Source organism: Notolepis coatsorum (genome assembly GCF_963971535.1).
Source record: "Notolepis coatsorum genome assembly, chromosome: 7".
Classification (NCBI taxonomy): Eukaryota; Metazoa; Chordata; class Actinopteri; order Aulopiformes; family Paralepididae; genus Notolepis; species Notolepis coatsorum.
The window spans coordinates 101579603-101651691 of NC_140171.1; the positions used below are offsets into that span (position 1 = coordinate 101579603).

The following is a 72089-nucleotide window of genomic DNA, read 5'->3' on the forward strand; positions in this document are numbered from 1 at the left end:
CTTTAAGAGGCGAGCTGGCTAAGGGGAAGGCAAAGGGAAGGCTAAAGGAAACAGGGCCGGGGCAAGGGAAGGCAGGAACAGGGAGGACTAGGAGGACTGGACAGGGAGGACTAGGAGGAACTAGAGAGGGAGGACTAGGAGGAACTAGAGAGGGGAAAACTAGGAGGACTAGGGAAAAACAGGGTAAGGCCTTGGAACAGGGCGAGGGCTGGAGCTGCATACTGGGACAGAGAAAACAGGGTAAGGCCTTGGAAAAAGCATTAATGATGTTGCTGCTCTGCAGCTTCTCCCGGGATGGTAGTCTGGGGAAGCAGGTGGGAACATCAGAGCCGCTCTGCAGACTTCTCTCGGCAGATCTCCGAGGTGGGTAAACGGAACCGAGAGGGAGAGAGGGAGTGGGTTAGCTCAGAGTGCAGTTGGAACAGAGCAGGTGACAGGAGAGGTGACTTGTAACCAAAAACAGAGTAATCAACGTGACAGAATCTTCGGTGTAAATACACACTGTGAGCGAAGTCCCAAAATACAAATCCAAGTGAATAATATCTTCGGTGTGTAAACACACAGTGAGCGATGTTAAGGCCAAAAATATTATCCCAATGAAACAATCCAAAAAGGCTGAACGCTGGGTGAGTGACTGTCTGATAAAAAGCAGGAAATCTTCAGTGTTAAATAAACACACGAAAAACGGATTGGATCAAAGACAGTCATAAAAACTCACCCAGGCGCTGTGCGTAAAGAGCGTTGGAACAAAACGGGGCGAGCGCGTCGCCACGGGGAAACGGGTTGTCCAAGCGGAGGTCTGAGTGGTGCGCGACTGCTTGGAGTACGCGCCGGTACGAAGGGCGCATCTGGCGCGGAGGTCTGAGTGGTGCGCGACTGCTTGGAGTGCGCGCCGGTACGGAGGGCGCATCTGGCGCGGAGGTCTGAGGGGTGCGCGTCTGCTTGGAGTACGCGCCGGTACGAAGGGCGCATCTGGCGCGGAGGTCTGAGGGGTGCGCGTCTGCTGCGCGGAGGTCTGGATGCGCGCCTGGAGTGAAGAGCGCGTCTGGGCGTCTGCTGCGCGGAGGTCTGGATGCGCGTCTGCTGTGCGGAGGTCTGGATGCGCGTCAGGACGTCTGCTGCGCGGAGGTCTGAAGTGGAACACTGGGATACCTCCCGTGGAAGTTTAGAGAGCGCAGTCCAGCATCTCCCTCAGGCAACAGCGACAGGAGGCGAAGGCTGGAGCGCATCTTACGCCGGAGATGAAAACAACATAAACAGACAGAGGACCTCCCGAAGGAGTCTTGGTGATAGAGAATATGATACGGAATGAAACGGCATGTTACGGCACGACCCGACGAGGGACAGAGGGGAGAGCGAGGTACTTAAAGCCCACAGGGGAACTAATTAGAATGCACCACAGGTGCGTGAGGTAATTGATAATCGAACTAGAAGTGTGAGTTCGGCACCAGACCAATCAAACACATAATGACAGGTAGTCCAAGGGTGTGGTTGATGAAGAGCAAACGAACGCGAGGGTGGGGGCTAGTGAGGTGAGGAGAATGCAATTGATTAAACAGTAGGCTTAAAGGAAGGAGCGAGTAGGTGAGCAACAGGCTTAAAGGAACAGAGCGAGTAGGTGAGCAGCGGACAAAACCTCACAGTACCCCCCCCTCCACGGGAGCCACCCGGCGACCCAAAAATACAGACAGAGTGGCAGGGGACAAAACAAGGCAAAAAACAAAAAGTACTGGGCCAAGCCAGCAGGGGAAGCCAAAACAAAAGTGGGGCTAGCAAAAGAACAGGGTAGCCGAGGGGTAACTAGGGCAGCTGAGGGGTAACCATGGTAGCTGAGGGGCAACTGGAGGAGCAGAGGGGTAACTAAGAGGAGCACCGGGAAAAGGACAAGCAGAGGGAAGGTAGCTGCCAGGGCACCGATAGCTACAGGGCCTATGCCAGCTGCACTGCTGGGTGAGTGACTGTCTGATAAAAAGCAGGAAATCTTCAGTGTTAAATAAACACACGAAAAACGGATTGGATCAAAGACAGTCATAAAAACTCACCCAGGCGCTGTGCGTAAAGAGCGTTGGAACAAAACGGGGCGAGCGCGTCGCCACGGGGAAACGGGTTGTCCAAGCGGAGGTCTGAGTGGTGCGCGACTGCTTGGAGTACGCGCCGGTACGAAGGGCGCATCTGGCGCGGAGGTCTGAGTGGTGCGCGACTGCTTGGAGTGCGCGCCGGTACGGAGGGCGCATCTGGCGCGGAGGTCTGAGGGGTGCGCGTCTGCTTGGAGTACGCGCCGGTACGAAGGGCGCATCTGGCGCGGAGGTCTGAGGGGTGCGCGTCTGCTGCGCGGAGGTCTGGATGCGCGCCTGGAGTGAAGACCGCGTCTGGGCGTCTGCTGCGCGGAGGTCTGGATGCGCGTCTGCTGTGCGGAGGTCTGGATGCGCGTCAGGACGTCTGCTGCGCGGAGGTCTGAAGTGGAACACTGGGATACCTCCCGTGGAAGTTTAGAGAGCGCAGTCCAGCGTCTCCCTCAGGCAACGGCGACAGGAGGCGAAGGCTGGAGCGCATCTTACGCCGGAGATGAAAACAACATAAACAGACAGAGGACCTCCCGAAGGAGTCTTGGTGATAGAGAATATGATACGGAATGAAACGGCATGTTACGGCACGACCCGACGAGGGACAGAGGGGAGAGCGAGGTACTTAAAGCCCACAGGGGAACTAATTAGAATGCACCACAGGTGCGTGAGGTAATTGATAATCGAACTAGAAGTGTGAGTTCGGCACCAGACCAATCAAACACATAATGACAGGTAGTCCAAGGGTGTGGTTGATGAAGAGCAAACGAACGCGAGGGTGGGGGCTAGTGAGGTGAGGAGAATGCAATTGATTAAACAGTAGGCTTAAAGGAAGGAGCGAGTAGGTGAGCAACAGGCTTAAAGGAACAGAGCGAGTAGGTGAGCAGCGGACAAAACCTCACAGATACTTTTCAATGAGAGATTATTATAGGCAGTGAGGAAGGACTTTTATTTTCTATTTGTATATAGCCTGTGGAATGGAGAGGGGAGGGGGAGGGAAGTGGTTTCCGGTTGCAGGTGTTTGGTGACGGCGTGTCGGAGCGCGGCGTTTTCGAAAACGAGAGAGAGATATACGTAAATGCCCAATAGGGTCCAGCTGCAGCCCCGGAGATTGTTCCAGATTGGGCAACTTCCGCCCGCTCCCACGACATTTATCCCGCTGACAGGACAATGCGCTGATTGGCGGAAAGTACGGAAGTATCTCGAAGTACGTCTGACGTTTCTCTACGTCCGTTAGCGAACGTGTTAAGTACGTCTGCGCTGACGTGCGGTTGTTGAGTGATTGATTGAAGAGTTCCTTGTTCCATGAGAGGGGGGGGGGGCTTGTATTGATCAGGTTAGTAGATATTGTACCGATCAGGTATTACAGATCATATCCGCATGAAATAAACTAAAATGTTAAAACCCATTTAGACTGTTTCTCATTCCTGTACTGTTGTTTATACTCTGCTCCTGTGTTGTAACCCAACCCCCTCCAATGTACAGTAAATGACCAAGTATGGTTTTGTCAATATTCCAATGTACAGTTTTGCTTGTACAGTTGTACGCGTTCTTCATGGGACGGGGTTGCACCACATAAGTACTCGCTATTGGCATATCAATAGCGCCGGTCGTCACGTGTGTTAAATACGTTCTCAGATACATTCACACCTAACTTGTTGTGAATGACATGTGTTACATTCCATTCGTAGAGGCAATTAGGCACTGTCATTAGTCTGTGCTCAAGCGAGGGGACATTAAATGCGCATTCGCGGGAGCGCGCGCACGCGCCGGGAGCGTGCATGCACGTGCAGGGGTGTAGCTCCAGATTCTGGGCCCCATGAAAGAATGTATTTGTAGGCCCCCAGTGAATGCGAGCGCGCGTATGCGCGCGAGCGAATTTTTTTTGGCAATTTTTTTATTGATGAAAACGCATAATATGGTTTTTACCTATACATTCAGATCAGCAGTTCAGCACCTGCACTGTTGGTGGGTGAGCCTAGTAAAGGATGTCGCATTGCGTTCATCTTCAATGAATGGACCAATGCAATAGTCTACCAAAGCCCCCCCTCTATCTCTATATATCTCTCACACACACACACACACACACACACACACACACACACACACACACACACACACACACACACACACACACACACACACACACACACACACACACACACACACACACACACACACACTTCAGAAACAAACATAGTATCAATGAGAGCATCAATAATACACCTGAGTGATGTCTAGTAAAAATTTTTTTTTTTTTTTGGGGCCCCCCCTCAGTGCTGGGCCCTTGGAATCATCCTAAGCTACCCCCCCCCAGCTACGCCCCTGTGCACGTGGCACCATTAGGTGCGCGCAACCCCAGATGATTTCAATAACGCACCACTGGTTGTACAGTGTCCCCCACCCACCCACCCCTCCTACCCGACCCCCCCCCCCCCCAACCACCTCCAATGTACAGTCCCCCCCCCCACCTACCCAACCTCCTCCAATGTACAGTTTCTACGTCAAATGTATATACTCTCTTTTCTGGACTCTTTTTTGTATCACAAACAATACTGTATTTGCAAATCTGGTATGTCATAAATGTATAGATGTAGCAGTACTGTCTATCTGTATCTCGTGTATGTCATATGTTATGATGAATTGAAAATGGGGGACCCTGATGTAAACAAGACGAAAGTCTTTCTCTGGTCTGCATCCCCTTAACAATTGTGTGTATTGAGCCGTACTGTATTGTACCCATTCTGCAATCTGTTAATACAATTTTCATCCAACCAATCACTTGTGCGGTTCCTACATTGTATAGGAAATTAAATTAAGAAAATAAACATTTAAACAACTGTGTCTTTATTGTATTATTACTGTATTGTATTGTATGGGCGGGAAAGGAGGAAATAAATCATAATCAACTGAAAATAAACAAACATGTCAAACAAAAAAAGGTTACAACTGACACTTATTATTAATATACAAATATTTTAAAAGAACCATTTCAATTTGTTTACACTGCCTTTTTATTCTATTTTTACTTCTCCACCACTGTACTATAATTATGTGACCTGTACCCAGTGGTGCGTTATTGAAATCATCTGGGGTGACACGCACCACGTGCATGCACGCTCCCGGCGCGTGCGCGCGCTCCCGCGAATGCGCATTTAATGTCCCCTCGCTTGAGCACAGACTAAAGACAGTGCCTAATTGCCTCTACGAATGGAATGTAACACATGTCTTCACAACAAGTTAGGTGTGAATGTATCTGAGAACGTATTTAACACACCTGACGACCGGCGCTATTGATATGCAAATAGCAGAGTACTTATCTGGGGGTTAACCCCGTCCCATGAAGAACGTGCATGCCTGCCTGTACCTCTATGTCTTCTACTACCTGTACCTCCCCTCCCCCCTCCCCATGCTGCTGAATTTATCTTATCTTATGAATACAACGTTCAATTAACGTTTGCTAACGTAGAGAAACGTCAGACGTACTTCGAGATACGTCAGCAGGCATGCGTTGTTCATGGGACGCCGGGACGGGGTAACACGGTGTGCAAGCTCACTCGCTATTTGCATATCAATAGCGCCGGTCGTCAGGTGTGTTAAATACGTTCTCAGACACATTCACACCTAACTTGTTGTGAAGACGTGTTACATTCCATTCGTAGAGGCAATTAGGCACTGTCTTTAGTCTGTGCCCAAGCGAGGGGACATTAAATGCGCATTCGCGGGAGCGCGCGCACGCGCCGGGAGCGCGCGTGCACGTGGTGCGTGTCACCCCAGGTGATTTCAATAACGCACCACTGTACGTCAGACGTACTTCGAGATACTTCCGTACTTTCCGCCAATCAGCGCATTGTCCTGTCAGCGGGAGAAATGTCGTGGGAGTGAATGAATGAATGAATGAAAACTTTATTTAACAGATTGCAGAATGGGTACAATACAGTACGGCTCAATACATACAATTGTTAAGGGGATGCAGACCTGAGAAAGACGTTTGGGGCGGAAGTTGCCCAATCTGGAACAATCTCCGAGGCTGCAGCTGGAGGCTACTCTAAATGCCCAGTCGAGAGAACTGTTTACTGGGACAGAGACATGGAGGCGCACAGTCAGTGGCCAATCAGAGAGCGTCTCCGCAAAATGCGGCTACGGAAAGAATAATGCAGAAGAGAGGGGAGGGAATTCCGCGCTCCTTTGACAGGGCTACACATGCGCACTCCGTCGACGCCCTTTGACCAGTAGTGACGCAAAGATGGCGTCCCCGGCTAGCCGGTATGCTGTACGCTGGGCATTGATAGGGGTTTCTTCTGGGCACCGTCAGGCTTGCTCGCTGCTCGCACCGCCCTCCAGACACCGAGAAACTTTTGCAACAGCAATATTGGGAACAAAGCCGTGCAGGATAGCGAGCAATTTGAACTCTTGGAGACACGGAGATGTCGTGACATTGAAGAAAGGGCTCACAGGTGAGTTAACGTTAGCTAGGACAAGTAGTAGGACGTTATGCTAATAATTGTTGCTACCGGTAACTGCCAAGATTGCTAACTAGTCTTAGTCTTAACCGTGCAATTGCTTTGCTTGTACGCTAACAATTGCTAATCACGCACACCACTGCAAAGTACAATTTGTGACTGGTAAGTCCTTTATGCACCCTCTTCTCTGCAGGAGTGAGTTGTCCCCATGTCATCAGCTGTCACTCCTTCCACACCAGCACCATCTCAGCCAACAAGCAGGACTTCTATGATGTCTTGGGAGTGTCCCGCACATCATCTCAGAAAGAGATCAAGAAGGCCTACTATCAGGTCAGAGGAACACTTTTTTAATGAGTATGTAAATATGTAGACTAGAGACAAGTAGAGATGCAACAGAATGACATGAGACACGATTAGATATACTGTAGTACTACACGCAGACAGCTTACTAGGAAGCTTGCACATGCACAGGTGTACTGTTCAGAAAGGGAACTCTACAGAAATTCCCTGATGGTTGAGTAGATTAGTGGACTTCCTTGATTAGCCTGTAGTCTAGACAATTGTGTCGCTATTCACAATTTGGATGGATGCTTCAATAGATATATCGGGGGACCCTGATGTAAACAAGACAAACGTCTTTCTCTGGTCTGCATCCCCTTAATAGTTTGTGTGTATTGAGCCGTACTGTATTGTACCCATTCTGCAATCTGTTAAATAAAGTTCAAGTTCAAGTTTCTTTATTAGTTGTCAGTCATACAGAAGTACAGAATACTTTTATACAAAATGCTTCTTTCTATTACGCTCCAGAGACTGTGCTAGACAAAAATAGATAAGTATAAAATAAAATAAGTATAGCAAGTAAAAATAGAAGTCACGTACGTGGACACAAGTGTTCAGTATGTACATATGTACAATGTTCAATGCAGAGTAGAAGTAACTGAGTTACCATAATATACTAATATACAATATACTATAGTGCAAAGCAGAAATGGGATGAGGTACAATTTACAGTAAGGTGTAATGAGGTATGGGTTGTAGTGCAAATTCTTTACCAATAAATATAAAGTGGGTGTTCTAAAGTGTGTAAAGTGGGTGCTGCAGTGAGTTGTTTGTTTAAAGTGAGTGTGAGCGTGTGGATGTGTGTGCTGTGTGAGTGCATTTGATGGTTGTTACATAGTGTTATTGTTCGTTGAGCATCCTGATGGCCTGGGGATAGAAGCTTCTTCTGAGTTTTTCTGTGCTTGCCATGAGACTCCAGTATCGCTTGCCTGACCGCAGCAGTTCAAAGAGGCAATTGTTTGGGTGGCTGGAGTCTTTGATAATTCTCTTAGCCTTACCCATGCACCGCTTGTTGTAAATGTTCTGGAGAGCGGGAAGCCAATACACCTATCTCAAACCCTGCCCCTTTTCTTGATCCTCCAATCACAGCTGTCGCTTACCGAGGAAGTCAGAGGTAAGCGACAGCTGTGATTAGAGGATCAAGAAAAGAGGGCAGGGTTTGAGATAGGTCCATTGTGCGTTTGGAACGTGCCACTCTCTGTAGTCTGCTACGGTCTTGTGCGGTGCTATTCCCAAACCAGGAGGGGATATTTCCAGTCAGGATGCTTTCTATTGTGCATGAGTAGAAGTTCTTAAGGATCTTCTGACTGACTTGGAAGTTGGAACTTCCTTAGGCCCCTGAGGAAGTAGAGGCGTTGCCGTGCCTTCTTCACAACACTGTCAATGTGTGTGGTCCATGTCAAGTCCTCGGATATGTGAACTCCGAGGTACTTGAAACTGTTCACTCTCTCAACCGGTGCCCCGTCGATGCTGTCCCTGACCCCCGACCTCTGAAGTCCACAATCATCTCTTTTGTTTTGCTGACGTTCAGGGAGAGGCAGTTCTCCTGACACCACTGCGACAGATTCTCTACCTCTTCCAGGTAGGCCCTCTCGTCGTTGGCAGAGATCAGGCCCACCACTACTGTGTCATCAGCAAATTTGATGATTGTGTTATGGTTCCGCTGTGCCACACAGTCATGTGTGTACACTCAGGGAGTAGAGGAGGGGACTCAGAACACAGCCCTGGGGGGCCCCTATGTTGAGCGTGATGGATGAGGAGGTGCAGTTGCCTGCTCTTACCACCTGGGGTAGTTTCATTCATTCATTCATTCATTCATTCATTCATTCATTCATTCATTCATTCATTCATTCATACTTCTAAGAAATGCCAAAGGTTTTACACGTTTAGTACTTTACCATCTCCTTTGTCAGCTAACTGTTAGCTTCTTGGCGATGTAAATGTTTTATCCCATGGTTTTATTTCTATGGATGTAATTCTCGTTCCTGACAGTTTGCTTCTTCACTAGGGATGCACCAATATGAAAATGTGCCACCGATACCGATTGTTCAACTAACACAATCGGCCGATACCGATATTTGTGGCAAAAAAAAATATTATACTTTTTTTTATATATATATATATATATATATTTTTTTTTTTATGAAACCACTGTATATTTGTATGTCTCTAAATGTTTTGATGAATTGAAAATGGAGGACCCTTATGTAAAAAAGCCAAAAGTCTTTTTCTGGTCTTCATCCTCCAGTCCACTGAGCTGTACTGTATTGTACCCATTCTGCAATCTGTTAATAACGTTTTCAATAAATCAGACAAATGTATAGAAAAGCTTTTATTATAACCATATAACAAAAAATTATATTGTTTATGAAAATGTTTTATCCCTATGCTTGACTATTATTTTAGGCATGGCAACAAATAAAATAATAATAATAAAATGAATAAATAAAATATTAAATAAATAAATAGGCTACACGTCTCTCTTTTTGTGTTACAAATTGTGCTCACCGATATGAACATAGGCCTCTTTACTTACTTAAAAAAAGGAAACATCTCTCTAAACACTATCTCTCAACCAAAGCAATGCAACAGAACAATTTTGATTGACAGCCGATTCTGCCAATTACGTCACACCGCTTGCACCCGCCTCTGCTGTTCTTACCACCAATCGGCAAGGGCCTTTTCGTTTTTTACTTCCGGGATGTCCGCCATTGATTTTGACGAGCTCAACAACAAAGCTAATAATGTTAGCTCCCTGCCGGCCACGAGTGGACTACCAGCGCTCCACAGGAGTACTAAACGAGGCATAATGATTTTACTGCAATGAATGTTATATAATAAAAGCTTTTCTATACATTTGTCTGATTGAAAACTTTATTAACCGATTGCAGAATGGGTACAATTTCAGTACGGGCTCTCTGAGCAAAGGAAGGAACTGACTACTGAGATATGAATGAGTAATGCTTGCTATGTTCGGGTAAATACGCTGATGTTATTGAACGTGTAACTATATAACGTTAATGCCACAAAACGAATGCCTTTGTTAATCATAAGTAACTTTGATGCAGTAGCGTGTGTGTGCAGGTCGCTTTACTGAAACTTTTTTCAAAGTTTGAATGTGTGGACCAGATTGACGCGACACAAATTGATGGATATTTATCGGCTACTGCCATCGGCACATCTGAGCTTATCGGCCGATGGCAGTCAACAAGGCACTGTAGGATAATAATAGTATTCAAATAGAGTCAAATGACTTGCTCACTCAGAGGGTCCAGATAATAAGGTTTATTAACCAGATCAAATCAAATCAATACAACAATAGAGAGTATGGCTGGAGATCTTACCTAGAACAGACCAGCTCCGTCAGTCAGGTAAAAAGATCTCGTTCCCCAGTTGGGGGAGCAGTTAAGTAACCGGTGAACAATGGGGGGAGTGGGGGAAGGGGAGGGGAGGAAGGGGGCGTCATACATATATTCCACAGTTGGGTCCTTTTCTCTTTTATAATGTGGCTGGGACAAGTATTCTCAGATGTATGACTGGAATAGGTAAGGTCAGCATAACATGAGATAATAAATGAGATAAAATAGTAAAATTATAAACTTGTTGTGACCTATTTCGGTCATAGGGTCAATAAATGAAAAGAAATATAAAATAGTAAACACATGAGATACACAATTTAAAGGAATGAATAAATGAGATAATTTGGTGAAATATAAAATAAACAATTAAATGAATGAAAGTAAATATAAAATGAATTAAAGTAAATATAAAATGAATTAATAAATGAGATAGAATATGGTGAAATATAAAATAAACAAAGTAAATATAAAATGAATGTAATATAAAATACACAATTAAAGATAAAATTAGTTATTATTTGAATGTCAGTATTTATACAGTGTGGGTTAAGATCTATGTGTATTTTTAGGGTTGTGAATATCGCCCCTTTTACTTTTTACTTGATGGCACCACCTTTTACTTTAGTATATACACTGTCATCTGGCTATGACCATCAGGTCAATGGTAAAATATAAAAGCATTTAAAGGTTGGCAAACAGATATAAACGTGAATGAAAGAAATGAAAAGAAATATAAAATGAATTAAAATAGTAAACAATGAGATAAAAACGGTAAAAACATGAATGGAATAGGACTTAATGCAAATATGACCATCAGCTCAGTGAATGACACAATTTACAGGAATGTTAAAGAGAAATATAAAATGAATTAAAATAGTAAACAATGAGATAAAAACGGTAAAAACATGAATGGAATAGGACTTAATGCAAATATGACCATCAGCTCAGTGAATGACACAATTTACAGGAATGTTAAAGAGAAATATAAAATGAATTAAAATAGTAAACAATGAGATAAAAACGGTAAAAACATGAATGGAATAGGACTTAATGCAAATATGACCATCAGCTCAGTGAATGACACAATTTACAGGAATGTTAAAGAGAAATATAAAATGAATTAAAATAGTAAACAATGAGATAAAACGGTAAAATATACATCATTTAAAGGTTGGATAAAGAAATGAAAAGAAATATAAAATGAATTAAAATAGTAAACAATGAGATAAAACGGTAAAAACATGAATGGAATAGGACTTAATGCAAATATGACCATCAGCTCAGTGAATGACACAATTTACAGGAATGTTAAAGAGAAATATAAAATGAATTAAAATAGTTGGATTAGAGGTTCTGCATTGTGGATTCTAGTGCGTATCTGTGGAAGTATGGTGCAAGGGGGTTGGTGGGTTCGTTTTGCGTTTCTTCTCTCATGGTCGTGGCGATCATCATGGTTATCGGGGGGGGTTGGCTTGTGCAGAGTACTTTTGTGATGTATCCAACTCCGAATTTTATAGTATGCACACACACTACTAGGATAACAAATATTATTATTGCATACATAATGTACCGAACTACCACTGCTCCTATTGTACCAAGTTTCTCGGTCATCCAATCGGTCATGGTATACGTTGGCGGGATGTGTGCGGCTCTGGAGATGTTGTGCAGGTGTTCAATGATGCTTGGTATAGTCATGTTGTCGTTTGCAGGTATGTAGACACAGCATTCTTGACCGATTAGTTTACATGTTCCTCCAGTACTAGATAGCAGGAAGTCCAGTGCTGCTCTGTTCTGCAATGTCATCAATCTGATTGATGTCAGTTCGTTGCTGACGAGTGACAGTCCTTCAGCATCTGTGTTGGCTAAGTCTTCTATCAGTGTGGATAGGTCTGCGATTTGATCTAGGGCTGACATCACACCATAGGAGGGGATTAGTGCTCTGAAAAAGTCGCATGTCTTGCAGGCCCGGTCATGTGTGTGGAAGTGGTTTGCGTGGCGTGTCTTTCTAGTCAGTGGGTGTTGTGGTAGGGTCAGTGTCACTCTCATGGCTGGCACTAAATATCCTAATGCACATGTGCCTTTCCATCCGGGTGGAAGGGACGGGTAAGCTTGTGCGCCACATATCCAGTAGGTCCCAGGCGGTGCTGGTGTTGTCGTTCGTTGGGTGGTGGGGGTTTCTTTGGTTGTGGGTTTCAGTGGTGTCTTTACAGGGTGGATGTTGTCCCAGGGTGGTGTCAATCTTTGTTGGCGGATGGGGTAGATATTGTCTCTGGTCCGGGGGGATATCGTTCTTCGTTTGCGGGTCGCCTGGGGCACTTCACAATGTTCCAACACCCCGACATTCTTTCCCCAACCCTTTTGAGATACACATTCTGTAAACTTCACTGGGGTAATAGAAACTGGTATTCCATTTGTATCATGACTTTGTCGAATCTTCATGTTTGATTTTGTGCAGCTTTCAGCTGTCCCTGTGGACTTGTTTAGAGAGGCTTTGTGGCATTCTGTTAGTGGGAGGCCCATTAACGGAAAACCATCTTCGGTAGAATGGGGTATTAAGCCGCATACATAGCAATTTGATTGGTTAGCAAAATGTGCGACTGCTTGGCTTAACTTTAAATATAGGTTGTTGCGGTGACTGTTAACATATCTTTTGGTGCGTTCAACTGCTTTCCCCTTACCGCCCTTAAACCCATTGATCCATGATTGAGGTTCGTCCAGTGTCGCCCACACAATGCATCCCGCTATGCCACATGCAATGATTAAGCAGTTCCAGTTGGTGGTCATTTTTCCTATTGTTATTGGTCTCATGGTGGATTTGCCCTTTTGCAGTGGGATGCGTGGATCCAGGATGCTTTTCCGTCGCACTTTACTGCCGTGTCCGTTACTAGCAGCACCTGAAATGGACCAGACCATCTGGGGTTTAGTTTACTTTTTCTTTTGAACACCATTATATATACATAGTCACCTGGGTTCAATCCATGACATGGTGTTGTTGGTGGTTGTGGTTGTGCCTGCCTCACTAAGGGGTGGAGCCTCTTCATCTGGGCACACAAAGCTTTGTAATAGTTAATAGCAATTTCGTCTGCTAGCAATAACTGGACTTGTGATAACGGGGGAAGCATTGTGGTTGGTGTCGACATTGGACGTCCAAATAATATCTCGTGAGGTGACAATCCTGTTCCTCTGTTTGGCATTGATCTCATTTGCATTAATACTAAGGGGAGGGCGTCGGGCCATTTAAGGCCTGTCTCTGTACATGTCTTAGCTAGACGGTTCTTGATGGTTGAGTTTTGTCTTTCTACCGCACCTGCACTTTCAGGGTGGTAGGGTGTGTGCAGGTGTATTTTCATGCCTAATGCGGTAGATAAGTTGTTTATCAGTTGTGCCGTAAAGTGCATACCTCTGTCTGAATTTATGGAGTGTGGACACCCGAATCTTGGAATTATTTCTCTGACTAATACCTTAGCTACTGCTTGAGCGTCGTTGCGTCTGCATGGGAAGACTTCGACCCATTTAGAGAACATATCTACTAAGACTAGCGCGTACTGGTATCCCATGCTTTTTTCTAATTGGATGAAATCCATTTGGATGTTAACAAATGGTCCCCACGGTGGTGGGTGGGCGCCACGTCTAGTCTTTATAGCTTTACCTATATTGTGTTGATTGCATACAACACATCTTGAGCAGTATTGGTGAGCTAAACTGGTGATACCTGGCGCGTGCCACTGTGAAGTGATACTGCCCACCATTGCGAATTTTGACACGTGGCTAAGTCCATGTGCTAATCTTACTAACAGGGGGAGGAGTTGTTTTGGAGCTACAACTCTACCGTCAGCATGTTTCCACATGCCGTCTGGCATTTTGGAACAACCTGCTGACGTCCATACTGGCCACTCAGATGTCGCCTCTGCCTGTAATGAAACGACATGATCAAAAGTGGGAGTATTATCATTGGCGATTGTGATAGCCATTTGTTTTACCAACAGGGAGGGGACGGTCGCTGCCCTTTTGGCACAGTGATCCGCTCTGGCGTTTCCCTTTGCAACCAGAGAAGGAGAAGAAGAATGTGCAACACATTTTACAACAGCCAATAGCTTAGGAAGTAAACACGCCTCTAGTAGGTTAGTGACTAATACAGCATGTTTGATGGGAATGCCTGATGTCTTAATGAACCCTCTGTGTTTCCATATTAATCCCACATTGTGCACTACATTGAACGCATAACTCGAGTCGGTGAAAATTGTAGCAGACTTACCCCTGGCCAACACGCACGCTCTCGTCAAAGCGAAGATCTCCGCTGCCTGTGCTGAACAATTATTAGGTAGTTTTGCACTTTCAATCATCACATGGTCATCAACAACAGCGTATCCAGCATTCAAATCACATCCATTAGTGTGTCTTGACGCGCTACCGTCAACATAATATACTAGATCACTGTTAACTAGTGGTGTTTGTTGTAAATCGGCTCTGGGTGAAGTGACAGCTGAGATTGTATCAATACAGTTATGTGACATTTCGTTATCCTCATATAGGGGAACAAAATTTGCTGGGTTTATTGGCGGTGCACGTTTTATGGTCAAGTTTGGGTTTGCCAATAGAATCGCTGTGTATGTAGTGTGTCTGGATGCTGATAAGTGTTGTGTAGCTGCGTTTTGTAAAATAATACACACAGAATGTGGGACGTAGACTGTTACTGGATGTTCTAGAGTAATGTTGGCGCTTCTCGATACGCAGAACGCGGCTGCAGCAACTGACCGTAGACACGGAGCATACCCCAAGGCTACACTATCAAGTCTTTGTGAATAGTATGCTATTGGTCTCATCTTGTCGCAATTTCTCTGGGCTAGGATCCCTGTCGCGTAGCCTTCTCTTTCTGCGGCAAAAAGTGAGAATTCCATACTGTAGTCTGGCATGCCAAGGCCGGGCGCTGTGGTTAAAGCTTCTTTCATTGCTTGGAACGCAAGTTGTAGTGTCGGAGTCCATGCGATCTGTTTGGGTTGGTCAGATAACGTTAGTGCACGAAGAGGCTGGTCTAATGCGGCATAGTTGAACACGTGTTGGCGACAAAAATTAGCTGCTCCCAAAAATGATAGCATTTCTGTCTTTGATTTTGGATTGGGGCAGTTTTGCAGAGCTTGTACTCGGGTGTGGGATATTACCCGTTTCGAACCGTCGAGTGTGTGTCCCAGGTATTTTACTCTGGTTTTGCAAAACTGTAGTTTTGGCAATGACGCTTTGTGTCCTTTGTTTGCAAGGGCAGTCAATAGTATGACAGAGTCTGTGTGGCATGCTGTTTCACTTGGGGATGACAACAATAGGTCATCTATGAACATTAACAGTGTACTTCCGCCGGGGAACTGTATATCTTTTAGGTCGTGGTGCAAAGCTTGACTATACAATGTTCCTGATTCTGTGTATCCTTGTGGTGCTCTCGTCCACGTCAGTTGTTTACCATTAAATTCGAAAGCGAAAAGATATTGTGAGTCGGCATGGATTGGGAAACTAAAATATGCACTGGATAAATCCACTACTGTGTAATGTGTTGTTGTTGTGGGAATTAATGCCATTACTGTAGATGAATCAGAAACCAATGGGGTGATGGGGATCACGCATTGATTTATGGCTCTCAAGTCTTGTATAAATCGCCAATCACGTTTGTTAGCCTTTATAATGGGACAAATTGGTGTGTTGCAAGGACTTTCGCAGTGTTTTAAAATGCCTTGTGATAGCAGTGATTCTATTACTGGTGTTATTCCATCGATGGCTTCCTGTTTCAGCGGATACTGCTCAAGTTTGGGAGGGGTACAATCTGGTTTCAGTGTGACTCTGTGGGGGACTGCAGATGTCATTAGCCCGACTTCAGTGGAGTGTGATGCCCACAGTTTATGGGGTACCTTAGACAATGAAGTTTCAGGAAGGAAAACAGCGTGTGGGGGCTCTGGTATGCATATCAATGGCCCTTCAATCATGAATGGGGGTGTGGCTATTATGTATCCATCTTTCAATCTAGTTAAATTCCACCCATTTTTCATCTTAACAGTGTGGGAGGTAGCTGTTCTTTTGTCTGTCTGTAGTCTCTTCATCATGGGGGACAAGTCCTGTTCTCCTTCCGCCGTGTCGAATGCGATAGCTATGTGTGGGGTATAATCAGAGTCATGAATTGCCACTCTTTGAACTTCTGATAAGATTACTGTGGCTGCAATGCCCTCATGGGAGATGTATATTTCTGAGAATGCTGGAAACAGTGTGGTCTTACCAATGGATGATTTTACCTTTTCTATATATACTTTTGGTACGTCTGTATCCCATTTGGACGCTGTTACGTGGTGTTCGGCCAGGAACTTCATCTGTAAACACCTCGCGTTCACTCCTGTGTCGGCTTCTGTTATTTCTTTCAATGCTGTGGAAACAAACTCATTGATAGGATCATTATTTAATTTCCATCTGTATTCTATCACATTTCCCACTCGTTGTGACATCATCTGTTGTATTTCAATTCTTTCTCCCTTCTCTGGTAGCTGTAAAAAGACTCCATCTTGTGAGCAGTAAATGTTAGCGTTCATTTTACAAAGCAAGTCTCGTCCACAAAGGTTAACTGCTGCTTTAGATGTTAATAACAAAGAGTGTTCAGTTGAAAAAGAATCGCTAGTTGATTCTATTTTAACTGGTATAGACAAAGGGATTGTCTGTGGGACACCGCTTATCCCGACTGTTAATACAGACTGTCCAGACAAGGGTAATGCCATTGTGCTCTCATCAATTGATGATTGTGTGGCCCCGGTGTCTATCATGAAAGTAACTTCTTTGTTATTTATCATTAAGTTAATTTTGGGTTCCTCTTCGGGATTTGCTGTTAATATTTGCATAACATTCTCCAGACAGATCTTTTTTTCCTGTTGGCACCTCTATGCGACATTCGTCGCCTCGTCTTCTTTGAACGGATCCGCCATAGTGTAATCTGCATATGGTGGGGCGCTAGGATGGGGTTTGTGGGGCCTGCGTGAGTCTCTTTGCATATATTCCCCTTTGTTCCCATTGTTTCTATTCTCCTTTGGACAATAGAACGCCACATGACCCTTTTGTTGGCAAATATGACATGTTACATGGGGACACTCCTGTATTCGGTGTCCTGGTTGATTGCAGTGGTAACATGTTTGTACCCCGTTCCTCTGTGGAGGCCCGTTTCGCGTGTTCCCACCCCCACCCCTTTGGTTGTTTCCCTGGGGGTAATAATTTCTAGCTGGATAGCAGTGTATTGTTTCCTCTTTTACCACCTCTGGTCGAGATACAAAGACTCCGATGTCTTTGATGACACGTTTCTTGTCGTGATGCTGTCGTTCTATATTGATGGCTGCGTTCTTAACGTTTGTAATAGGAGAGCTCTCCCAATCTAACTGGACGGCTTTCAAATGTTTTCCAACGTGTGGTAAGAGGCCATTAACGAAATAGGATACCTGGATTGCGAGTCCCTCGTCTGCCGTTAATCCGCTGTTCGCGGCCCAAGCCGCTTTGAATTTACTGTAAAACGCATCGACTGTTTCAAACTCGTTTTGAACGCAAGCTGTGATATTTGACATGCATGCATTTCGCCTTGCCAAACCTTGTACCGCGGCTGTTATCGCAGTAATACACTGTTCTCTAGTGTTGTTTTCACTCCAGGCATCACTGCTTGGAATAGCCATTTGCGTTGAGACGCTGTGATATTTATTTCCTAGACATCCCAACATTAGCTGTTTCATGTCCCTAGGGGTCGGGCTATAGCAATGGCATATTAAATCCAATTGTTCGATAAAACCCATTGGGTCTCTGTCGGGTTTGGGAAATTGTTCAACGAGTCCTTTTAATTCTGTCGGTGACCATGGTCGGTAAACTGTAGCGTTTACATTTTCGCCTAGTGGGACAATCCTCATAGGATATGTGCTGGTCGGTTTCTCGGATCTAGTGACCATTTGTGATGGTTCCGGAGGTGTTTTAACCTTTTCTATTTTATCCGCTGGTGGTGACGGTGGTTGCACTGTTGGTGAACTAGCAGGTCTATTGTTCCTTGATGGTCCTGCTTCTACATTTTCTCTTTCGTCTGGGTTCCTATCTAAAACCACATGTGCGTCTCTGTTAAACGTCACTCTTGTGGATATGTCATCGTCTGAATCGTCTTCTACCACGCTTGCGGTCAGGCTTGGATATAGGCCTTTAACATTTTTGATATTGGGCCTTGTGTTACTTTCTCTGTCTTTTCCGTTGTCAAGCGTTTTAGTTTGAGACTGCGTTATAATACTTTTTTCCGCCTCTTCTTTTAAACGTGTCATATTTCTCAAATCAATTTCACATTGCCACAAAACCAATGCATGTTTGATACGACTTTGTTTTCTCACGGTAAACGATCTGGCACGTTCACGGAAACTTTCGCGTACGCCTCTAAGTTTCCCGTTATGAAAACACCCTAGGACTGGCCAGTTGTTTTTTGTCCATTTTGACCACAATCCCAAATATTTTACAGCTATAGGTCCATATTTTGTTAGCATGAAGTCGCACAGAGAGTTGCCGGTAACGTCATTTTTGCTTAGTGAACGCCCCATGATACCAGCTATATGCCCCGCGTTGCCCTCGATGTAACGTCCCTGATATGATCAGACTGGTAAACAGTGAGGAGGAAAGAGAGAGAGAGAGAAATAGACAGACAGAGATAGACAGACAAAAAAAAAACTAGAACATATGCCCTATTTTTAGTTATAACTAAATAATTGTATATAAGGTGGAGACCAGACACTCAATCTTATATATTTGGTATCTTAATTATAACTTATTTTATATACTTGGTATCTTAATTATAGCTTATTAACTGTAGCAATCTATATTGTTCTAGAGAACCAATTTAGGTATTCATTCAAGTCAAAGTTAATTTTTCAGGTCTGATTCTAAGATATATGTATTTCAGTTGTATACTGCTATACCTAATTTAGATGTTGAATCCTTATACATATTATTCCAATTACTTTATGTATCGTTATCACTATGTAATTTATAGCGCCGTTATCATTACCTATCGTGAAACCGGAAGTGGAACCAAAACTACAATTCCCAACCGGAAATCACTACCGGAAATCACTTTCCTGGCTTCCTTGTATAACGTATAACGTTAACTCAATGCTTTGCGATATCAGCCGGTTCGTTCTTAACTCAATAAACACCTCAGCGGGTTATAATACTGTGCACACACAAACAAGACTCAAACAGACAAACAACGAAAATACATAAAAGTTAACGTGTGTATATACCTGGTCTGTATTGGATCGCTGTTCGTTTAATCGCCCAGCACCCTGCTGCGATAAGGCATTTATACCCTTGATATACCTATACACCGTTATTAAAGCATAACGACCGAATCCTGAACTTCGAAATTTAATAGCGATATATTAGATTATATATACCTTTTAATCGTAGTCTCGGTCCCTTCAACCAGCGATTAATGTCCCGTTAAATGTACATTTACGTACTGTCGAGGCACCGCTAGTTTCCTTCCCGCTCTCTGTATGATTAATTGATTAATTTAATCCAAATATATCGTTTTCAGGAATGGAAGAGTGAGCTTAGTTTAAGGTTGTATCTATGAATATATATCGTTACTCTGTTAAATCTAATTAGATTATAACAGCTTCTCGGTCCTAGCGTCCCGCCTCTTTGCCACAAGAATCATAGAATAGTTTCTAAGAGAGTCGCGTTTTCCAATGATATCACTCTAATAAGCTCACGTATCTTCCTTTGTTGACAACCTTTGTGTGCCTTAGCTTTTGGTCGGCTCCGACTCGACTCAGGAATAGCACTTCAACCTATAGCAAATCCTACCAGAACCTCCTGATATAGGACCGGAGTACACGCGTTTCCCCCGTAACGAATCCCAATACAGCCCAGATATTCAACACACTTTATTCTATTGTCCAGCCATAGTCTCGAATATTAAAACACACAGTAAATGCTCACCTTGTGCAGAGAGAAGTGGGGATCACACCAATGTGTTCCAGATACCGGCCGGCCTAAACTAATCCTTTTCTCTCTACACCTGAGAACAGATCAGTCTGCACAAAATTCGAAATTCGCGACGCCAAATTGTAAGATAATAATAGTATTCAAATAGAGTCAAATGACTTGCTCACTCAGAGGGTCCAGATAATAAGGTTTATTAACCAGATCAAATCAAATCAATACAACAATAGAGAGTATGGCTGGAGATCTTACCTAGAACAGACCAGCTCCGTCAGTCAGGTAAAAAGATCTCGTTCCCCAGTTGGGGGAGCAGTTAAGTAACCGGTGAACAATGGGGGGAGTGGGGGAAGGGGAGGGGAGGAAGGGGGCGTCATACATATATTCCACAGCACTTATCGGCCGATACCGATACCCGACCGATATATCGGTGCACCCCTATTCTTCACAATAATGGTTCTGGGAACCGCGCCTCTATGACCGGCAATGTCACTAAACTCACTTATTCATTCAGTCATTCATTCGGTAGTCTGACTCTGCCCCTAATGGTGGCTCGATGGCATGGCATTTTGTGTTTCTTGACAACAACAATCCCCATGTGCAACACTTGCGCAGACATGGGGCACCCACCCAGAGCTAACCATCTCAACACCATGGTATGAAAGCTCCTGGTAGAAAAGCATTAGATTCAGTAGAACACCATTCATTTTAATGATGTTCTGAGCCGTGTTTATATAGGTTAGCTAAGTATTTAAGGTCGCTATTGCCTATTTGTTGATCAAAGAGAGAAATAGAGACAGGAAAGAGGGGAATAGAGAGAGAGAGATGGGGCTCAGCCTCTCGCTCACTGTTTTTCCATTTGGCCAATATCACAGTCGAAGTGTGATGTTACTCTTTCATCACATATGTGTGTGTGTACTGGCAAATCTGTGCGCAAAGAGCACCCTCGACTTAAACACAACACGGACCACAGCTCCCCCTTAAAGCCTGCAACACTTCGCATCTATGACACAATTGTAGGCGCCTTTTCTTTCCAGTGCTGTTGCTGCAAGGACGGAGCATGGCAAAGACCTAGGATGAGATTCAGTTAGCATTCCCTCCACACAGAAGACATGACTGTGTAAAGGCCTCTGCATGCTACAGAAACTTCAAAGCAACTGCAACACAACATCGACAAAGCAACGGTGTTTTAGACACTCTGCCTTTATGCTTCTGCAACATCGACGCGCAAAGTTAGTTTAACTAAAGTTAGTTTAGGTTCGTGTTAACGTTAGATAATGTACAAAATAAACGTATTTCCGGTGATTTTAGACGTCGCTCTTTTATTTTGAAAACCCCCGACCGGAAGTGTTATAGTGTCTGTTGCTAGCAGCTTAACTTTCTGTGCTTTTCGAGCTAACGTTACCGTAACATCATTAGTTTCCAATGGAGAGGACCTCGGCTATGCATGCAGCTCAAACTACCTATTGGAATAAATTAATTGATTGATGTTTAACTTGTCCCTGTGTGTGTCCAGTCATTTCGACTAGCAAACGTTGTATTTAACGTTACCTCAGGACGGATACCATTGTATTTACTTGGTTAGCTATGTAGCTAATGTGGATAGCATTTTGAATAGACCCAATGCTAGCTGGCTGGCTACAGCTTTATTTACTAAATTATGGAGGCTTTTTAATCGTCAAGGTAAGAGAGGATTTGTCATGATCAACTGAAGGCGTATGCTATGGAACAATATGTGCTTGGGTTTTCAGAAAAAGGCGAGCTATGTGACGCTAATTATTTAGCGTCAACGCTGGCTTCAACAATGGAGGATATTATTCTCTGCGGGACTAATATTATTCTATGACAGCCCCGCCCCCATTCGCTAACCAACCAATCACTGCTACGCAATATCGACGCAACGGTTGTTCAGATTAGATTCTGGGGACATGTACGCAACGTCCAAGCAACACAGTCTACAAGACCCTCTAAAACAGGGCTATTCAACTGGCGGCCCGCGGGCCAGATCCGGCCCGCGGGATGATTCTGACCGGCCCGCCAAAGATTACATGATAATAAAAAAAAATAAAAAAAAAATATCTTTTTTTATATATTTTTTATTTTATTTATTTTTTTAACTTTTTTCTTTTCATGTCAACGTTAACACGCACAATTGAGCCAAAAGTCACTCAATTAATGACAGATTTCATTGATAAATTGAGGGAAAACTTTGCAAGTCGATTTGATGAATTTGACATGTCCAGAGAATTTTATGCATTTTGTGAGCAACCCATTTGCCAATGTAGCTGCTATTTCCACAAAAGGACAAGAGTTCCTTGCATCACTTCACATTGATGAAGGTCTCCTGCAACTTGAAATAATTGACATGCAAGCATCATCTGCTCTGAAGCAGGCACTTGAGAATGAATCCACCACAACATTTTGGATAAAGTGTATTCATGTCAAGACATTCCCCAAAATAAAAACGCTGGCAATATCTGTGCTAACAATGTTTGGCTCAACATACACCTGTGAATCCAATTTCTCTCACATGAATGCCATTAAAACAAGCAACGTGCCTCCTTGACAAATGAGCATTTGCATCACTGTTTGCGGGTAGCCCTCACTTCCTATGAACCCTCTTTCTCTGCCATTGCCCAGTCAAAGAAGTGCAATCGCTCTCATTAGATGTGTGTATGTAGGCTAGGCCTGTCTGCCTGATGTTTGAGAGTTAAGAGTGGACAATAAGTGCTAATAAGATGCTGTGATTTGCTGTTGTTGCACAGACATGAAGCACTTTTTCATAAGCTCAGCTACACTATAAATGTGTTTTTTTGTTCAAGTGTTGATGTTAGAATGTTCAGATGCACATCATGCACTTGTTTGTTTTTTATTTTATTTTTATATTGAAATGTTGAAGAGGAGATGTTGCAGTTGTTGCACAGTCATAAATGAAGCACTTTCTGCAGGAGATGTTGCAGATGTGGCACATAAATGAAGCACTTTTTTTGAAAAGTATACTACTTTTGCAATGTAGTTAAATAAAAGTTGTGAAAATGTGGTTGCGTGTTGTGTCAAGTGTACATATGGTGGAATGAACTACCCATCCCAGTTAGGACAGCCGAATCCCGTCCAATCTTTCGCCGTCGACTAAAGACTCACTTCTTCAACCATTATCTGAAATGATTAAAAAAAAAAAAAAAAAACAGATCTAACCCTGACTAACCTTACTGTCATGCACTTGTCCTAATAAACTAACCTACACTGTAACACGCAACACTTGATGAACATTGTTACTCAGCTGATAGAGTTGTACCCTTCTTGCTGTCTTGTCATACAGAACTTGTAAGTCGCTTTGGATAAAAGCGTCAGCTAAATGACTAAATGTAAATGTAAAATGTACATATATTCATAGCACGGGGAGGCGCCGTGGCAGTCCGGCCCCTGGCCCCTTGGGTTTCTGACAATGTGGCCCCCTGAACAATTTAGTTGAATAGCCCTGCTCTAAAACAACCGCGCTGAAATCGCGCCGATGTTGTGTTGCAGTTGCTCTGAAGTTTCTGTAGCATGCAGAGGCCTTAAGCGACCGTCCAAACCGTCAATAATGACACAGTTGTCTTGATTGGGAGCAGTGACGTAATGGAATTTAATCACTTGCTAGCGTTCAAATGATTTTAAATTCAGTGTCCTGTGCTGTTAGAACAAAAAAATTAATACTGAAAGGTGGACATTCTAAAAAAAACCTGAATACAATCTTTAATTGCATTGCATCTTGTACTGTATCTGTGTACCTTTTGCATACAATGTCATGAAGAGATTTCTTTGTGTTTTGAATTCTATCATTTCATTTGTCCCTTTCCAGATGGCAAAGAAGTACCACCCTGACACCAATCCAGATGACCCGAAAGCCAAAGAGAAATTTGCCAAGCTGGCTGAAGCCTATGAGGTAAGGAACGCCATGCACAGTGTTGTCAGTGTAATCACCTGTACACTGTATATTACTATTGAACTTTACTGTTACATTTGCACTCTGGTTGGATGCCAAACCTCTTTCCGTTGTATTGTACTGCTGTACTTGTGCTGTGTGATGACAATACATTTGAATCTAATCCAATCTATAAAGCTTTTGAGGCTCATGCTATGAGCTCTTCGTCGTATGCAGGTGCTGAGCGACGAGGTGAAGAGGACGCAGTATGATACGTACGGGGCGGCGGGCTTCGACCCCGGCGCGGGAGCGGGCCAGCAGCAGTACTACAGGGCGGGGGCCGCCAACGTTAACCCAGAGGAACTCTTCAGGAAGATCTTCGGAGAGTTCACCGGAGGCAGAGGCTTCGGAGACTTTAGCAGCATGTTCGAACAGAGCCCCACGGTGAGGGTTCAAGTTCAAGTTTGCTTTTATTTGTCACCTATAGAGTACATTACTGTACAGTGAAATGATTGGTTCTGTATGAGCCCCTGAGAATGTGTTCATATGGTAACAGGGCTCTACAGTGCGACCATATTGCTCGCATATGCCCCTAAAAATATGTGTGCGAACCTGAAAAATCAATTACTCGCACGGCGTGCGACTGCTGATTACAGCCTCATTCGTTCTTTTTTTTCTCCGCTGCGAGAATCGTTACAATAATAATAATAATAATGGATTGGATTTATATAGCGCTCTTTGTGACACCCCAGTAACCCCAGAGCGCTTACAGAGTCCATTATTCGTTCATACACAGTCATACCGGTGGTGGTAAACTACAATTGCAGCCAGAGCTGCCCTGAGGCAGACTCACGGAAGCGTGGCGAATAATCATCGCCTACGGCCCCTCCGACCACCACCAACATTCATTCACATGCATACACATTCATACGAGGCAAGTAGGTTAAGTGTCTTGCCCAAGGACACAACAGCAGTGGGATGGACATGGGCTTGAGCGGGATTCGAACCACCAACCCTTCGATCATTGGACGACCCGCTCTACCCCTGAGCCACGCCGCCCCACAAAACTACAAGTCCCACAGTTCACAGCCGCATAAACGTTCCAATCACAGTAGAGTTTCCTGTGGTCACGCGACTGGAAACTGATCAGCGTCACTGTCTGAGTCAGACAATACAGCCATGTCGAAGCCCATTCATTTTTATTTTGCGCGAAAGATACCGGAGAATGAGAAGTCAGGCGAGGCAGCTCATGTTACAGAGGTGATAGTTAACGTTAACCAAGATACTGACACTAGCCAGCATGCTAGCGAAGTTGGCCATGCTAGCGAGGCTACACCCACTGTAGCACCCAATGTAGCCACTGTAGCTAGCGAAGCTACACCCACTGGAGCCGGAGGGAAGACATACAAATTTAACGTGAATTGGCTAAACATTTTCCCATGGCTAGAGTTCGAAAACAATGTCATGTTTTGTAAATATTGCAAAACAACTGGCCCACTGTGTATGTGTGTACAGCTAACTTGGCTAGCGTTATCAACCGCAGAGGTGGGCAATAGGGTCCAGCTGCCGCGCCGGACGGCCAGAGTGCAAGCGGTGTGGCAATAGGGTCTAGCTGCAGCGCTGGACGGCCAGAGTGCAAGCGGTGTGACGTCGTAATTGGCAGAATCGACTGTCAATCAATGGTCTACCTGACACGCAAACTCATAAACAATGTTTCTGTACTGGAGGTGTACAGTATTTCAATAGGCAACCCTGAAGGGATTATTTTTCTAGAAGAGCAACACTAGCTCCCCCCTCTACTGATGGCCCTGGTTGTAAAGCCAGTGTCTCCTTTTTGTTCAATGTCACTGCCTTTCTTATTAGTTCAAGTTCAAGTTCAAGTTCTTTAATAGTTGTCATACAGAAGTACAGAATACTTTCATACAAAATGCTTCTTACTGTTACGCTCCAGAGACTGTGCTAGACAAGATAGTATCAAATAACATAATAACATAATATAGCATGAATTTAGAAGAAGAAAATGAGGTCAGTGTTCGGTATAGACATATGTACAATGTTCTGAGTTACCATATAATATACAATACACAATACTATGCAGTGTACTAATGTACAGTACTATCTAGTGCAAAGCAGAAATGGGATGAGGTACAATTTTAGGTACAATTTACAGTAAGGTGTACGAGTTGTAGTGCAATCCTTCATCCATAAATATAAAGTGTGGGGAGTGGGTGCTACAGTGTGTTTGTTTAAAGTGGGTGTGTGCTATAAGTGTGTGGAGTGGGTGCTACAGTGTGTTTGTTTAAAGTGAGTGTGTGCGTGTGGATGTGTGTGCTATGTGCGTTTGGTGGTTGTTGTTGTGTAGTGTTCATTCATTGTTCGTTTAGCAGCCTGATGGCCTGGGGATAGGCCTAGTTGTTGGCTACAACTTTGCCACAGTAGGCATTAATCACTTAATTAATAGTTCAAATGTCTGTGTCCCATTCCCGTTTGCACACGCAGATGATACACACACACGAACACAGTGGGCCAGTGACTTTGGTGGTATGTGCTATTGCACAGATGTGTGTCCCGTTCCCATTACTTGTCCCTGTTACTTGAAATATTTTCACTGTGCTCCTAAATATTTTTGGGTGCTCCTAAATTTCTTTGTGTGCTCCTAAATATTTTCATTTAGGAGCACCTGTGCCCCTAGTGAAAAAGTTTAGCGTAGAGCCCTGGGTAAGAAAAATAAGTAAACGAGGAATAAGGCTACAACATTACAATTTACAATATACAAACTAAAGTACAACTTAAGTAAAAATGCAGACAATGAGGTACAAAAACCTTAAAAAAAAATAAAAAATGCGGTATGGATGTAGTGCAAATCTCTTTAATAAATAGATAAAATAAGAATTAATGCAAAATTTGCAGATATAACTGCCATTAGGAAACAACAAGCTCTAGTAACAGAACCCAAAATAATAAACGATACATTCAAAGAATTCTACTCCGATTTATATAACTCAGAAACGACCTTTGATCAAGACAAATTAGACACATATCTTAATCAAATTACTCTCCCTAAACTTACGGATGAAGACGCTAAACAGTTAGAAGTACCAATCACATTAGAAGAACTCAAGAAGGCCATATCCGGAATGAAAAACGGCAAAGCTCCGGGAATTGACGGTATCCCATCAGAAATGTACATTTCTTGCTGGGACATATTTGGACCCTTATTACTAAATATGATCTTATACTCAGTCAAAGAGGGAAGCTTCATTGAACACCAAAATACCGCACTCATTTCAGTTCTTCACAAAAAAGACAAAGACCCCACTGAATGCGGTAGTTACCGTCCTTTAAGCCTCCTCGGAACCGATGTCAAACTGTACTCTAAGATATTAGCCATCAGATTGCAAAAGCATATGACGTCTTTAGTTCATACGGACCAAACAGGCTTCATAAAAGGTCGCCTGATCAATGATAACATAAGGCGAATACTGCACGTACTAGATACAGACAAAGAGGACATCACACCTAAGGCGATACTATCCCTGGATGCTATGAAAGCATTTGACAGGTTGGAATGGTCGTTTCTATGGGCAGTATTGGAAAGGATGGGGTTAGGAAAAGGTTTCATTGATATGATTAAAGTACTATACAAGGACCCATCGGCCATGATTACAACAGGCACAATCATCTCCAAAATCTTTCCGGTATCACGCTCTGCCAGACAGGGTTGCCCTCTTAGTCCCGGACTATTCAATTTATCATTAGAGCCTTTAGCACAATATATAAGACAATCCCAATCCATAGAACCAATCGTAATCAAGGGCACACAACAAAAAATTAGTTTATATGCGGACGACGTAATATTGTTCATGCAAAACCCCAACACCACATTGCCTCATCTGCTCAAGTTGATTGAGAACTTTGGTGATTTATCGGGATTTAAGATAAATTGGCCGAAGTCGGCTTTCCTTCCACTTAACACCCCTGCAAAAAAAGATATAACCCTCCCAGGTGCGATACCGATGGTAAAACATTTCAGATGCTTGGGAGTGGAAATATTCCCCACCATAAGACAAACGGTGAAGCACAATTACACAAAAATACAGAACAAAATCAAGGACGACCTGGACAGGTGGGCAAAACTTAAAAACTCAGTACAGGCAAGGGTATCAATAGTTAAGATGGATGTATTACCAAGAATCAATTTCTTCAGCTCAATGCTTCCGTTACCTCCTCCAGAGGGCTACTGGAAAAGATTACAAACCTCCACATACAAATTTATTTGGAATAACAAACCACCTCGCATAAAAAGATCCACCGCACAGAGAAGTAAAGCAGACGGTGGCATGGCAGTCCCAGACTTTTTACAATATTTCAATGCCTTCACATTAAGACCATTGAAGAAGATATGGTTTGACCCCGAGGCTTTGGTATCTTGGAGAAAATTAGAAGAAAACATAGTAGCCCCACAGAGATTGAAAGACATAGCATACACTAAACTTTCAATCAAGCATTGTGAGCGAGAATTTGGCCCAATAATAACCCATGCAATCAGGACATGGCGGGAAACACAAAGGAAATTTCCTAACAATCAAGTATGGCATAATCACACTCCCATATTCAATAACAATGCTCTCTTAATGGGAAAACGACCTATAAGATTCCCTGTATGGGAAGAAAGAGGCATACACTCATTAGGGGATATTTTTAATAACAAGGGCCTCTGTAGTTATGTCGAAATATGCATAAAGTTTAACCTCACCGAGTCCACATGGCTTTTTTACATACAGTTACGACTTTGTATGAGATCTCACGGTGTTCCATTACACATACCAATTGAACACCACAGATACCACAAATTTTTCTATGAAAGAGATACATTGGGAGGTTTTGTATCAGGTTTTTATTATCAATTACTAACGTCCTCGTACGAAACCCTTCAACTAGACAATGTCTGGAGGAGGGATATACCAGACCTGGAAAATGACTTTGATTGGCAAGGAGCCTGGGCAAATGTCCGACTTACATCAAGGAACCCGGATCATCAACAAATCAATCTGAACTATATTCACAGGACATACTTGACTCCTATAAGGCTGTGCAAAATGGGGCTTATACAAGACTCCAAATGCTCCCAATGTACAAATGGGGACGAAGGAACATTTATGCACATGTATTGGGACTGCCCACCAGTTAAGGCATTCTGGAAAGATGTGTCCCAACAATTATCAATACTCGTATTTTGGAATATACCTGTACACCCCGCGGTATTGCTATTGAATGATGTTTTTGAGTTTGCAGTGAACCCACAACTAAAAAGATTGGTTTTATCGGGTATCACAGTAGCTAAAAAACTGATTGCATCACGTTGGTTTCAACCGGAAAAAATGTGCCGGAAAGTGTGGTTTCTTACATATCTTGATGTGATATATCAAGAAATATCAACAGCAAGAATTCTGGGGCTCAATGAATCCAAAATGTTAATGTGGTTAGAAGTGGTGGAGAGAATAAAAGCTAGCCTATAATGGTGATGTCTGGTTAGGAGTGAGGGATAATGGAGGTACTATCCAAGAGGGGGTCCGGGAGGGGGGGATTTGAGCTGGAGCATATGTGTGTAGGGTTTTAGAAAATAGGTATTAGGGGTATATTATATACTAACATTTATATAATTGTAACTTCGCTGGATATACACGGTATACGGTTAAAATGTTATTATTGACTATTTTTGTTTTATCCTGTTTCTGTACTTGCATATATTTTAACCACCTTTACTGAAAGTTTCATTATACATTGTGTGTTGAGTACTGACTTTTAATAAGTTTTGTTTTGCAATAATAAAAAAATTAAAAAAAAAAAAAAAAAAAAATAGATAAAATATTGTGTAGTGTTAAAGTGTTTTAAAGTGTCTAAAGTTAGTGTTAAGGTGAGCAGAGGCCTGAGGTTAGGTCTCTGGAATGTAGTGTTGAAAGAGGTCATGTCTTTTAACCTTTCATCCATATGTCAGGATGAGAATAATACCAATACCAATAATAGATATAATAGGGCTCGAAATTGTGACCAAATTGGTTGCATATGCGACCGAAGTTGTATCTGTGCGACCTCAAAATATAATTGGGAGCATTCGTGCGAGTGCAAATGATTGTTCTGGTGCCAGAAAGCCACAGTATTTAACCCCCGATTGTCGGCCCTGAATCAGATTTCTGTAACATGTATTGTATATTACATATAGTACTTTATTTTTCATCCCTCTCTCTGTGTCTCCCAGTTTGTGATGGAGCTGACGTTCGCTCAGGCAGCTAAGGGTGTGAATAAAGAGATGACAGTGAACATCGAGGACGCCTGTCCGAGGTGCGATGGGAAGGCTAGTGAGCCGGGAACCAAGGTCTCCCACTGCAACTACTGCAACGGTACAGGAATGGTGAGTTAGAGAGCATTAACTACTGCAACGTTACAGGAATGGTGAGTTAGAGAGCACTAACTACTGCAACGGTACAGGAATGGTGAGTTGGAGAGCACTAACTACTGCAACGGTACAGGAATGGTGAGTTAGAGAGCACTAACTACTGCAACGGTACAGGAATGGTGAGTTAGAGAGCACTAACTACTGCAACGGTACAGGAATGGTGAGTTAGAGAGTACTGCAACTACTGCAACGGTACAGGAATGGTGAGTTAGAGAGCACTAACTACTGCAACGGTACAGGAATGGTGAGTTAGAGAGCACTGTAACTACTGCAACGTCACAGGAATGGTGAGTTCGAGAGCACTGCAACTACTGCAACGGTACAGGAATGGTGAGTTAGAGAGCACTGCAACTACTGCAACGGGACAGGAATGGTGAGTTAGAGAGCACTGTAACTACTGCAACGGGACAGTAATGGTGAGTTAGAGAGCACTAACTACTGCAACGGGACACTAATGGTGAGTTAGAGAGCACTGTAACTACTGCAACGTTACAGGAATGGTGAGTTAGAGAGCACTAACTACTGCAACGTTACAGGAATGGTGAGTTAGAGAGCACTGTAACTACTGCAACGGGACAGGAATGGTGAGTTAGAGAGCACTAACTACTGCAACGTTACAGGAATGGTGAGTTAGAGAGCACTGTAACTACTGCAACGGGACAGGAATGGTGAGTTAGAGAGCACTAACTACTGCAACGTTACAGGAATGGTGAGTTAGAGAGCACTGTAACTACTGCAACGGGACAGGAATGGTGAGTTAGAGAGCACTGTAACTACTGCAACGGTACAGGAATGGTGAGTTAGAGAGCACTAACTATTGCAACGGGACAGGAATGGTGAGTTAGAGAGCACTGTAACTACTGCAACGGTACAGGAATGGTGAGTTAGAGAGCACTGTAACTACTGCAACGGTACAGGAATGGTGAGTTAGAGACCACTGCCATAGTGCTTATGTTAGGCATTGACTGTTTACTCGAAATAGAGATTTAAATTATCATAAACAAGTGTAGATATTGCACAGGGCCATGGCAACTGTATAACGTTTAAAGTGTAATATTTTATATTTATTTATCATCTGGAATAGATAAGCATTTCCATATATCTGTAACAATCATCATAATCCTGTACGGAATGATTGAACTAATAAGAGGTATTCTAAGGGCGCGTTCACACCTACCCTGTTTGGTCCACTTTAAGTGGACCATGGTCCCTTTAAGTGGACCATGGTCCCTTTAGATCGATAGTCCGTTTGGTTTGTACAGGTATGAACGCAAACCGAACTATAATGAGGACCAAACAACCGAACCATGGTCCTCTTGAAAAGTTGGGACTCGGTTCGTTTCAAAGTGGACCATGGTTCGTTTGCTGTTGGTGTGAACGCAAAACGAACTTTATATAGTATCTAATCTAGAGCAAATGAGTGACAGGTGCCTAGTGGCGGCGGTCGCGCGACCCAACTTGACAGCGCCAAGTGACAGCTTGCGCGCACGTTGCAACCCAACTCAAATGAATGACAGGCGCGCGGACAGTCTCTCTCTTCCTCTCTCTCTCTCTCTCTCTCTCTCTGCCTCTCTCTCGCTCTCTCTCTCTCTCTCTGTCTCTCTCTGTCTCTCTAGACTGGCGCCGCGCGCGGACAGTCTCTCTCTTCCTCTCTGTCTCTCTAGATGAAAGAGCAGTCGCGCGAGTCGCGACCCAACTCTTCCCCAAAGAGCGCGCAGGCGCAACTCCACCTAATAACTTCATCCTCACATTAGCAGCCTTGTCTGTATCTCACAGCGGCAAAAAATAAAAATAAAAAAAGACAGCAATGAGTCGAGGATCAACGTGGGGTAACGACGAGGTGACGGCTCTTTCCCTCGCGCGCTAAACCCGCAAATGTTAATACGTCACTTGTGACAGGCATAGCAACAAGCATAGCAACCAGGCATGAGAGTGACAGCTAGACAAATTAAATCTAAACAGTCGGCGTGTGGGCGAGGTGTGTCAATACGCTGGCGGCAACTGTTTACGTTTGAGTGCTAGTCCAATAGATGAACGACTTGGCGACAGCATGTCCTTTGTTTACAAATTAGATCCGCACCAAACAGGGTAGTGTGAACGCAGACCAAAAGCAAACAATGTATCATTTTCACATTTGGTCCACCAGAAAGTCCGGACTATCCACGGAAAGTCTGGACTATCCCTGGACTTCAGATGTGAACACACCCTAATTGACAATGTATTTATTTAGAGAATTTAACCAACAACTGCAATAGGTTCAGGGGAGGGTTGGCAGACGGTGAGAGATGGTTACTGCTCTGTCCGCCCCTGGGCCCTCATTCATCAACGTGTTCTACGCACAGATTTGTGCTTACCCTGTGCGTACGATCATTTCTAAGCAAAGAGTGGGATTCATCAATTTCAACTTGAACTTGACTTCGTGCTTATATTTACGCACAGCTCGGACCATGCGTACCTGGCGCCCAGTGGTAGAATATATTATTACAACAAGGAAATGAGCTTCTGTGCATAATAACACTGGCATGTTCTGTACGAACCGTAGTTCATTATAGTTCATTGTAAAATAGCAACAGTAGTGTAATTATGGTCAAAACCCTATAAATAGCATTTGGAATAATAGATCTTTCTCTCAGAATGAATGCAGCATGGTTTATATAGCGTTATCGGAATATACGGGGTGTAGGCTACTGACTGACTGCGCTCCGCGTAGCTTGATTGATTGATTGATTGGAAAGTTTATTAACAGATTGCAGAATGGGTACAGTACAGTACAGCTCAGTACATACAATTGTTAAGGGGATGCAGACCAGAGAAAGACTTTCGTCTTGTTTACATCAGGGTCCCCCATTTTCAATTCATCATAAATCATAAAGCTCAACTCGTTATTATTTTGCGCACAGACCGCAGAAACACGGGAACGTTTTGATTATATTTAAAAGGCTTTACGTTAAACGAAACAAGTGGAATTTCGAAGCTGTAAGCAGAATACAAGTCATGAACACCCACGATATAGTGTTCTTCCCCCTTTTTACTGTATAAGAAAGAATAGAAAACGCATTGCAATGACACCAGATAGTGGGCAGACTATGTATATGATGGGATTCAAGTTCGCGTTTATGTTGATCATAGGCATGCTGTCAGAGTATGATACTGTATCATAATCAAACATTCTAGAACATTTGTTGTCACAGATCATGTCCTAATAGAACATAGGCTATGGCATGGTCCATCGTGATATTGTGTGGACTGTTATTATTACTGTACCGGGCGGTACCACCCATTGTGACAACAGCCTTGTGAGTCCCGCACACAAACATGATGGAATTCAAGTTCATGTTTGAAAGGCAGGCTACATCATACATGCAGTGAGATTCATTGTTCTTGTATATGCTCTCGTATTATTGTTTATATAGGCTACCCAATACTGACATCAAAATAGATTGTAGTATGCCTCTAGAAATCATATGCAGCAGGTAGAAAATTGACGGGAGATCCATCGCGATTTAGAATAAAATTGAGGAGAACTTTAATCCCTGGGTATTAATCAAACAACACGGGAAAAGGCAGTCATATTCCAGCGCGGTCTTTATTAGCCGACAACAAAATAGATGCCTCTATAAATCATATAGCCAATCGAACACAACTAATAAAGGCATTCATATTACAGCACGGTTATAATGACACACAACCAACGCCAAACAGTGGTCAACGAACAGTCTTTATTAGTATTTTGAGCTGTCCAGGCAGAATTGCAGCAATGGTCTTAGGGAGCCGTTGATATCTGACATCACCGTTTACATGTCCGCCTTTTATTTATCCCATAATACGCGATAGTGTCTTCTTGGTTCGACAGCAGTGAACAATCTCCGTGGAGTTTCTCAGAATTCCGCTCGGGTCAGTCCATTATTTCACATCCCATGGGGGGTGTTTCCTCACTTTCATGACCATATATGGATAATCATGCACGAGCATTGACGGTAGAACAAAGTGGGATTCATCATGACAGGTGTGCGTAGAGCCTGCGTACGCACGTGTGATGAATCCCGACTTCCCTGTGCGTACACTGGTTCTACATTCCGTGCTTACGTGTGGAAATAGAACATGTTCTACGTAGGGATGGGAATTGATAGGATTTTATCGATACGATTCCATTATCGATTCTGCTTATCGATTCGATTCTTTATCGATTCCCTTATCGATACCTGATCAATTTATAATTTAAATAAATAAATTGGAAATGCAACAGAACTACATTTAGTCATTTAGCTGACGCTTTTATCCAAAGCGACTTACAAGTTCTGTACGACAAGCCATCAGGAAGGGCACAACTCTATCAGCTGAGCAACAATGTTCATCAAAGTGTTGAGTGCTACAGTGTAGGTTAGTTTATTAGGACAAGTGCATGACAGTACGGTTAGTTAGGGTTAGATATATTTTTTTTTATTCAGATAATGGTTGAAGAAGTGCGTCTTTAGTCGACGGCGAAAGATTGGACGTGATTCGGCTGTCCTAACTGGGGTGGGTAGTTCATTCCACCATTGTGGGGCAAGGACTGAGAATAGGCGACTTCTCTTTGATGACCCTCCCGGAGCTCGGATAGGAGTAGGTCTGAGGCGGCCAGAAGATGCAGAGCGTCGGGGTCTAAGCTGGTTAGAATAACAACATGCAACTTGACATTTCTGATTGTCATTTATTGTTGAGCCCCCATGTCAGAAAAATACAAAAACTGTAAAAAATAAAACATTAACTATAGCCTACACTTAAATAAAATAATGTATTTGAGATTCTCTTAAAATGTATTTATTTTTTTATTATTATTATTATTATTATTATTATTATTACGAATTTAATCTATTGAATAACAGGTTGTTATTCCTCTGACTTCTGTCTCTCACTCACACTCTCTCTCACACTCACACACACACACACACACACACACACACACACACACACACACACACACACACACACACACACACACACACACACACACACACACAGAGAGAGAGAGAGCTCCCTCCCCGGGCCCCTGTCCTTTAAAGTATTGGCTTGTGTTGCTACACGGACACATTTGTATGTTGCACCACTCTTCCTGGCTTACAGAGACTAGTAAACAAGCACTCACGTCTCTCATTATATGTGAACTAAAGAGTACAAGGTTTACACAACAGCCCCCACCTGCTGTTTTATTGTATTTGTACCTGTACTATCCGCTGTCAGCTGTTTATCTCTCTTTGTGAGCTTGATTAAATAGCGTTAGCTCACGTTAGCTCCGCGGCTAATTTTAGCTCACCCTGATCTAAATCAATGACTAGATTCTAAAGCATTCAAGTAGTTTTCACTGCACATAGAAGTAGCCAAACAGCGGGAGCATTTCGGGAGCATATTACCAAAACCCAGGCAATTTCGAGCCCTTAAGGAATCAAATAGAGTCTGCCATGGCTACATGCTAACGTAACGTTATTGCGCAACTGTAGGCAGCGATAAGGGAATCGAAAGTCACAGGAGCCACACGGTTCCAGGCATCGGCCAATTAGGAACCGGTTCCCAGCGGGAACCGGTTTTCGATTCCCATCCCTAGTTCTACGCACACATTGATGAATGAGGGCCCTGGTTTCACCTCCAGGGCCCCTCACTTTACCATGCTTTTGTGCCGTCATCATTACATGTTCCCCCCATCTTCTCTTGTCTCTTCTCGCAGGAGTCTGTCAACACCGGCCCCTTCTTGATGCGCACCACATGCCGCCGGTGTGGTGGGCGCGGTTCCATCATCATCACACCCTGCGTGTTGTGCCGGGGCTCAGGCCAGACCAAGCAGAGGCAGACCGTCACCGTGCCCGTACCCGCCGGTGGGTCTCACTGTGTATATATACAGCAGGGGTGGAGACAGTGGCTCGTGAGGTAGAGCAGTCGTCCGGTAATCCGGAGGTTCCCGGTTTGATTCCCACTCCTCCCGGGCAGCGTTTCTAAGTGTCCATGAGCAAGACACTTAACCCCTAACTGCTCCCGATGAGCAGGTTGGCACCTTGCATGGTCGCCTCCGCTGTCGGTGTGTGAATGTGTGAGTGAATGGGTAAAAATGTGAGGAACTAAATTGTAAAGCCCTTTGGATAAAAGCTGCTATATAAATGCACCATTTACCATTTACAGGGTATATGCAGGGTATTAAAAAGTCTTAACTATAAAATCCATAATTCTTAATTTACTGCCTTAAGAGGTATTAAAATGTCTTAAATTTAATTTGCACAGATATTAAATTTTGGGGCTACCGGGAGCTTGGTGTGTCTGGCGAGAGCTTGTATGGAATGCTATGTGGGATGTATTCCCTCATGAAATTGGTATAAAATGTTGCTCTAAGTTGTCTTAAAAAGTCTTAAATGTAACTTGTTGAAACCTGCAGATACCCTGATCCCTGATATACAAGAGAGTTTGCCGGAAAAAAATAACAGTGATTTGACAGAACAAAGAAACACCGGTGCTGATAGATAATTCTCTGTAACGTCGTCTTACAGGAGTGGAAGATGGCCAGACGGTTCGCATGGCTGTAGGGAAGAAGGAAATCCTCGTCACTTTCAGGGTAAGGTTGACGTTGAGCAGTTTGTGGACACCGGCCCACAGATCTTCTGCACAAGGACTTTTGTGATAATCGTCTGGCTTTTTTGGAGGTTTTAAGAAATCATGAATGATTGTATAAAAAAGGACGATTGAGAAGATTGATTACTAGACTGGTCGAGTGTTTGGAAATGGACAAAATGGGGAGATTCTCATAAACAAGTGTAGATATTGCACAGGCCCATGGCAATTGTATTAAAACCGTTTAAAGTAATATTTGATATGTATCTATTATCTGGAATAGGTAAATATTTGAATGAATGAATGAATGAATGAATGAAGTTTATTTCAAGCCATGTACAAAAAATTACATTTCCATTTGAATTTCCATTTCACTAGTGTCTGTAATAATCATAATCCAGAAGATGATTGTTTCTGAAGGTGCATTTGATATGTTCCCCCCGTAGGTCCAAAGGAGCCCGGTGTTCAAGAGGAATGGGACAGACATCCACTCCGATGTGCTGATCTCTGTGGCCCAGGCCATCCTGGGAGGCACAGCCAGGACACAGGGCCTCTACCAGACCATCAGTATAGCGGTGAGAGGGAGTGAAGCGTGGAGAGATGAGTGGTTGAGAGATTAGATTAGATTGTACTTTATTGTCATTATATAACAAGATTTGGGACTCAAATTTAAGGTGCAGTAATAAAACCACACAAGTAATAAAAGAGAAACATAAAATACTATACAGAAACATTAAATACTATACAAGAAACATTAAATACTTTACAGAAACATTAAATACTATACAATAAGACAATGTTACAGTACTGTACAATATACAAAATAACAACAATATACAGAATAACAGTACACAAATAACAATCACAGTGTCAGACGATAGTGGGTGGGTATTGCACTGTGGATATTGCACATCAGGATGTTGCACAGTGTGGGAGGAGGGGGAAAGTTAGTGGGGGAATTATTAGTGCATGTTAGAGTTCAGGGTTTGATTGATTGATTGATTGATTGAAAAGTTTATTAACAGATTGCAGAATGGGTACAGTACAGTACAGCTCAATACATACAATTGTTAAGGGGATGCAGACCAGAGAAAGACTTTCGTCTTGTTTACATCAGGGTCCCCCATTTTCAATTCATCATAGTGGTGATGGCTCTGCGGAATAAACCGTCTCTGAGCCTGTTTGTTCTGGCTCTGATGCACCTGTAACACCTGCCCGATGGCAACAGGTCGAAGCTGTCCTTTGTAATGTTTTTTGCTCTGTTGAGGCAGCGGTAGTTGTGTAAGTCCTTCAGGGAGGGGAGGGGGCAGCCCATGATTCTCTGTGCAGAGTTTATGACCCTCTGAATCGCCTTTCTGTCTGCTTCAGTGCAGCTGGCGTACCACACTGTTATGCAGTACGTCAGCAGGCTCTCAACAGCAGAGGGATAGAAGGTCACCATCAGCTGCTCCTCCAGTCTGTTCTTCCTCAGCACCCTCAGGAAGTGAAGTCTCTGCTGGGCCTTCTTGATGACTGCGGTTGTATTTGCGGTCCAGGAGAGATCAGCAGATATGAGGGTACAGAGGAACTTGAAGGAGCTGACTCTCTCCACATCCTCACCGTTGATGCAGAGGGGGGTGGGGTCTAGGGCTGTCCCCGAAGCCTGTTTTTGGGCTTCGAACTTCGTCAGGGTTTCGACGGACGTTCAAACCTTCGTTTTTAACAATAATTCAAAATAATAAAAAAAAGAAAAGTCTATATAGCTATGGCATCGTCTGTGGATCAGTTTGCCCGGTAGGCAAACTGGTGTGGGTCTAAGGTGGGGGGGAGGCAGGACCTGATGTGGTGTAGGACCAGCCTCTCGAAGCACTTTATGATGACAGGTGTGAGTGCTACTGGGCGGTAGTTGTTGAGGCTGTCTGTGGCAGCTTTCTTGGGTACCGGGATAATTGTGGCAGATTTAAGGCAGGGTGGGATGATGAGTGCTTGTGCCAGGGAGAGGTTGAAGTCAAGATGACAGTGACGCTGTAGGAGAGCTGGTCAGTGCATGCTTTGAGCACCTTCCCAGGCAGGCACGTGCACACATAGAGGCCAAGGGGTGCTTGAGCACCTGCCTTTTCGAGCCTCGTCAAAAAAGTGCCCTTTTTGAAAAAAATATTTAAGATTTTTTATTTTTTTTACCGTTACGCATATAGACTGCCCTTCCAACTGAAAAATGTCAGGATAGAATCAAAATATTAGGTAAAGAGAGAGAGATGCCCCATATTCCATTGCAGTTTGCACGGCCTCCTCACCGTGCCTCTCCGCGGACCTATATATTTTATGCATAGCGTGGGTGGTGATGATGATGATGATAGAAACCGCTGTGGCGCATACAGTTGAATGCTGGTATTACACTCATTGAGGGACACGAAGAAGTCAAGTCCGATGGGATTTGGGAATCTCAAATACAAATCGGGATTGGAATAAAAAATGCATTTATATTAAACAATACAGAATATACAGCACTTCTTGGGGTCTGTAGGGTAAGCACTTATTCCCTCCGCCCTGAACATTTATGGAGATGTATGGGCCTTTTAAGTCAGTGATAAAAGTGTCTTTCAAGGATAAGTGAGCTCCTGCACTGATTATTATAGTTCAATATTCAATATTTGATCACCAAAACCCCCCAAAAAGCATAAAAAGGGGGCCCCCCGCCCGAAAAGAGCCCTTAAAAATCACGTTTGCGCGCTACGCGCACTCGGTTAGTATATACACACAAGTGTAGTGCCCTTTTCAGCCTTTGAGCACCTGCCCCTCTAAAGTCCTGTGCACGTCCCTGTTCCCAGGTACTCCGTCTGGTCCAGACGCCAGGGCTCCAGACTAACTTTTTTCACCACCATCCCGGAACCGTCCCGAAATAAAATTGTAACCGTCCCAAAGTGAATGTAAACTGTCCAAAAATCTAAATGTCGTATCTTTACTTAGATTTTTCCATCTATAGTTGTTATTGCCATAAAGAGACCATTCAAATGATTAGGAAATAAATAATAATTTGTATTTGAAAGAATTTTTTATTTTAACAATAGGCACATTATATCAACAGGTAACAACAAAACAACAACCAAAGCAATAACAATATTGAAACACCTTTCTTATTTTATTGTCAGAGTAATACTGTGTGTGTGCGTGTGTGAGAGAGTGATGAATGAGAGCAAGAGAGCAAGCATCAAGTCTCTGTTGCCTCAGTCTTTGTTTCTGTAGAGAAAGAGAAAATAAATGTATTTAGTCAAAAGGCAACTTATTTCACAAGAATCATTATGATAAAAAAATATATATATTATGTTAGTGTTAATTATGTCTTGTAGATAGATTATTATGGATATTTGCAACTCTATTATTTTTTTTGTATTTAATTTTTTTATTATTTTTTAAACAAACGCATAAACAAACATGACAACACACGATAAGATATACAAGCATTAGTTGTCAGTGCACATCCAATGAAATCACATTTTAGTTAATTGTCTTATATAGGATATACCCTTAATACCTGTTATCTAAAAACCTACACACATATGCTCCAGCTCGTACCCCCCCCCCCCTTCCGGACCCCCCATTGGATAATCCATCCATTTTCCCTCGCTCCTAACCAGACATTACCATTATATGCTAACTTTTATTTTCTCCACCACTTCTAACCACAATGTCATTTTGGATTAATTGAGACCCAAAATTCTTGCTGTAGATATTTCTTGATAGATCACATCGAGATATGTAATAATCCAGACCTTTCGGCACATTTTTTCCGGTTGGAACCATCGTGATGCTATCAGCTTTTTAGCCACTGTGATACCCGATAAAACCAATCTCTTTAGCTGTGGATGTACTGCACACTCAAAAACATCATTCAGCAGTAGTACAGATGGGGTGTACAGGTATATTCCAAGTTAAGAGATTTGATAGTTGCTGGGTCACCTCTTTCCAGAATATCTTAACTGGTGGGCAGTCCCAGTACATGTGCATAAATGTCCCCTCGTCCCCATTTGTACATAAGGAGCATTTGGAGTCTTGTATAAGACCCATTTTTTTCAGTCTTATAGGAGTCAAGTATGTCCTGTGAATATAGTTAAGATTGATTTGTTGATGGTCCGGGTTCCTTGATGTGAATCGAATATTTGCCCAGGCTTCTTGCCAATCAAAATCCCTTTCCAGGTCTGGTATATCCCTCCTCCAGACGGAGTCTAGTTGGAGGGTTTCATACGAGGACGTTAGTAATTGATGATAAAAATCTGAAACAAAACCTCTTGATGTCTCTCTTTCATAGAAGAATTTGTGGTATCTGTGGTGTACAATTGGTATATTTAATGGAACACCGTGAGCCTTCAAACATGCCAATAACTGTGCGTAAAAGTAATATGTGGACTTGGTGAGATTAAATTTTTTGCGTATTTCATTGAAACTACAAAAACTCTGTTTATTGAAGACGTCTCCTAATGAGTGTATGCCTTGCTTTTCCCATCTAGGGAATCTTATAGGTTGTTTTCCTATCCAGAGTGCATTGTTATTGAATAAGGGAGTATGATTATGCCATTTATGTAGGGTAGAATATTTTTTGTGTGTTTCGCGCCATATCCGGATCGCATGAGTGATTATGGGGCCAAATTTCCGTTCGCATTGCTTAATTGGTAATTTGGTGTATACTATGCCCTTCAGCTTATGTGGAGCTACTATATTTTCTTCTACATTTCTCCAGGATACTAATGCTTGGGGATCAAACCATGTTGTTAGTGGTCTTAAAGTGTACGCCTTAAAGTAGTGGTAGAAATCTGGAAATGCCATACCTCCGTCTGCTTTGTTTCTCTGTGCGGTGGATCTTTTTATACGTGGTGGTTTGTTATTCCAAATAAATTTGTATGTGGAGGAGTGTAATTCTTTCCAGTAACCCTTTGGAGGGGGTAACGGTAGCATTGAGCTGAAGAAGTTGATTCTAGGTAGGACGTCCATCTTGATTATTGATATACGTGCCTGTACTGAGTTTTTAAGTTTCGACCACCTGACAAGGTCGTATTTGATTTTGTTTTGGATTTTTATGTAATTGTGCTTCACCGTTTGGCTTATGGTGGGGAATATCTCAACTCCCAAACATCTAAATTGTTTTACCATCTGTATCTCTTTTGGGAGGGTTATATTTCTTTTTGCAGGGGCGTTAAGTGGGAGGAAGGCCGACTTCGGCCAATTTATCCTAAATCCCGATAGATCTCCAAAGTCCTCAATCAGCTTGAGAAGATGAGGCAATGCTGTGTTGGGGTTTTGCATGAACAGTATTACGTCGTCCGCATATAAACAAATTTTGTGTTGTGTGCCCTTGATTATGATTGGTTCTATGGATTGGGATTGTCTTATATATTGTGCTAAAGGCTCTAATGATAGATCGAATAGTCCGGGACTAAGAGGGCAACCCTGTCTGGCTGAGCGTGAAACCGGAAAGATTTTGGAGATGATTGTACCTGTTGTAATCATGGCCGATGGGTCTTTGTATAATACTTTAATCATATCAATGAATCCTTTTCCTAACCCCATCCTTTCTAATACTGCCCATAGATACGACCATTCCAACCTGTCAAAAGCTTTCATTGCATCCAGGGACAGTATCGCCTTAGGTGTGTTGTCTTCCTTGTTGGCATCTAGAACGTGTAGTAATCGTCTTATGTTATCGGTGATCAAGCGACCTCTTATGAAGCCAGTTTGGTCTGGGTGAATGAAGATGTCATATGCTTTTGTAGTCTGATGGCTAATACCTTAGAGTACAGTTTGATATCGGTTCCGAGGAGGCTTAAAGGTCTATAACTACCGCACTCGGTGGGGTCTTTGTCTTTTTTAAGGAGGACTGTTATGAGTGCAATATTGTCATTCTTATGGAAGTTCCCCTCCTTAACTGAGTATAAAATCATATTTAGTAATAAGGGTCCAATTATGTCCCAACAAGAGAGGTACATTTCTGGTGGGATACCGTCTCTTCCAGGAGCCCTACCACTTTGCATTTCAGATATGGCCTCCCTAAGTTCATCTAGCGTGATCGGTGTTTCTAACTGTTTAGCGTCATCCTCTGAAAGTTTAGGTAGAATAATTTGATTAAGATATGTGTCCATGGGCGGTTAGGTGGTCGAGCGGAGATTGCGTTCGTCACCAGCCCCGGAGCTGTGAGCTTGGTTCGCCTGTTCGAATCCAGCTCACAGCTCCGGGGTTGTCACCAGCTTGGCTGGCCGTCTGCACTGATACAATTGGCTGTATCAGAGGGTGGGAGAAGCTGGCGGGGTGGGTCCGGGTCGTTGTAAACAGCGACTCCTACAGTTCGGTCGGGGCGCCTGCTAAGCGCGGATTGGGCGTGAGGGGGATAGTGTGGTCCTCCCACACGCTACGCCCTCTCAATGAGAATCCGCGCTGCCAGGTGAAAAGAAGCGGTGATTGGCTGGACGTGTGTCGGAGGAAGCACGTGGTAGCCTCCACTCTCCCAAATTATCTGACTGTGGGGGGTAAAGCGCAGCGACCAGGAAGGGACTGGGAATTGGCATACGACTAACATTGGGATGGGAGAAAATCGGAGGAAAATGGAGGGGGAAAAAGACCAAAAAAAAAAAAAAAAAAAAAGATATGTGTCCATTTTGTTTTGATCGAAGGTCGTTTCTGATTTATATAAGTCGGAGTAGAATTCTTTGAATGTATCATTTATTTTTTCAGGGTCTGTTTCAAGTACTTGTTGTGCTCTAATGGTAGTTATATCTGCAAATTTTGCATTCATTCTTAATCGCATGGCTAATAGGTGACTATGTTTAGAACCTCGGGAGTACTGCTGTTGTCTTGTGCTACATATTTGTATTTCCGATTGTTGTCTGTATATGGCATTGATCTCTTTTTTTTAGTACCTTAACTTGATTTTCTAGTCGAGTTGAGTTGTTGTATTTTAAAGAATTAAATAACGTTGAGTAAAGCGTTTCCAGCTCAGCCAGTTTTGTGCATCGATTCTTGCGCATTTTGGAGGAAAAGCTATCAGTGAAATCTTTGATCATTCCCTTTACCGACATCCATATTATTCTGGGGTCTTGCACCGAGTTTGCATTCTCCCGTAGGAATACTATAAGAGCTTCTTTGAGTTGTGTAATGAATTCCTTGTTATTAAGCAGCATCGAGTTAAATCGCCATCTTGGGGCTCGGAAAGATAGTATACCAAATGTTCCTTTTAGGAGTAAATAAGTGATCTGATAGTGCATTGGGTATCATTTCCACTTCATAGTTATCAAATAGTCTCGGGGATGCAAAGACATAATCTATTCTGGATAATGTGTTATGTCTCGCAGATCGACAAGAGTACTTTCGGGTCGTGGGATTAAGTGATCGCCATAAATCATTTACACCTGTAATCTTCGACCAATCCTTTAATGCATTAGATGAATTCTTTTGTTCGCTGGAAAAGGCGAGGTAAGATTTGTCCATCCTTGGATTCCAAATGGCATTAAAATCCGCACCTATTATAGAAGAGTAATCGGGAAGGTCTAACATTGCATTGGTTAGTGTAGTGAAGAAACCCACTTCGTACAAATTTGGGGCGTATACCGCTACCAACGCTATTTTCCTGTTGTAGCGGCAACATGCCGGTGCCGCTTCCTGGTGTAGACGGGGAGTGAATCCATACGCGCTCAACGTTCAAAGAAATAGTCTTCCACACATTAAGCTCCGTTATCAGACACCGATGTGGTGATCCGATTTAATTAGAATAAGTAGGTTACATGGGAGGGTTGATCACAGCGATCCTAAGCGTCATATAACCTGGTCTAATTGCTTAAAGTGTTTCCTAAATAAGACTAATCTAAAAACGTTCCCGAAGCCTCCTGAAGCGCTGAAGCGTTCTAAGCGTTCTAAAGCGTTAAGCTTCCTAAGCGGTAAGAAAATCATATGCCTTCCCCATCGGCTACCGCCCACAGCTGATTCCTATCACCTATTTAATGATCTCCGCCGCGCCGTGGCTGATCACCTGACAGGTGCAGGTGATCCACCCACAGCGCAGCAGAGTCCACCCAACAGGTTACACAGAGTCATAACATTCCCATAAATCATTACATTCCCATAAATCATTACATTCCCATAAATTGTAACCTTCTAATAATGATAATAATAATAGTAATAATGATAATATTAATACCAATAATAATAATAATAATCAATAACAAAAAACACTCATTCAGCCTTTACACCGGCCCCTAATTGTGTTTACACAATTACAAAATAAATAACATGGCCAGGTGAGTGTTCATTTACGGCTGGCAATCCTCCTTTTGGCTCCAGTAGTAGGCACTGGTTGAACCTTCGTCATTTGGAAAGGCTTCCTGGATCCGTCCGAGCGGCCAGGGTTCCTGGGCGCTGTGTAGTCCACTATAATGGCTAAGGCACAGTCCTTACCGGCCCCATTATCTTCACCAAGCCTCACCTTTGGCTCTTTAACCGGTGTGGCTGATGCTCCTGCTCGTGTTTGCCATCCAGAGGCTATGATAATGTTCATTCCGAGTCCATATTCTGGTCTTCTGGACATTCCATGTTACAAAATAATAAATCTTCATAGCGATGATTAATTCATAACTTAAAAGAGTCCATAATAAACTTAAATGTCTTAATGATGCATATTCCTTGGTCTTAATTGGGTATTATTGTCGTGTGATCAATACACCAATGCATCATGTTCACATTCTTGTGTTTGTGTTTCCTTTTCTCAAGGTCAAGGCCTTGTCAGGACCTTGGTCAGCCTCCCCTTTACCCTACCAAAGTGGGCTGAAAGGGGGGCGGCTTGAGAGTCCACAATCCACCTCACTCCAGAGTTTGCCATGGTGGTGCCTTGGAATGATGATGTGAATCAAGCACCACTCATGTCGTCTTCTCTTTCTTCTTTTATGATACACCTTGTACCAGACATGGCTATCTTCTTTGTTTAGCTCTTGAAGAGGTACATTCTCTGTGCCGTTAGATATGCCAGTCTTCTCTTTGCACTTAGATCTTCCAGAGTTGTCTCTGCTCTGAGATCTTCCAGACTTGTTTTTTCTCTTAGATCCTCCAGAGTTGTCTCTGCTCTGAGATCCTCCAAACTTGTCTTTTCCCTCCACCACTACTCCTCTCTTGTTCTTAGTCTTCTTGGGCTTGATGTCCTCTTCTTCATCCCATTTACTTTTCTTGACCTTGTTTTTAGTCTTGATTTTCTTAGGTTTGAAGTCGATTCCTGTCACGTCATCTCGCTCCCTCTTCAGAGACTTCTGGTGTTTAGGAGAGTGGTAGGGGTCCTCTTCATGCTCAGACTTCATATTCTTCTTGCGTGAACTGTTCTCTTCCAATACAGAACTGTTCTCTTCCTTCTTAATCTTGCCGTCTGGTGACTTCACTTTCTCCTTCTTTCTCTTGTTCTTGTACTTGTCCTTGTCCTTCCGTTTATCCGTGCCGTCATCTTTGCGCTCTGCATCCTTCATGAGCTTATTTTGCAGGTGCGTGGAAACCTGAGCCACCTGTGGCTTGGTGGCGGCTGTCTGCTGCTGTTTCAGCTGTTGTCTTTGTTTGCCGTCAAGGGACTTCACTTTCACCTCTGGCTTCTTCTTCAGCTGAGCCTGGCTGGCTGCAGACTTCGGGGTTGGTGCCATCTGGACTTGGTTCTGTTGCTGGTTCTGCTGAGCCTGGAGAACCAGGCTCTGGGCTAGCTTCTGTTGTTGTTGCTGTTGGTGTTGTTGCTGCTGCTGCTTCTGTTGCCGTTGTTGCTGCTCTTGCTGCTGTTGCTGCCGTTGTTGCTGCTCTTGCTGCTGTTGCTGCTGTTGTTGCTGCTCTTGCTGCTGTTGTTGCTGCTGCTGCTGCTCTTGCTGCTGTTGTTGCTGCTGTTGCTGCTCTTGCTGCTGTTGTTGCTGTTGTTGCTGCTGTTGCTGCTGTTGCTGCTGCTCTTGCTGCTGTTGTTGCTGCTGCTGCTGTTGCTGCTGTTGTTGCCGTTGTTGCTGCTCTTGCTGCTGTTGCTGCCGTTGTTGCTGCTCTTGCTGCTGTTGCTGCTGTTGTTGCTGCTGTTGCTGCTGTTGCTGCTGCTGTTGCTGCTCTTGCTGCTGTTGTTGCTGCTGCTGCTGTTGCTGCTGTTGTTGCCGTTGTTGCTGCTCTTGCTGCTGTTGCTGCCGTTGTTGCTGCTGTTGCTGCTGTTGCTGCTGTTGTTGCTGCTCTTGCTGCTGTTGCTGCCGTTGTTGCTGCTCTTGCTGCTGCTCTTGCTGCTGTTGTTGTTGCTGTTGTTGCTGCTGTTGCTGCTGTTGTTGCTGCTCTTGCTGCTGTTGCTGCCGTTGTTGCTGCTCTTGCTGCTGCTGTTGCTGCTCTTGCTGCTGTTGTTGCTGCTGTTGCTGCTGTTGTTGCTGCTCTTGCTGCTGTTGTTGCTGCTCTTGCTGCTGTTGCTGCCGTTGTTGCTGTAGAGACACGAGGTAGGCCCTCTCCTGTTGAAGCTGTCTCTGCAGCCGCAGAAGTTGTCGCTGATCCTCAATCCGTCTACGCTTGTACTTCCGCTCTCTCTCGTCTCTTCTCAGCTGCTCTTTGCAGGCAGGCATGTTACTTGGGTTGACAGAGTCAGAGGAAAACTGTTTCTTGTCAGCCGGTCTGGCCTCCTGTTGCTGTTGCTGGTGGCTAATTAGCTGGAGCTGCTCCTGCTCCTGCAGCCTTAATTTAACCTTTAATTCAGCCTTTAAATTAGCCTCCTGCAGCCTTAATCTATCCTCTAATTCATAATGTTCCATTACTTTGATTTTGGCTTTTGATACAGGGATGTCGATATCAATTTCCATTATCTCCCTCTCTGCCTTTAATGCAGCTCTGGCGGAAAGTTCATATGTCTCTAATGCAGCTCTGTCTAGACTTAATTCAGCCTCTAATGCAGCCCTCTTTAGACTAAATTCAGCCTCTATTTCCGCTTGTGTCAAATCCATGTTCTCTGTTTCAATATCTGGCATCTTGTCAAATCCATGTTCTCTGTTTCAATATCTGCCGCTTGTGTCAAATCCATGTTCTCTGTTTCAATATCTGACATCTTGACATCTTGTCTATATTTATCGACCAGTTCTTAAGACAGCTTTATAATTTGGCTTATATTCCACAGCGCCGTTTGCGCGCGCCACGTACGCAGTAGTGTCTGTCTATTCCATTCATACACTCTACTCACGCACGTTCCGTTTGTTGTCCTCGAGCCGGGAGGGAGGATCCTCCCCTCTTGGTGGTGATGCTTTCGTTGATTGATCTGTCCTGCTGATCACAGGCAGCGATGTCCTCGGGCTGTGATCATTCACTGTGCTGGTGGTTGATCGATGATCGGTGATTGTCTCTCTCAACAATGCTGGTGGTGTCAGTCCTCTTGCGAGTCCTCCTTTGGTGTTGTCCTTATTGACGCGCGCCTCTGCCTTGGGTCGCGTCAATATCTGCGCGAGTCCTCTTTCACTTTATTGAAGCCCCTGTGACTTCAATAAAAGCTGATTTTCTTACTTAATGTAGCGGCAACATGCCGGTGCCGCTTCCTGGTGTAGACTGGGAGTGAATCCATACGCGCTCAACGTTCAAAGAAATAGTCTTCCACACATTAAGCTCCGTTATCAGACACCGATGTGGTGATCCAATTTAATTAGAATAAGTAGGTTACATGGGAGGGTTGATCACAGCGATCCTAAGCGTCATATAACCTGGTCTAATTGCTTAAAGTGTTTCCTAAATAAGACTAATCTAAAAACGTTCCCGAAGCGTCCTGAAGCGCTGAAGCGTTCTAAGCGTTCTAAAGCGTTAAGCTTCCTAAGCGGTAAGAAAATCATATGCCTTCCCCATCGGCTACCGCCCACAGCTGATTCCTATCACCTATTTAATGATCTCCGCCGCGCCGTGGCTGATCACCTGACAGGTGCAGGTGATCCACCCACAGCGCAGCAGAGTCCACCCAACAGGTTACACAGAGTCATAACATTCCCATAAATCATTACATTCCCATAAATCATTACATTCCCATAAATTGTAACCTTCTAATAATGATAATAATAATAGTAATAATGATAATATTAATACCAATAATAATAATAATCAATAACAAAAAACACTCATTCGGCCTTTACACCTGTTCTTGTGTACAATCTTAGCTATAGTTATCCGACCATCTACATCAGACCATACTCCCTTTAATTCAATATTCAACTTACGTTTAACGACTATGGCTACACCCCGAGTTCTCGTACCAATAGAAGAGTGACTAATATTATGATATGTGTTGTCCGCTAACTTATCTATGTCTTTCTCTAGAATGTGCGTTTCGCTTAGCAGAGCAACGTCCACCTGTTATTTTTTCATCAGTGTGAGCACGCTTTTGCGTTTTGAGTTGGTTATTTATTCCCCCAGTGTTCCAGATCATTATATTCAAACTAGCCATAATCTATACATGTTGTAGTGTAGTTTTTGGTAATGCTTCTGGAGTGCGAGGCAACAATAGATATACATCCAACTAGTGAGGTCCCGTTGAGAGCCGAGCTTAAAAACATACATACAAATAAAAATCCCCTTCCCTCCCCTCCCACCGAGAGTCGTACAGGATTGTGTTCCATGAACACAACCTTCGCGTATGACTCTCTCCCTTAAACCACCGGATATCCCAGAATGATCCAATTATCCTTAAAGGTCAACCTTCACGTTGTATTTTTGTTCAATAAACAATGTGGACTAGGCCAACAGTGACTTTTATGAAGAATGGAAAAAAAGTATTGAAATTGACCCAGTTTTTGTGTTTTTATCAAACATTTTGTCTGCCCAACACAATCACCACGCAAGTGCATATTTTAATCAATGGTTCATAACGTGCGTGTGTAATCGAAATGATCGTCACAACAGGTGCAGGGCACCAGGGGGCTCACCAGGGGGCGCTGAGTCACACACAGCTAGTGGCAGGCACTGATATATGCTTGCTACTACTAGCCGAATGAAAATGTATCTGTTTCACCTAACACTATTGCTCCGTGATTATAGCCACCCATCTCTAAAGCCACAACCACGTTACCATATTTGTAATAATGTAAATCATTGTGTCGTTGTACACATATTGTGTTTATAACGTTAGTAGCTAACATAGCTTAGCTTGGTAGCTATTGTGCTAACAAAATATCCCGACATCCGGCTCGCTGGCCGGCATGAACGGCCGACCCAAAATGGTTCTCTCCTCTCTGTACACCCCGTCCCCACGGGTACCCTGCCGGGGGGCCATGGACGCGACAACGGCGACAATGGTGGCAGCCTGTAGGGTGCTCGAGCCCGTAAAGGCTAGTGGTACAAACCCGATAGCTATGAGCTAACAACGGCCGCCGCTGTTGTCGCGTCCACATTCCACAAGCTCCTCCGCAGGACACCCGCGAGGACGGGGGCACACAAAGAGGAGAGAACCATAGGCTAACGTCAGTGTAGTGGTCCCAACTAGAGATGTTCCGATACCATTTTTTCCTTTCCGATCCGATTCCGATACCTAAGCTTTGGGTATCGGCCGATACCGATACTTATCCGATACCAGTGCATACATAAAAAAAAAAAAAAAAAAAAACGATATTATATAAATTATACGTTTTTTTTTTTTTTTTTTTTTTAACAAATACGGTTTTATATATACTGTTTTTTAGTAATAACTAGAAAGTAATGGTATTTATTCAACAACAGGTGATTGTATAGATTTGTATTAGTATCATTAATCAATGAGTATGGGGCTTCAGCACTGCAGATATACCCTACTCCAATGATCCACACGGACATTATACGTTGCTGCACTCGCTACCCACTGGCTCTGCAGATATACCCTACTCAGTCTGTCTACAAGGCTCCGTTTCAGTAGCAGTCCGATCTGTTGTGATTTTTGCACAATAAATATTCAACATTCTCTTTTGAGACTCCGCCTCAGACTCTTATCATTTGGCACTAAAAGCTAACCATTGTCACCAATATGGCTGTCCGCAACATGTCATTAATTGTGTACGCGAGCGAGGTGGTCTCAATGACGACGTCAACGCGAGCTAGGTTAGCATAGCATGAGCTGCCGGTATATGAAAAGACTGTAACGTTACTGGTGACATTGTGATTTAACGAATACTCCTTTGCCAACTTGCTGTACTTTGCTTGCAGGTCTGCAGCCATTATTGCTGGATTATGAATAGCCCCAACTTTAGCCAAGGTAATGTTAAAGCTAGCTTTCGGTTAGCTGTTCAATGCTAATAACACCAGTCACCAATCGAACCCATGAGCTCCCCGTCAACACCGCTCTGTCGGGACGATGACATTTAAGAAAGTATCTGCTGTTAAAATGACAAATGGCATTGACACTTTAATCGATTAAGCACACGTTTGTTTTATAATGCTTACTCAACAGACCGCAGTGTTGTTGATAAATTACGTCATATGGTATCGGAGCGCAGCATTAGAGGGTACTCGCAGATACCGATACCAGCATTTTAGGCAGTATCGGCGGCTTTTCCGATACTGGTATCGGTATCGGAACAACTCTAGTCCCAACTGTAGGCAGCAGGGACGGCGGAGCTATATAGGCTAACTGTGATGCACCGAGTGGGCCACCATTGAACTAGTACTATGACCCGGACGGGCAAGGCATTTCCTGAAGTGACGTCACGGCCGGGCTAGCTTTTAGATTCGGCTCATTAATATGCACCTGTAGTGACGTCGGCGTTTGATAAGCTTTTTTGATTCGCGCGTGCATGTTATTCGTGCGTGGACCTTTTTAACTCTTTCAGAGTGGCATTTCCGGTGTCAAATGGAATGGACAACATGTTTGATAAAAACACTAAAACTGGGTCAATTTCAATACTTTTTTTCCCCTTCTTCATGAAAGCCACTGTTGGCCTAGTCCACATTGTTTATTGAACAAAAATACAACGTGGAGGTTGACCTTTAAGATAGTTTATGCATTCGCAAATATGAGAGCTCTGTCATTGAAGTGGGTGGTGGCGCGCAACAGCATTCACCCTGATGTAAAGTAGCGGATTTTTATTGGTTTGTCATGACAAACCAATTACATAATCCAACATATGTGTAAAGAAACAACATATTCCAGTTAACGGTATATTTTTTTAATGATTCATTACGGTATAAATTAGGTTAACTGGAGCTGCGTATTGCTGGCTCTCATATTTGCGAATGCAACAGCGTTCACCCTGATGTAAACAAAACAAGTCATTGATAAGCGACGGCCATATTAGACACATAGCCATAATTTAAGATATAGTTTATGCATTCGCAAATATGAGAGCTCTGTCATTGAAGGCGCTTGTCGCGGCTCATGCGCATGTGCGGGCGTACGCGATAACTGGCGGCGATAAGGGGGGCGTGCTAGCGTAGGGTCACGTGGGCTTAGTGGCCAATCAGAGGAACCCAGAAACCGAACAGCGTTGTAGAAGGCATAGACGCGTCCCCAATGTGTCAGAATTGACCCCCCCCCTTTCATGCATTCATGATGGAACATAATACCTATCGTATGCATTTGATTTTTTTTTATTGTAGCGTGTGTAGGGACAAAATGCCAATGGATTTGGTATAATACACATCACGGCTTATAAATAGCCTCCCAGGAATTAGCTCCGATCATTCCGAAATAACACTCCTATTCACCACGGTATAAAATGGGAACATATGGATGGAAAATAATTTTCTTTTTTGCATCTTGAACGGAAGGTTCTTACTGTCAAATGACCATGCTATTGTATCCATAGCTATCATATAAAATATAGATTTAGCTCTACAAACAACGTGACGCACATTGAAAGTGTGTAATGGAAAGCTGGCCCAGCTATAGCTAGATGGGGAATTCCAATGGCCGGGAATGAGTTAAGCATGGGGTATATTACTGTGCATTTATATGTCCACCGAGCGAGACATAATACAATTGGTAGCGTGTGTTGACTGTGTGTGTGTGTGTGTGTTTCCGCATAACATCTCGTTATTGCTGCTGCCAATGCGGTTTAAGATCCGCTCTAAAAAATATATTTCCTTAAACAATTGCTCTAGAAAAACTTGAGTAATTCATGTGAGTACTCGACCCATCCCTACTAAATATTCCTGTATTTCAGAAATGGGCGACAGTGGCTTGGGAGGTAGAGCAGTCGTCTGGTAATACGGAGGTTCCCAGTTTGATTCCCGCTCTTCCCGGGACTTGTGTCGAAGTGTCCTTGAGCAAGACACTTAACCCCTAATTGCTCCTGATGAGCAGGTTGGCATCTTTTACATTTACATTTAGTCATTTAGCTGACGCTTTTATCCAAAGCGACTTACAAGTTCTGTACGACAAGTCATCAGGAAGGGCACAACTCTATCAGCTGAGTAACAATGTTCATCAAAGTGTTGAGTGCTACAGTGTAGGTTAGTTTATTATGACAAGTGCATGACAGTAAGGTTAGTTAGGGTTAGATTTTCTTCTTTTTTTTTTCTTGCATGGTTACCTCCGCCGTCGGTGTGTGAATGTGTGAGTGAATGGGTAAAATGTGAGGAACAAATTGTAAAGGGATTTGGATAAAAGGTGCTATATAAATGCAGCCATTTACCATTTTTGTACCCCCCCCCCCCCTTCAGATTCCTGCTGGTTGCCAAGCCGACCAGACCATCAGGCTGGAAGGGAAAGGTATCAGAAGGATGAACAGTTACACGTATGGAGATCACTATGTTCACATCAAGATCAGAGTACCTAAGTAAGCCACTTAACACATACACACACACACTAAGAAATCGTGTGTACTATCTGTTTTAAAACATGTCTACTGTTGTAGTTGTTTACTATGTTTTAGTTACGCAGCATGTGTTTTTATATACTATATCTATCACATATCCCTTACCTACTCTTACTAGTTACGCTGCTGGTCACTAGTATGTATGTGTGACTTGCTACCACTGTGTCTTTATACCTGTATCACTGTACATATTAATACTACAACTCTACATACATCTGATTAGCACTATTACGCAATAGTACTAATTTATATATTTTATACCCAGTTTACATTGTATGTTACCATTGCACTTTACTGTTACATTTGCACCTTAGTTGGATGCCAGAGTGCAAATGTAACACAACTCCTTTTCATTGTACTGTACTTGTGCTGTATAATGACAATACATTTTAAACTAATCTAATTAACCAAAAACCTGTGACCCATTGTCACCTCCATTTATTTATATTTGTAAACGCTACTGGATCCTACACTGTGAATCGGAACGTGCAATAATGCCAATGTTACTCATTTGTGCCTTGTATATATCTTATTATACCATTTTTTTTTATAAAAAATATATATTTGTACCTTTTATTTCTAGCATTCCCTTGTATTTAAATTGTTTATTTAATTATTATTATAATCTTTTTGTTTAAGTATTGTGTGATTTTGTGTGAAGGGTGGACTAGCAAAGTAAGATTTTCATTGTACGGCAAACTGTTTGTTTAACTGTGCACACATGACACAGTCTATTTGTATGTCTCACTCTTGTTTTAATTATTTAGGACTGTGTTGACTGTTAGCACCTAGGGCTGCATTTTTTATTTCGTTGTACCTGTGACAATGACAATAAAGATCATTCATTCATTCATTCAATAAACACTCTTGAATCTAATCTATCCTACTCTTATGTCCTCGCGGACCCTTGGTCACTGCAGGAAGTTGACTCGTAAACAGCGCTCCTTGCTGCTGAGCTACGCAGAGGAGGAGACGGACGTGGAGGGGACTGTCAACGGAATCACTGTCTCCGCAGGTCAGAGGGATTCAGCAGGGGGTTATCTGGACCTCGCTTTCTCTCTCTCACACACACACACACCTTCTGTTTGTCATACACTAGCTGTCCGTATTGCTGTAGTTAATATCTTACAGGGGTTTAGTGGCTCAGGAGGTAGAGCGGTCGTCTGGTAATCTGAAGTTTCCTGGTTCGATTCCAGCTCCTCCCGTGTGTCGAAGTGTCCGTGAGCAAGACGCTTAACCCCCAACTGCTCCCAATGAGCAGGTTGGCACCTTGCATGGTTGCCTCCGCCATCTGTCTTTTGAATGTGTGAGTGAATGTGAGGCATAAGTTGTAAAGCGCTTTGTATAAAAGCGCTATATAAATGCAGTCCATTTATTTAATATATGCAAATGAGGGTGAAGTTTGTCAATGACCAAAAGCAGTTGGTGTTGTTTTCGGCAAGAAAGAGGAGCGAGTAACAAAAATGTGTGCGCAGCAACCTATAGAAAAAACAAACGAATCAAACTGCCCAAATATATGTGTGGCCCGGCACGGTCTAGGCCGCCATATCTCGCAAGGGAGGATTCTTCAGAAATGCTGTAAACGTTGCGCCATTCAGAAATAGGTCAACATTTTTATATTCGCAATTTCTAGTGCTTTGAAATGTTCTCTATCTGTTTCCTTATTTGCTAAATTTAATACGACTTGTAAATGTGTTAATTATTGTTAGATTGTCCAACAGTATTAATCCGATGCAGTGGAAAGAACTACATTTGCCTCGGAGGGGTGTGGTTAAATACTCCGTCGGAGATGGAGGGTGACGCGCAGATATTACAGATCAAATTTTATTATTTATAAGGCCCGACAACACACGTTACTGTCCCCATGGGCTAATTTCCATTCCGAGACAACGGACTCAGTAAGGCTACTTTGTTGGCGGTGTGAAACATTAATATCTTTGGAACCGTTTGTGTTCAATTGTAACTATAAAAAAATTAACTGGATAGTTGATTAAATTGTATCTGAATCTCTCCGTATAGCATAAAAGCCTAGCATAACTGAGTCACTCACTCACTCACTCACTCACTCACTCACTCACTCACTCACTCACTCACTCACTCACTCACTCACTCACTCACTCATTCACTCACCACCAATCCATTCTGAGACAACGGAATGCTGGGACCCGCATCGCGTGTAACGAGAGTCTCTCAAGTAGCCAAACGTACACTATAAAAACGAACTGGATAGTTGATTTAACTTTATTAGCTGAAATATTCTAAAATCATTAAGTTTGCTATAAGCGTAAATGTGTGTGTGTGCGAGTGCCCGTCCCAGATGAGGAGTTTGATAGTATTTACTGAGGATGGCCAGATAGTGTTGATATTTAAACTTAAGAAATAAGAATACATTTTGTCATTTAGCTGGCATGGTATGATTAATCTGAACTATTGTTAGTACAGGTCAGATTTGTAACATGAGCCAGCTCTATTGTACTTTATTTTAAATTATAATTGAATCTTGATTACTATCTTGACTATTTTCCTTTATCCTCTATTTGGTTATAAGATCTCACAAGTTTCAAGTTTGCTTTTATTTGTCATGTATAAAGTACATGTACATTACAGTGAAATGCTTGGTTTTGTATGAGCCCCTGATAATGGGGGCTGGGTTAGTGTTGCATAGACTCATTAAGCATCCTGATAACCTGATGCTCTCAGACTGAAGGTGTCCAGGTGGGGGCAGTGTGTGTATGTGTCCAGGTGGGGGCAGCAGCAGGTCTGTTCCTCTGTACCTGATGCAGTGTGTGTATGTGTCCAGGTGGGGGCAGCAGCAGGTACGTTGTTCCTCTATACCTGATGCAGTGTGTGTATGTGTCCAGGTGGGGGCAGCGCAGGCTCGGGTTCAGGGCAGACCGAGGCAGAGGAAGGACAGGGTGCTCAGCAGAAGGAAGAGGGCTTCCTCTCCAAACTAAAGAAAATCTTTAGCTGACAGTCACACTGCAGGTAGGAGCCCCTCCCCCTTTCACTGCAACGTTGCCTTGATCGTAAGATTGTTGAATCTCCTTGCACATTGAGTAGTAAGCATGTAAACAAACACTGACACTCATTTGCACAAATGACAAACTATTGTAGATCATCTCACACTCGTGGGATCGACTGTGCTGACTTTTCAGTGCCATTCCAGTAGATTCATCTTTACACACTTAACCACAAACAATGAATCTAACGTTTGTAATATTTGAACCTTGACATAAGATACGATAAGATATTCCTTTATTGATCCCCTTGGGGAAATTCAGGCGTCTTAGCAGCATTGGGGAGGGGACAGGGTAGGTAGTTATGTGCAGGGTAATAGAAGAATAACAAAATAAACATAAATATAGGCAATAGACTTAGATCTGAATATGAGAATAAAATAAACAGTGTAAACAATATAAGTAACTCTGAATAATAATAATAATAATAATAATAATAATAATAATAATAATAATAATAATAATAATAATAATAATAATAATAATAATAATAATAATAATACACTTTATTTGTATAGCACCTTTCATACAGAAACTGCAGCTCAAAGTGCTTCACAACAGAAAAAATACATAAAATTAGCACATAAAGTGCAGACATATAAAATCAGAGTTTTTCCACATTAGGATCTAACATCCCAACAGGCCATATTGTTTATGGTTTGATTTAGTTTTAAATAGACAATAATACAAAGAGTAAGATAAAATAGTGCAGTGCAATAATATACCCCTGTACCTTACTTGAATTGTTCAACAGTTCAAAGTCGTCTTTACCTTCTCTGTTTGGTATCCACAGTTTAAAACTTGACAGTCTTCCCTCCTGTTTGATACCCACTTTGACCCTTCGAACCTCCCACTCAGGGCAAACCTCCCTCTCAGGGCGCAGTTCCCTCTCTCACGGTGTAGTTCTGGTCCTGGTTCTGGGACAGTTTTAAAGCCTGACAGTCTCTTGTTTGATACCCACACAGTTTAATACATGACAGTTTTGAACCTGTAATCAAAAGTAATAGACAGAGTAAAATAATACAGTGCAATAAAATAGTAGAATAGATAGTAAAATTATGCAACAGTGCAATACAATAGAATGGACAGAGTAAAATAGTGCTACAGTACAATCAACAGCGGAGTGTATTAGAAGGCTATGGTGAAGAGGTACATTTTTAGCTTATTTAAAAAAAAAATTAAGAGATCTAGCTTCCCTAATGTCCATAGGTAGTGTGTTCCATAACTTTGGTGCATAGTTTGCAAAGGCTGCATCCCCGACTTTCCTTAGACTGTGGCTTGGAACCTCCAATAGACTAGTAGTAGATGATCGCAATGTTCTAGAAGGCACATAGTTGACTAGAGAATTTGTAATGTAGCTTGGTCCTGTTCCATTTAGTGCTTTGTATATAAGGAGGAGGACCTTGAAATCAATTCTAAATGTTACCGGATATCGATTATAAAAATATGAGAAAAATAATCAGTGTAAGCAAAGGTGCAGATGAGGGCCTGTATGCCCCATCAGTTATAGTATACGTTACAATAAATATAAGCAATAAAGAATTTGAATCTGAATATATATATATACTATGAGTAAAAGTAAACAGTATACACAAGGGGCAGTATACACAAGGTACCCTAACTGGCATGATACGTTGTAGTCCGTGCAGGTTTTGGTGGTTAAGGTCGCTTTCACACAGGGGCTGTTTGGTCCGGACTATCGGACCAGAAGTCGATAGTCCGGTTTTCCGGGTTTGTGTGAATGCGCAGTCGAACTCGGTCCGCGGACCAAACACGCAAACTCGGTCCTCCAAAAAACATAGGTCTCGGTTCGCCTTCATTGGACCAAACGCGGACCAAACGTAGTCAGTCACCTGATAAACTGCATCTTGGGTAGAAGGAACACTGCAGCTTATTATTATTATTAATACCGCAGTGCGCAGCACACTGCATCTATCTATATATCTAACTGTGCATCTTGGGTAGAAGGAATAAGAAAAAAACACGGCTTATTATTAATACTGTAGCGCACGGCATTACAAGCACACTGTGTAAACATGTCTCGTGGACAGACTTGGGTGATCCGCTGATCTGGAGTCAGACATGGCTCGCAGTCCACACACACAGACATGCGCGCGCACACACGGGCTCGCAGCCACACACACATTTCCACTCTCTATCATGCCACGCCTCTGCTACTATCACGCCTGCTCACGGCTACGCAGTTTGTGTATTTCCGCATTTCACTTTCTGAAGGGGAGGGATTTCCACTCTCCATTGTGTCCAATAGACGAGCGCCCTTTTCGACCGTGTGACATTGTTCAGAAAGTTCGGTGCGCTTGACAAATTGCTGTGTGAATGCAGACGAACCAAATGAAGAATGCAACAATGTTGCAACTTCACCATCAGAACCGCACCGAGTCCACCAAAACTATATGTGAAAGCGACACGCTTAGTGATCAGACATCCCTAGTAATTCTCGAGTTCTGCACCCTTGAACGATATGTCTTAACTCTCTTCCTTCACTTCCATCCTCCTCCTCAGGTAAGCGGTCGACGAGTCTGTAAAAGAAGAGAAGAGAAGAGATGCAGTAACTCCTCCCCTTCTGTGTTCACCTGTGTCTTGAATGGAGATAAAGTGTGGGGTTTTGTTGCGCATCGTTGCAGCCACGGTTGCCAAACAGGCCACGTAAACAAAGCCACACACCCAGTGGTCCATGCGGAGGAAGACTGGTGTTGAGGGGTTGAGGAGGAACTCGTACCACCAGGAAGAGAGGGCGGGGCGGCCGGCTACGCCCCCGAGCACGACCGACACCGAGACGGTTTACTCTTCCCCTTGCTCCCCAAGTGCATTGATTATAGGATCCAGTATTTTAACTGGTGAAATCTATCTGTCTCCTTAACACACGCACTTGAATCCACTTGTAGGTTGTAACTGTCCTGATGATCTGTTTTTAGACCCTGTGTTTGGGCGGAGAGGTGGATGGTAGGGACTCTGACATCAGTGGATTTTCACAGCTATGGTCTGATCCAGACTATTACTTTGATTGTACTCGTGTAAGAAAACACAGCTGTGCAAAGAGTCGTGTTTAATTAAAGGACTATGGAATGGTTCAACAGGTTTTTGCTTCTTTCTCTTTAACCCACTACAAAACCCCAATGTTGAAAATCAACAGTAGATGGCACTACGTTTCAAGTTTGCTTTTATTTGTCACATATAAAGTTTACATTTACATTTAGTCATTTAGCTGAACGCTTTTATCCAAAGCGACTTACTGTACAAGTTCTGTATGACAAGTCAGCAGGAAGGGTACAACTCTTAAAGCTGAGTAACCATGTTCATCAAACAGTGCTGGAACTTGGGTGCTGCAGTGTTGTAAAGACATATTAGTATAGTAGGAAGAGAGCAGTAAGAAGGTTACTGTTTTACAGTGAAATGCTTGGTTCTGTATGAGCCCCTGAGAATGTGCTTCATACAGTAAAAAAAAAAAAAAAAAAAAAAAAGTAAGTAAGTAAGTAAAAGAGGAATAGTGTCTATACAAATATAAAATATACAAACTAAAGTACAACCTACAGATCCAGCTCTTAAAAATTGCACCTCTACTGCAATGGTGCAGCGTCGTTAACACCTTGTTACCTCAGTAGCAGTGCAGAGCAGAGCTCAGTCCTAAAAGCTGCATCTGTAAGTCTAATGAAAGGGGTGTAAAAAGTACCCAGAAATTATACTTAAGTGAAAGTATGGGTACCGTCTCAAAATCTGACTCAAGTAAAAGTCAAAGTATCTGGTTAAAAACACACTTGAGTAAAAGTAAAAAAGTCCTACTTTTAAATGTACTTAAGTACTAAAAAGTAAAGGTAATTTTTTTTTAAAGGGATAGACCAGCCCTCATGCATCAACGTGGACGTAGAACTTGACCTACTTCCACACGTAAGCACGGAATGTAGAACTAGCGCACGCACAGGGAAGTCGGCATTCATCACACTTGCGTACGCAGGCTCTATGCCCTGCCGTGTTGATGAATACCACTTTGTTCTACCGTCAATGCTCGTGCATGATTATCCATATATGGTCATGAAAATGAGGAAACACCCCCCATGGGATGTGAAATAATGGACCGACCCGTTAGAAACTCCACGGAGAATTCACTGCTGTCGAACCAAGAAGACACTATCGCGTATTATGGGATAAATAAAAGGCGGACTTGTAAACGGTGATGTCAGATATCAACGGCTCCCTAAGACCATTGCTGCAATTCTGCCTGGACAGCTCAAAATACTAATAAAGACCGTTCGTTGACCACTGTTTGGCGTTGGTAACAATTGTATGTATTGAGCCGTACTGTATTGTACCCATTCTGCAATCTGTTAAATAAAGTTTTCATTCATTCATTCATTTTCATTGGTTGTCATTATAACCGTGCTGTAATATGAATGCCTTTATTAGTTGTGTTCGATTGGCTATATGATTTTTAGATGCATCTATTTCGTTGTCGGCTAATAAAGACCGCGCTGGAATATGACTGCCTTTTCCCGTGTTGTTTCATTAATACCCCAGGGATTAAAGTTCTCCTCAATTTTATTCCAAATTGCGATGGATCTCCCGTCAATTTTCTACCTGCTGCATATGATTTCTAGAGGCATACTACAATCTATTTTGATGTCAGTATTGGGTAGCCTATATAAACAATATAATACGAGAGCATATACAAGAACAATGAATCTCACTGCATGTATGATAGCCTGCCTTTCAATACATGAACTTGAATTCCATCATGTTTGTGTGCGGGACTCACAAGGCTGTAGTCACAATGGGTGGTACCGGTGTACAGTAATAATAACAGTCCACACAATATCACGATCCATGCCATAGCCTATGTTCTATTAGGACATGATCTGTGACGACAAATGTTCTAGAATGTTTGATTAAGATATCATACTCTGACAGCATGCCTATGAGCAACAAAAACGCGAACTTGAATCCCATCATATACATAGTCTGTCCACTATCTGGTGTCATTGCAATGCGTTTTCTATTCTTTCTTATACAGTAAAAAGGGGGAAGAACACTATATTCATATGACTTGTATTCTGCTTACAGCTTCGAAGTTCCACTTGTTTCGTTTAACGTAAAGCCTTTTAAATATAATCAAAACGTTCCTGTGTTTCTGCGGTCTGCGCAGAATAATAACGAGTTGAGCTTTATGATTTATGATGAATTGAAAATGGGGGACCCTGATGTAAACAAGACGAAAGTCTTTCTCTGGTCTGCAATTGTATGTAACAATTAACAATTGTATGTACTGAGCTGTACTGTACTGTACCCATTCTGCACTCTGTTAATAAACTTTTCAATCAATCAATCAATCAAGCTACGCGGAGCGCAGTCAGTCAGTACACCCCGTATATTCCGATAACGCTATATAAACCATGCTGCATTCATTCTGAGAGAAATATCTATTATTCCAAATGCTATTTATAGGGTTTTGACCATAATTACACTACTGTTGCTATTTTACAATGAACTATAATGAACTACGGTTCGTACAGAACGTGCCAGTGTTATTATGCACAGAAGCTCATTTCCTTGTTGTAATAATATATTCTACCACTGGGCGCTAGGTACGCCAGGTCTGAACTGTGCGTAGATGTAAGCACGAAGTCAAGTTCAAGTTCAAATTGATGAATCCCACTCTTTGCTTAGAAATGATCGTACGCACCGGGTAAGCACAGATCTGTGCGTAGAACACGTTGATGCATGAGGGCCCAGGTGTCTCAAACTCATTCCACCGTGGGCCAAGTTTTCATTTTAACTATACATTGCACCAGGTGAGTTAGTTGAAGAGGTGAGCCAATTAGTGAAATCATCAGCTGGTGTTTAAGCAAGGCTGGAATGAAACCAAGCATACACTCTGCCCACAATGGAATGTGTTCTGCGATAGACAATGCTGAAATGAAAAAACAGGACACTTTTTTTGCATTACAATTATTTAATGCACTTCTCCATTGAAGGTAAACTAACATGGACGGCATTCACATCACAGCATGAATAATATCACAATATTAAAGACCGAATACTGTAGTAGTATCCTGAATAATATCACAATATTAACCACAGCATACTGGATTGTCCTGAATAATATCACAATATTAAAGGCAGAATACTAGAGTACCCTGAATAATATCACAATATTAAAGACAGAATACTGGAGTATCCTGAATAATATCACAATATTAAAGACAGAATACTGGAGTACCCTGAATAATATCACTATTAACCACAGCATAATGCGGATCTGACTGTCTATTATTCTGATAGCAGGTGTTTAATCAAAGATCCCCGCTTTCTAGTGTTGCACAAGGACCAATCAGCATGGGTATGGGCGGGTTCATTTTCCATTGATGGGGATTTGATTGGCTGTTTACCTGCGGTCGCAGGATTAATAACGTTAACGTTAGTTCGGCCAGATAAACAATTAAAATATACTAATTAAAATGGTTGGACCTGTGAGATTTGTACTTTGTAGGTCTGCATTTTAAATGTAAGGAGTAAAAAGTATGTTTTTTTTCTCTGAAATGTAATGGAGTAAAAGTACAAAGTATACAAACCTAATAATACTCGAGTAAAGTACAAATCCCCCAAAACCGTACTTGAGTAATTACAATTACTCAAGTACTTTACACCCCTGAGTATAGGTGATGATAACGTAGTAAGTTATGATTTGCTGTCCAATGCTATTATGGCTGTACAACCTTCTCACACACAGTCACTGACTCTTTGCTGTGACCCAATGACCCAGCTCATTATACAGGTTTCTAAAAACAGCCTTTTTGCTCTGGGCCAGTGAAGATATATTAATATTGCACAGGGATTCCCCAATTTTCTAAAGGCCTTAACACCAGTTTTTCAGGGTCCCCTACTGTGAAAACAAGGTCCCTTGGTCCCAGTGTAAAAAAAATCCTGATCAAACTAGAATGTGTTAATGGTCATTATTTCGACAATAAAACACTACAGCCAGGAGACAGACGGGAGGTGCTCTGTGGAAGCCATGCAGCTTATAGATGCAATCGTCAGGCGTTTTTTGCAAAATGTGGGGTATGCTTAAAGGATAACTCCACTATTTTGGGAAATTAGCTTATTTAACATCTTCCCTGGAGTTAGACAAGAAGATACATACCTTTTTTGTCTCTGTGCGTGCATTTTAGCTTTGGGAATAGACGCTCCGTTAGCATAGCTTAGCTTCATCACTGGAAGTGAGGCAGGACAGTAGCCTTACAGTGCCTTACAGTGTATTGCAAGGTCTGACATTGACCAAACTTGATATGCATGACCTTGGTGGGCTCTAGGTCAACTCCTGCAAAGGGGGTCAATGTCAGACTTTGCAATCAAAAGTTAGGGGGCTAATAACCCTTGCCATAATTTCAGTGCGCCCCCTAACTTTTGATTGCAAGGTCTGACATTGACCCCCTTTTCAGGAGTTGACCTAGAGCCCACCAAGGTCATGCATATCAAATTTGGTCAATGTCAGACCTTGCAATACACTGTAAGGCACTGTAAGGCTACTGTCCTGCCTCACTTCCAGTGATGAAGCTAAGCTATGCTAACGGAGCGTCTATTCCCAAAGCTAAAATGCACGCACAGAGACAAAAAAGGTATGTATCTTCTTGTCTAACTCCAGGGAAGATGTTAAATAAGCTAATTTCCCAAAATAGTGGAGTTCCCCTTTAAGGGGTTTAAATATATGTATAATGTTTTTGTATTCAAGTCGTTTTTACTTGTTGTTTTTGGAGCTTGGTGTCTGGCGAGGGCTTGTATGGAACGTGCAAGAATTTAAATTGGCCGCCTAACCGCCAGTTCAGTGTCGCTTTGTGGTTTTTATGCTAGTATGGTTGTGAAATTGGTATAACATGTTCCTCTTAAATGGTATTAAAAAGTCTTAAATGTAACTTGTTGAAACCTACAAACCTGAGACAGACCATTCATGTATTCCACGTCTATGTCTCTGGGCTTTTTCCAACCTCAATACAGTGAAAAAAGGTTTCTTTTGGTGCTATTTACCAAGAGAAACATGGGGAATTCAAGACTAATTTGTAATTACAGTTCGTGGAGAGAAACGGGACATAAATAACTACATCTATGTGTTATACATATGCTTTTGTGAATACACGTATGTGTCATGGTAGGGTTTTTTTTCCCGCTTGCGGTTAGTAAAAGCTAGGAATTCCTCAACAGATGTACTTTGCAGTACAGAGCGCATACATCTTCTGAAGAGCTAGGAAGCCACTAATTGCTGGGTTTCCCCCACAAGCATTTTAATGTCCAAGACTTTGCGATTACAATGTCTTAAGAAAAAGGCGTTTGTGTGCCTGTGATTAGTACAGTGGGTAGTGGGTACACCCCTCTCCATGTCCCGTCCTCCGCTGGCCTGTAAAACGCTCGGCGGTGAGGTCCAAAACCACCTCGTTTGTCAGGACGTCCCGAACCCAACCAGGGTCCTCCTCCCTCTAGGGTTAGCGTTGACAGGGTGGAAAGATACAAATGGAACCGAGCGAGAGCGAAAGAAAGAAAGGGCTTTTATGTGAGAAAAGGGATTATAAAAAAATATATATATATATTTATGTGTTATGTCGGGAGAATAGTATGAGTGAGAATGTGGAAATCCAGACTGAATGTCATCTTGATGTTTGCCTCCGGGAGTGTACAGTACATGCTTTTTCATGTGTGTGTGTGCATTTATTCAGTGTATAAGTATGTTTACCAGCACATCACCCCCACCCTCATCCATCTTCACTGGCTCCCTCATCACTTTACAAGTCCCTCCATGCTCTGGCACCTCAGTACCTCACTGACCTCCTCCATCCCCACACTCAGTCACAGTCCCTGCAATCCTCAGACGCTGCAGAGCTTTCAGCGTGGCAACTCACCTCTTTAACTTGGCCTTTGACCTCTAGCTATCGATAATTAATGTTTGTCTGTCTACCATGTTTGTTTCTTGTCTGTTATTGCCCTATGTAAAGCGACCTTGGGTTTCATGAAAGGCGCTATATGAAATTAAGTTATTATTATTATTATTTTCTGATGACCCTCCCCCACACTGTGTTGTCTTCCTCTGCTCTGGCTGGCAGAGCTGGGGAAGGCTCGTCAGGTTAATTGGGGCACACCTGGGCCGGTGTGTCCCAGGCAGGATATCAGAGAGAGGCTGCCTCTGATCTCTGGTGAACTCCCCACACATTTGGTCCTTTGGTTTGGTTCTTTTGGTTGTTGTTTTTGGTTCCTTTGGTTTTGGTTACTTTCTGTGCTTTTACACCTACACATTCATGCTGCACATACACTCATCCACACACTGCTGACACACTGATATTCATATTGGCTGCTCCCTTAGTTTAATTATAATAAATTCTTTGTTGTTTCTTAAATTGTGCCTGTGTCTCCCACATTCTTGTTGCGAGCTAGCTTGAGCCAGTTCGTAACAATTTAAAGATATTTTGTAAAGCATTTCTGCTTTATTTGATAGGACCGTTAGTGACAGGAGATCAGGGGTAGAGAGAAGGAGGATGACTTGCAGCGAAGGTCTTGGGTTTCATGTTTGATTACATGCTATGCGTCCTCTAGCGTGGTGAGCCACAAGGACACCCCCAAGTATGTTTATTCTTTGTATATTCGACTATTTCTGTGCATTCAGCAGAGGTGTGGGCATTTGATGACTTCAGACTTGACTCGACAAAATCACAAAAGACTTGCAACTCGACTTTTAACACTAATGACTGTTGACTTCACCCTTATGAGTTGAAAGACTTGATACTCAAAATGTAATTTTCTTTAAAATTATGCCATAAAAATGAATCAACTTCATTCCTCGGATTACAGTTCCACTTTTGGACCAATCAGTCAGCCGCCAATCTAGTTGCGCAAGCAAAGGAGGAAGTTGTGTGCAGAATCATGTACATTTCATAAACCACTAACTATTACTCTGTTGCCTTCAACATTTTGTAATGGCATTACATTTGTAAAAAAAAAATAAACACATTAGGACTTCTTTAGAACTCGAAGTGTAAAGACTTAATACTTACTTGGGACTTGACTCGGGACTTACTGTAAGTGTAAAGACTTGATACTTACTTGGGACTTGACTCGGGACTTACTGTAAGTGTAAAGACTTGATACTTACTTGGGACCTGACTCGGGACTTACTGTAAGTGTAAAGACTTGATACTTACTTGGGACTTGACTCGGGACTTACTGTAAGTGTAAAGACTTGATACTTACTTGGGACTTGACTCTGGACTTTAGTGTAAAGACTTGATACTTACTTGGGACTTGACTCTGGACTTATTGATTGATTGATTGATTGAAAATGTTATTAACAGATTGCAGAATGGGTACAATACAGTACGGCTCAATACACACAATTGCAAACCAGATGCAGACCAGAGAAAGACTTTCGTCTTGTTTACATCAGGGTCCCCCATTTTCAATTCATCATAACATTTATGACATACACGACATACAAATATACAGTACTTTTTATTTACAGACAGAGTTTCTAAAAGAGAATATATACATTTGAGGGGGAAGCCATTGTACATTGGGGGGGGGGGGTTGGACATTTACCGGGGCCAGTTTCGAATTGCAGCCTCCCGTAGGTAATAATAATAATAATAATAATAATAATACATTTTATTTGGTGGCGCCTTTCAGGACACCCAAGGTCACCTTACAGATCATAGAAAGAATACAAATAAAAAAAACACAAGGCAGTTAAAAGTCAAGGTTAACAATAAAACAAGCAACAGGAAGTATAAAAAAGTTGAGAGCGGTTTTGAAGGTGGGTAGGGAATGGGATTCACATTATTTTACAGTTGTGGGTAGGGCGTTCCACATTGTTGTGGCATAATTGCAAAACATGTTTAGTCCCTTGTTTGAGCCGAATCTGGGTTGAACATGATTTGTGGAACTCCCTCTGGTGTTGTGGTCGTGGTATTCACTGACCTTTGGGAAGTATTTCGTCATGTACAGGGGTATCTTAGTGGTGTAGTGTATCTTGTAGACCAGGCCCATTGCGAGTTGCTGTACTCTGTCGTCTACTCTAAGCCATCCTAGGTTGTCAAAGTGGGCAGGGGTGAGGTGGGTACAAGTAGTAGTCTGACCAGTTTGTTTTGTGATGTTTGTAATCTTGTTTTTAGTGCCTTTGAGGTGCTTTGGTACCATGAGCTGCAGGCATAGTTGTAGTACTCTTGAATGAGTGCTCCTGTTAGAGTCTTCAGGGTATTCTTGTTTACCAGAGAAGAGATCCGGTACAAGAATCTTGTTCATTGGTTGACTTCTTTGATTACATTGGTTGCCATTTTGTCACAGGAAAGATTTGCCTTTACTTAAAGGGGCTATGTACTGCTATTCCTAGCACTATTTGGGCAACTTTACACAATTCCTGTTAGTCTATTGAAGACATCTGTAAGGTTTAAAAAAAAAAAAAAAAATGCATTGTTTTATATTTCTAATCAAGTACTCAAAACCATAATTTTTCAGCTCCAAGATTTCAGGCTGTTATGGCCTGGCTCCGCCCATAAGCACTTTGAGTGACAGTCAGTCCACACAGTCTGCAACTGGTATGAATGAATGAATGAATGAAAATGAATGAATAGACAGAGAGAGGTAGACAGAGAGAGATAGAGAGAGAGAGAGAGAGAGAGAGAGAGGGGGGGGGGGGGTGCGAGAGAGAGAGAGAGAAAAAAAAGACAGGGAGGCCCCCCCCCCCCCCTCGTTTTCGAGAGGGTCCCACCTCCCGTGTGGCGCGGCAGGCCCCCCCCCCCCCCCCCCAAGTGCTCCCTCCCTCTCCCTCTCTCTATCTCTGTCTCCCTCTCTCTCTCTCTCTCTCTCTCTCTCTCTCTCTCTCTCTCTCTCTCTCTCTCTCTCTCTCTCTCTCTCTGTCTCCCCCTCTCTCTCCCTCTCTCTCCCTCTCTATCTTTCTCTCTCTCTCTCCCTCCAGAGTATGCAGAGGTGTCGGGTTTCAATCTGGCTGCAGTATGAGGAAGTAGGCGGGCATTAGCTCCAACCACAGAGCCAATCGCATCACTGTGCGCTACCCAGCGTCCGAATGACGTGACTCAGACGTTCAAATCAAAATGGCCTGATTTACTGGAGGAGGAAAGGGGCTGAGCTGAATCAGAGCAATCCGCCAATATGGTATTTAGACACTAAAACACATTGATACGAACTCCTATTACTACTGTATAATACAATGCTAGAGACTGAAAAATGACATTTATAGTACATGTCACCTTTAAGTGTAAAGACTTGATACTTACTTGGGACTTGACTCAGGACTTAAGTGTAAAGACTGGATACTTACTTGGGACTTAAGTGTAAAGACTTGATACTTACTTGATACTTGACTCTGGACTTAAGTGTAAAGACTTAATACTTACTTGGGACTTTACTCGGGACTTAAGTGTAAAGAAAGACTTGATACTTACTTGGTGTTGTGTAAACCTCGTACTCTTTGGTTCACATATAATAACGAGACGGAGAGCGTGTGATCACATTGACTGTTTACTAGCTTCCCCGTCAGGAAGTACCGCGCCACATATATACCTGTCCGTGTAGCAACACGAGCCAATACCTTACATGACATCTTCCCCTTTTAGTAAGAAACATCTCCCCGTCCCTATGGCGTCCGTTCACTAGTATATACAGTACGTGTTTCGATTCCATGCGTTGTGGTCCAGAGCCACGACCCACGAGTATACTCGTGACGAGTTGTTATTGTTTTATTCCATATTTATAATGCTTATTAGGTACCCGATCCACTAGCAGGATCTTTCCACATATTTGATTTTCGAAACATGCAGTACCGGCCAGATCCGCTTAGGGGCGCCATCGCTCCACTGCAGTATCATTGATGGGATTTTAAAAAAATATGCTTTTACAGTCCTCCATCTTGGATCAGCTTGCCGAACGTTTTTTTCAGCGTGGAATAATGGGATTTATGATTAGCCAATGTGCATATCGATCTACCAGAATCCGATGACTGGTGAGGAAATGCTGCCGGCGATCACATGGCCTGACGGTAGGATAATATTACCCCAAATTACAGCTGGATTGGACATTGTTTTATAACCTAACGTGATAGACTACTGACATTGGCTACCGGAACGCACACTCTATTGCTAATCAATAATACTGATCGGCGTTCCCCGCCGCCCCCATTTCATCCATAGATGCTCTGTAATAGTCCGGATGCTACGCAGTTTGTTTTATTTCATTCGTATATATACAGCAGAAATGGCGTTTGATATAACGGCGCCAACGTTTAGCCTTTTTTGCAGCCTCCTGCAGAAAAGCCTAGACGAAAAGCGCGATATACCTTATATTCACGACGCTATAAAATGACAACCAACCGATGGATTTTTATTTTCTTTAAGCCATTATGAAGGCACGGTTTATGCACTCAAGTGACAATGAGAATGGACAGATAGCAATAATATAAATGATATATAAAGCTCTTAGAAAGTACATCGGTTTGTTTACAATCCTCTGTCCTCTGAGGCCTAAATCGCCGCGGGGCCCCTGTCGCCATAGTGTTCAAATCATAATAATATTAATAATATTAATATTAATAATAATAATAATAATAATAATAATAATAATAATAATAATAATAATAATAATAATAATAATAATAATAATAATAATAATAATAATAATAATAATAATAATAATAATAATAATAATAATAATAATAATAATAATAATAATAATAATAATAATAATAATAATAATAATAATAATAATAATAATGTTTCAAGTATTACACCACAATAGGCATCCAATATTTGCATAACATTTTCAAACAATAAATCTTACTGAACTTATGAACACCTGCAAATCACATCATCTTTCCTCTCTCTTCCCATCTTTTTTTTTCAGAAACAATTCACATTCTCCGATCATCACAATACTTCCCCCTTTCATTTACTGTTTTTTTTTCTTTCTTTCTTTCAAACAGTCTTTCACATATCCAATCTAACTGGAGGATGTGACACTCTGCCAGAGAAAGTCACATAGGGCACTTTGGTGTTATCAGAATGTCTGTCATTTCTAATGTCACTGCCACATTGAGCTGGCTGGCATGTGTGTGTGTGTCTTGTGTGTGTGTGTTGTTCCACAGTCGGCTCAGGTACCTCAGGTGTTGTTGTCTGTGGAGCAGGTTGTTGAAGAGTGCACAGGTGAGCACGATTTCTTCTCAACTGTCCTTCGTCCGTCTGTACGATGTATGACCTTGCCTGCTGTATGACAGACCCTCCTCCGTCCACTTTGGGGAGCCACACCTTTTGGCCACACTGCAGTGTAGGTAAGGGACGGGCTCCGTGACGCAGATTGTAGCGACGTCGTTGCTCTTTTGCCTGCATCTCCGACTCCCCGAAGTCTCTGATGTTTGGCCCACGAGGGAGTAGAGACTTTGGGAGTTGTGGTATGTTGGAGCGAATCTGTCTCCCCATGAGGAGCTGTGCAGGGGAATAACCACTCTCCAGGGGCGTGGCGCAGTATGCCAGCAGCGCCTTTGCCTTGTCGCCTCCTCCTTTCCACAGTCTTTTCACTGTAGCCACGGCCCGCTCAGCCTCTCCGTTTGCCTGCGGATACCGTGGACTGCTGGTCACATGGGTGAAACCATACTCACTAGCAAAGTTCTGGAAGGGTAACCCACTGTATTGGGGCCGATTGTCCAAAACCAGGGTCTGTGGGGTCCCGTTACGGCTGAATACGTCCTTCAATGCAGCCACAACCGTCTCAGCTGAAGCTACCTTAAGATGGGCAACCTCCATGTAGTGTGAGAAAAAGTCTACCATAAGTATTTTCCTCCCATAAGAACAAGTCTGTAGCGACCCGCTGCCAGGGCCTTTCTCGCACTGGTGTGGGGACTAAGGGCTCTCTGCGTTCTGCCCTGTGTTGTGAACATGTGCCACACAGTTCTGCCCTCACCGTCTCTCGCAGGGGCAAGGGACGTGGACTTGACAGGCCGTATGGGACAGCATCGGGCTCTAGCCCAATTTTGTAGGGCCCGTTTAGCTTCCCTAAGCCTGAGAATACTTTGGGGTATTGAACCTTGACATCACCTCGCTGGGCTGATACTGTGTGCAGCCGCTTTATGAGTCCAAGCGCCTCTATTGCAGGAAGGCCTAGGAGGGGCCTGGTTAGCTCTTCTACAACATAGA

The 72089-nt window shown here is 42.9% G+C and overlaps 1 protein-coding gene across 1 annotated transcript; it reads left to right on the top strand.

The window, feature by feature from the left end:
- Positions 1-6309: 6309 nt before the first annotated feature.
- LOC311231709 (dnaJ homolog subfamily A member 3, mitochondrial-like) lies at positions 6310-60328 on the top strand (the record flags this gene model as incomplete). Its single annotated transcript, XM_084318336.1, has 12 exons — positions 6310-6520; positions 6720-6856; positions 24044-24127; positions 24344-24550; positions 30366-30518; positions 36265-36412; positions 37076-37140; positions 37583-37711; positions 53730-53845; positions 54805-54899; positions 56746-56869; positions 59425-60328. The coding sequence occupies 11 exons, from the start codon at positions 6310-6312 to the stop codon at positions 56853-56855; spliced, it is 1455 nt and encodes a 484-aa protein (XP_084174462.1). The 3' UTR covers positions 56856-56869; positions 59425-60328.
- Positions 60329-72089: the final 11761 nt, after the last annotated feature.